The 72,089-nt window shown below is 28.8% G+C and overlaps 4 protein-coding genes across 4 annotated transcripts in view; all 4 read right to left on the bottom strand.

The window, feature by feature from the left end:
• The window catches only part of LOC111279397 (cuscuta receptor 1-like), a 6,737-nt gene extending 3,165 nt beyond the window's left edge, over positions 1–3,572 (bottom strand). The window contains exons 1-4 of the mRNA XM_089756440.1: positions 3,476–3,572; positions 3,317–3,391; positions 2,646–2,801; positions 2,306–2,452 (exon numbers count right to left, since the gene is read on the bottom strand). Of these exons, the coding sequence (XP_089612566.1) occupies positions 2,306–2,452; positions 2,646–2,801; positions 3,317–3,356 (343 nt within the window). The 5' untranslated portion in view covers positions 3,357–3,391; positions 3,476–3,572. The remainder of the gene's footprint in view (positions 1–2,305; positions 2,453–2,645; positions 2,802–3,316; positions 3,392–3,475) is intronic.
• A 946-nt stretch (positions 3,573–4,518) lies between these two features.
• LOC149510917 (receptor-like protein 9a) lies at positions 4,519–4,854 on the bottom strand. The gene has a single exon (XM_089756330.1). It carries the CDS (start codon positions 4,852–4,854, stop codon positions 4,519–4,521), a length of 336 nt encoding a protein of 111 aa, XP_089612456.1.
• Positions 4,855–23,231: 18,377 nt separating this feature from the next.
• On the bottom strand, positions 23,232–26,558 carry LOC111279401 (cuscuta receptor 1-like). Its single transcript, XM_022866388.2, has 3 exons — positions 26,319–26,558; positions 23,976–24,099; positions 23,232–23,857 (listed from the first exon to the last, which is right to left on the bottom strand). Exons 1-3 carry the CDS (start codon positions 26,556–26,558, stop codon positions 23,232–23,234), a joined length of 990 nt encoding a protein of 329 aa, XP_022722123.2.
• An 11,176-nt stretch (positions 26,559–37,734) lies between these two features.
• On the bottom strand, positions 37,735–45,744 carry LOC149510916 (cuscuta receptor 1-like). Its single transcript, XM_089756329.1, has 8 exons — positions 45,384–45,744; positions 45,058–45,216; positions 44,808–44,963; positions 44,337–44,402; positions 44,178–44,252; positions 43,523–43,678; positions 43,183–43,329; positions 37,735–40,084 (listed from the first exon to the last, which is right to left on the bottom strand). The coding sequence occupies exons 1-8, from the start codon at positions 45,742–45,744 to the stop codon at positions 37,824–37,826; spliced, it is 3,381 nt and encodes a 1,126-aa protein (XP_089612455.1). The 3' UTR covers positions 37,735–37,823.
• Between the last annotated feature and the right edge of the window lie 26,345 nt (positions 45,745–72,089).

Below are 72,089 nucleotides of genomic sequence, written 5' to 3'. Positions count from 1 at the left end.
TCCGGTGCTATAGACCACGTTCAACATGTTTAGAGAATTTAGCAGTAGGTCTGAGGTCCCTTTAAATAATTGCAAATCATATGCAGAAATGGTTAAAGGTGTGTTGCAAAAAGATGAAGATGCCTCTATAATCCATAAAAAGAGCTTGTCGGAGTTTAAAATAGAGAAAAAGGGTGATTTTAGCTTAATAAAGAGTTCAGTTTCTGTTTCTTTTGGTTTTTCTTATAATCATATTAAAGTCTCTTTGACTAGTTTGTAAATTTTCTATTTAGTCCGATATCTAAATTAATTGGACTCAGTATGTTTAAAACCCAAATGTCTAATTTTATATTATATTATATTTTTATTTTTATTTGTTTTTTTACCTTTATAATTGTATCTATCATTATTTTTATTTTATATTTATTTTTATCTTACTTATTTATCTATTTATGTTGATTTTTATCTCATTTTTATTGTTTCTTTATAAAAAAGACAAAAATCAAAATGTTTGTTGGAAAATATTTTTTGGTTGATAATTCATGTGAACTTTTAAAAGGTTTTGATTGGTTCTTTTAGAGATTAATTCAAAGTTTTTGTTCTTAGATAATAAAGAAGTTTAATCTCTAATCAAAAAAGAATTCTTGTCAAGTTAGGACTAGGCTCCTATAAATACCCTACAAGTTTACACAATCAACACACAACAATTACAAAGGAGAATTTAAGAGAAAAAAGTTATAGTTCAAGTTCAAATTTTAGGCTTTTTTTCAATTCCTAATGATTTTTTTATAAGATTCCAACCTCTGACAAGATTTTTAGACATGACATTTCTAGTAAGCATTGAAGTTCCTTATTCCGACGAAACCTCCAAATTTTGACGACTATTCCTAATTTCCCGAGCATCAATCTGATCCAACCTGGCCCATAGCGTGTGACCCCAGATCCATCACCTATTGAGACACTGCTAAGTCAAGCCACTGAGCAGAACTAAGTTGCTACACTAGTCATGAGCCAAGTCATTTTTTAAGTCAAACCAAGCCAAAAATTTTAAGTTATATTTTTATTTTATTTATTTAAAAATATAAAAAATTTTAAGAAAAATAATTTTTAAAAATGAAAAATAATCTTACCAACATTGGAAGGTTTAATAATTTTAAAACAATTTTTGAAAAATTAAAAACCTCACCAAAATAGTAGAGGTACCTAACCATGTTCAGTCCAAGGCGTTAGGAGATGAACCAGTACAAGCTCATCCATCGAATAATGTTAAGTAATCCTTTAGTAGTGGGGAGTCTTCAAATATTCCTAATACAAATCAAGTCTAAGAAACTAATTGGAGCCTTGATCCTATGGTGAACAAGGAAGAAAGAACTACAATAGATAGTCTAATAGCATTGGTAGTTGTGTAGAAGTGGTTGAGAATAGGAATGATGAGGGAGTAGTCAGGGACAAAAAGTCACTGGAAAAAGACAGAATCTATCCAATATGAAGAGTGTGACTTAAAAAAAGGAAAATGAGGAGTGTGTTGTTAATTGTGAAGATATTGAAGATCATTTTGATTACTTAGCTAGGAAAAATCTGAAATGTCACAAAATTAAAAACAAAAAACAAAAAAACAAAAAATGGAGTAAGAAGAAGGTTTCAAATATTCCAGTTTGTACTTGGGTTCTCCTATGATTCTTGAAAAAGATAATAGCATTTCAAATAAAGAAATCTAAAGGTAAATTCTTTGCATAGAGAAGTTATCAAAACTTGGGATCTTGGGAAACGTCTCGCGTTATCATTTGAACGTGATGAAGAAATTATTATTGGTAAGTTGATGGAAATGGAACGAAGGGACTTAAATGATAATGTTAACAGTTAGTGTTTGGTAGTTGTCATAAGATGTTTCTTTTCCTGGTGTGGTTAAATTTATCATTAACTGACTGTTGCTTTTACACCGTTTTTCTTGCTTTCTACAGTTAGTTGTTTATATTACCATGCAAAACTAAAGTGTGGTGAGTTTTTTAATAGGTGGCCGAGATTCTTGTTTGTAATTTTGGTTGCTCTTGTCTGTTCCTGCTAGCTAGTAGAGTGTTTTTCTTTGATTTCATTAAGGTGATTTTAGATTCTCAAATTGGTATGTATTGGTACTTTGGATTTTCTTTTTCTTAGTCTTGGCTAGTTTTGTAGCCTCATGGTTACTTTAATAAACTTTGGCTTAACAAAAAAAAAAAGAAAAGAAAAGAAAATTAATATTAAATACAGAAAAACATAGAGATAGTAGTTATTAAAAAAAAGATGTAAAAAAATGAAGGAGCCGATGCTTAAAATGTAATTCTATTACCTTTAGTAGGTAAAGTGCCAGCCACACTGCAGTTATACAAAGACAAGGTTTTGAGAGAAGTCAAGTTGCCAATGCTTTGCAAAAAGTTGATGTCCAAAGGTGTATTATCCATGATTAGGTCCTCCACATTTCTCAACATATGCAACTCTGGTGTACAATTGACATCCAAAAGGGAAAAAATACTCACTCTATGTAGAACAAGAAGTCTATATATAGTAAGTATGATTGATGGAGGTATAGATGGTATGGATGTATTTGGTATATGTAGGATAAGAAATAACATTTAAAGTGAACATAAATTGATTTAACATTTTTGTTTAAAATCACAACCATAACTAACCTTGAGTAACAAACGCTTTGTTTAAATTAGAGTTATCTCTTAAAAAGAGGGTCTTTACAGATGAAAATGCCTCTAGGATTGATGCAAGAGAAATGCTTTGTTTGTTGGAGACACCATCTAGATAGAGATTTTTTAGCTTCCTCAAGCATCTATTTTCTGCAAGGAAAAGGAGTGAACAATATATATTTAGTTGTAGTTCGACTGCATAGTTTGGTGTAAATATATACCATAGTGGCTTAGTGGATATAATTAGTGAATTTGATGAAACTAATAGTACAATCAATTAATCATTTACAATAAATCATCAATAAACAAGTTGAACTTAATCACCCTCACTTGAATGATTCATCTAAATTCAACTTGATATGAATTTAAAAGTCATTAACTTAATCTTGAAATGAGTTGACCCTTGATATGAGCATCGAATGAGTTGAAGATGAAATAATTTGAACTCAAAATTATCCAAATTAAAATAACGAAAAATTAAAACATTTGAATCCAAAAAACCCAAATAGTCATTATTCCAAAGTATCCATCCTTAGTTGTAAAAGTGTAATAATATTAGTAGAAATCAATATTGGAAAAGCTTTGTTTTGATGTCGTTAAAATCGTTGACCAATATCTGTGACTAATTAATGACATAAAAAATTAAAATTTATTTTAATCCATACCTTTAGAAGTCACAAATTGAGTCACCTCATTGTAACTCATGTCCAGAGTCTCTAAATTGCTCAAAGGGCAAAGTTCTGGATAGATTTCACATATCAAACTACGTTAGAGACTACTTATTTAATTAATAATTGCTTTAAAGTTATAGATTTTAGTTTTACCTTTGATATCTATTGATCCCTTCAGTTGATTTTGTCTTAAATTCAAATTCTTTAGATTTGAAAGGCCTGCCAAAATACTGTTATTGAAGAGATTTTTTCTCAATATGAAATATAAATTCATTTAGCGTAAATACCGAAATGAAATATAAATTCATTCAGTGCAAAAAATTAAATAAACACTTTTTAACATTTTTTTTCTTAATTTGATCGCTTATTTGATAATTTGAAGTTTTTTTTTTTTAAATTCTTTGAAGTGATGTGACATATTTTTATTAGGGCTTGTACAATGAATTTATTTAATTATGATATCTTACAAGTGAACTTGGATAATAATCCTTTGAATTTTGGAAAAAAACTTTTTTTGAAATAAGGATATATAAAAAAAATATCAAAAAATTATTGTAGAGTTACTAAAAATGAATTACTAAAAAAAAAAAAATGAATGAGCAATAATATGACAAGAGAATCTTACTTGGAATCAGAGCCATTCCTTGAAATGTATTATTCTGAAGAATTAAAGTTCTTAAAGATGAAAGACCGTCCAAGTGTAACAAGAAGCTATTCATCAAATTATTAGAACTTAAATCCAGGGTTTCCAAACCACTCATAGTTGAAAGCCACTTAAATTCTGCTACAAGTAACAAAAGAGTTTCAGTGAATGTGTAATTATTTATCGTTATATGATGATTACAATTGAATTAGACATGATGTTCTAACTTTACCATTAGTATGGTTTGATCCTTCAAGATAATAATTTCCTACTAAAATTAGAGACTTGAGACTGGAAATTTTACTCAAAGATGATAGAGTGCTATCATTGAAGGCATTCAAACTCAAGTCAAGGAACTCTAGATGTTTCAACTTGGATAGCTTTCCAAAACCTACAAGAGAAGAGAAGAGAAAGAATTTTTAAATGCATATGCACGAAAAAAGTTAGTGAGTAGTGACTCTTTCAAAGCCACCTAGGCTAGGATAATAGAAGGGGGCAAGCCAATATTTATTTATTTATTTATGGAACAATTAAGAAGATGAAATGCAACGAATTAACCTTCATTCTCAACACAACCAGCTATTTCATTCCCCTGGAGATGAAGATTCCTCAATTCTTCGAAAGGAAGAAACAGAGAGGCATTGAGATACAATTTCTCGTTCGAGTAGTACCTGTTTGGGGCTCCAAAACCTAGAAAGAGTGTAGTCACTCGTCTAGTAGTGATGTCGCACTTAACCGCCTTCCGTCGACAACAGTCTAAAACCTCTTCCCCCCTTAAGTTGGATCCATAACGAAGATTATAGAAGAAAGGTTCGAGATGTTGGAGTGCAAGTCTCTCTTGCTCCAAATACCCATAACTCGAGCCTGTTTCTAAAACCAACGCGGTCATCATTACCCATAATAACCAATTTGGCCCCATAATTATCTTAATAAACTCAGCCCAGCTCAGATCAGCTTAACTCAATTGATATAACTGTTAATTACTTTATCTATGCTCTATGCCTTTGGAAATGCTTTTAGCTTTGTTACATATATAGGCCCCGAGGAACCCAAAGTTTCTGTAAATTTCGTTGAATTTGGTTTGCCTACGGATTCTAGCCTGCTTCCAGTTGTCACTTTTTTCTCTAATTTCATTTTTTTTCATTTTTTTTACGAAAGTGTCCTTACGGTATTCTTTAAACTTTAAAGTTAATATATTATATTTATAATATTATTTTTATACCAATATAATAGTTAACAGATAATTTGAAAATTTTAATAAATACTAGCATAATACCAGCAATGCTGCGGGTCATTTTTTTGTTCTTTTTATTTATTATTTTTTTATTATAAAATTTACTTAATTAAAAAAATAAAAAATGAAAGATAAAAAAAACTAATGGATTAAAAACATGTCGATATTTCAATTGACCACATTTTTCTCACAAAATTTATCTAATTAAAAAAATAAAAACAAAAAAAAATTAGAAAATATAAAAGGATAAAAATGAAAAAAAAAAGGAAAAACAAAAAATATTGGCTAATTTTTTTTAAATTGTCATACCAATTTTGAAGTCTTAATTAAAGTAAACTTTTTTTCATTGAGATTTTTTTATTAAAATGCATATTAAATAATTTTTATCTATCTATTTTTTATTAACATTGAAGTCTTTTTCAAAATAATTGTTATGAATAAAATTAACTTAAACTTTACTATAATAAAAATTACAATCTTTATTTCATTGAAACCTTGATGCAAATGTAAAAATGTTTTTCTGTGATTAATAGATGACCGTTTCATCTTCACATATGGTTAGTGCCCCAATGTCTAGGTATGCAAACCTATCAACCTGATGATGGAGAATTTTTATTAAATCGAGTCTAAAAGTTGGGGGTTTGCTTATCAAAATAAGCATATGTCGTATCTTGAATTTTTTGAAGATTTATTATACTTGTTTTTTTTAATTTTTTAGATTTGATTATAGAATCTATCTGTTTTAATAAAAATCCTATATGCTTGGCAAAAAGGGATAATTAGGTTCAAATCTACCCTTTTTAATATAATTTTTTTTGTGTCAATGGAAAACAGACAAGGGATGGTACAATTATTACAGAAATGCTTGACCCATTTTGAATGCATCCCCATTTCCCCACAATTTCCTTTGATCCCTTTAAAAAAAAAAATCAAATGAAGAAGCATTAATTCCCAGAAGCAGCAGACAAGGGATGGTACAATTATTATAGAAGTGCTTGACCCGCAGCTAGTCTTGCTTCATACATTTATCATTTATGTCTCTCTTTTACATTTTCTTTTTTCACTTTATGATTACTTTTGACTTCAACTCTTATCTCCTTTTAGATCTTTGATCACGCCACTGCTGCTTCTGGGAATTATATTTATAATAAAACTTTTATACCAATATAATAGTTAACAGATAATTTGAAATTTTTAATAAATACTAGCATAATACCAGCAATGCTGCGGTTCATTTTTTTGTTCATTTTATTTATTTTTTTTTTATTATAAAATTTACTTAATTAAAAAAATAAAAAATAAAAGATAAAAAAAAATAATGGAGTAAAAACATGTGGATATTTCAATTAACCTTATTTTTCTCACAAAATTTATCTAATTAAAAAAATAAAAACAAAAAAATATATAAAAAAGATAAATATTAAAAAAAACAAAAAAAATTAAAAAAAATTATAGAGAGTGGTACATGGACACTCCCATTGAATTTAAAATATTAATTTCTAAAATTAAGAGATCAAATAATAATTTTGTTAATGAAATATATATATAATAAAATTAAAAATAAATTGTATATATATATATGAAAAAATGAGTTGGGACAAAGTATTCTAAATAGATTTCTGTCTCGATCTTGTTTTTTTTTTTTAAAAAAAAATCTCTACCCTTCTCCAACTCAGTTTTTTTTTTAAATAATAAATTATTTAAAATTTATCAATTGGCACCTTTTGTTTTAAAATTTATCTAATTAAAAAATAAGAAAGATAAAAAGCAAATTGAGGGTGCCACATGAGGATTTCCATTGGTTTACTTTTTTCTCAAAATTAATTTAACTTAAAAAAGTTCATAAAAACAAAACAAAATTGAGCCCATTAGGGCACAACATGACATTCCAATTAAGCTTAAAATATTAATATATTAAATTAAGGCATTAAATAATAACTTCATTAATTAAAAATAAAAAAAGGAGGAAAAAGAAAAAACAAGCAAAGAAAATTGAAAAAAAAAGTGAAAAAAGAGATCATCCGGTTGTTATATGAATATCCAAATTGAATTTAAAATGTTAATATTTTAAATTGTTGTTATATGAACATCCAAATCGAGTTTAAAATATTAATATTTTAAATTAAGTTATAAAATAATAACTTAATTAATATAATACATATATATATCATAAAATTAAATCGATAATAAAAAAGAAAAAAAAACTTTTTAATCAATAATACTAAATGGGTATCACTAAAAAAATTTTATAATAATAAAAAATATTCATCTAATATTAAAAAGGGAAACAAGTAAATAAAAAATAAAAAATGAAGCAAATGACTTAACACATGACATACTTTGAGTTACACAAAAAAAATTTAAAATCTTTAAAATATTTATTAAATTTATAAAAATAATAATTAAAAAAAGAAAAAAAAAGCAAATACGTTGCATACTCTTTGTATCAAGTGGATCCCATACAAAAAGAAATTTAAAATTTGTGGAAATATTTATAAAAAATTATAAAAAGAAAAAGAAAAGGCAAGAGAAAAGAAGGTAAGTGATAATTTTATTTTTTTATAGAATGATGATAGGGTTTTATGTTAAATCATTGTCGTAACGGTTTTGTGTCCGCCTTACGAATTTGGAAATGAAATAAAAAAATGGAGTCGCCATCAATCTTTTTTGGCTAGGTATGATTGACCACCTATTAAAACATATCCTTTTAATAAAGTTTTAATATTAATTAAAATTTATTAAAAAAGATAGTTTTTCGGTCTGCGAAACAGTCTGGGTTCGGGAGTCGGTTATGTGTGGGGAAGAATTAGCACCCTCACAATGCCCGTTAAAAACGGTACCAATTAACAACGTGTTATCCTTGGATTTTGATAAAAATAATCCAATTTTCGATGTTCGAAAAAATAATTCCCTTGATTTTTTATTTATTAAAAAAAAAGAAAATTTATTCTCGAGAAAAATAAATTAAAACCTTTTTATTGAAATAATTCTTAAAATGTTCCAGTACGTTGGTAACATTAGAAGAACCTTTTCTCCCCTAGAGATTTCTTAGGTATCGCTTCTCAGAATACCTTAGAATCTCATCCTCAGAGGCTCAAATTTACTTTTCAAAAAAATGTCATGCATGCGATGTAAAATGTCATCATGTTTATGCACACATTTTACTCTCCTTTGTTAGAAATTTTATTAATATTTCATTAATAATAATTTTGAAGAAAAAAGAATGTAATTATATTGAAGATTTTCTATAAATATTCCAATACGCTGGTAATATTTTATAAAAAATCTTCTCACCTAGAGATTTCTTAAAGCATTTCTACTCGGAATACTTTTAGAATCCCATCATTGGATTAAATTTCTTTTCTTCTCATTTTTATTACTCATATTTTTAATATATTCATCAATTTTTATTTATTATTTTAAAAAAGAAAATTTTATTTAAAAATTTGAAGAAAAATGAAATTTTTATTATATTGAAGATTTTCTATAAATATTCCAATACACTAGTAATATTTTACAAAAAATCTTCTCACCTAGAGATTTTGTAGGCATCACTACTCGGAATATGTTTGAATCTCATCGTCGGATAAAAATTTCATTTTCCTACATTTTTATTCGTTTATTATTAATAATAAATTTATTTTCATATAATTGTTTTTAAAGTTTATTTTAAAAATTAACATAATTACATAAAAAAATTTAACCACAATTTCATCATTTAATCTAACAAATATAAATATTTTAATATGCATAAATATTAATAAAATAATATATAAAAAATAAGAAAAATTCAAAAAAAAAATTTTTTTTACCTGAACCGGACCGGTCAACATGCGGTTTGGTTCGGCGGTTCAATCCAGCGGTTCGGCTCGGTCTGAGCGGTTCAGTGGTTCAGTATCGATTCGGTTCGGTTTGGGCGATTCTGTTCCGGTTCGGTTCGCTCTGTTCCGGTTCAGATGGATCGGTTAGTGGCTGAAGAAGAAACGGGTCGTCAGGTCGGGTGTGCGGACCCCGGGTCGGGTCGTGGGTTGACGCATGGATCCTCCTTGATTTAAACGACGTCGTTTTAGGCGTTTAATGAAACGACGTCGTTTTGGCTATTGACAGTTTATATAAAAGTTAAAATTTTTTTTTCATTCATTTCCTCCGTTTCTCAGCAAAAAAAACCTTTTTTTTTTCTCTCTTCTCAGCCGACTTGGGGCCGGAGGCCGTCCGTCATGACGACCGCCGCCGTCGATGATGTCGAAAAATTTCAAAATTCTCTCACAAACTCTTCTGGATCCCCTGAGCGCAGATCTGACCTCCTTTTCACCAAGAGGAGTCTCCACTTTCCTAGATCTGCTTTCAAAGTTTTGATGAGGTTTTTTTTTTTTTGTATATTCTGACTCTTTTTTTTTTATGAAACTGACCCTCTTTTTTTTTTTTTTTTTGCAGGAAGCTTTAGGTGCTAGGTTCCTCCCTACGGGGGAGGACTGTGTATATTTTTTATGTGTTTTTTTTTTTGCAGCATCTTCTTCCTTCTCCGTTCCTTTTTTTTTCGCTAGGAGCTCTATTTATAAAGCTCCCGCCATGTGTGTTTGGGGGGAAGGGCATGGGGCTCGGCACGGGTGTAAGCACGAGCCCCATGCCTCTTTTATTAGTTTTGGCTATATCTGGTAGTTTGTCAACGGGAGGATTAATTTGAGGGTGGAGGGTAGGGTCTGGTGATCAGAAGGATGGGGTGTAGGGTCTGGTGGCAAGGGTGGTGGCAGTGGTGCCAGGGATGGCACCACTGCCATCCTTGATTTTTTTTTGTTCTGTTTTGTTTTTTTTTTCGTATTTTTTTTTCATATTTTTTTGTATTTCATATTTTTTTATTGTATTTCATATTTTATACTTATACTACGTATTTATTACTTCTGGACAAATTGATGTCCACAATCATAATACTTTTATACTTGATTTTTGTTTGAATTAATTCATTTTCTATCTGAATGTGTTAATTGTCCTAAATGTAAGTAAAATGAAAGATTGAGAAAATTAAATTGAAAAAACCAACTGAAGGGGTAAATTCAAGGTGAAGTGGCTGAATCAAAGAGCTAAATGTAGAAGCCAAATGGGATGTAAGATGCTAGTCAAAGACTTGAAGAAAACAAAGCAACAAGTAGGGTCAACATTGGATGGAATTGAAGACCGATTTTCAAGGCTATTTGCAATGATATTTGACTTGAGTTCATGGCTGGTTTTGATCTAAATTGGAGCTGCATTTGAAATATTAATTTCAAGTTTAAGTGGCTGATTTGATGAGTTAAATTTGGAAGCAAACATGGTGCAAAAGTTGGCTGGAAATTCAAGCTAAACAAAGCAGCAGTGGCGTCACTTGTGGGCTGTTTTTACGGTTGTCAAATGAGCTGAATTGTAGCTAAAATTAAGCCAAATTGGATTACATTTAAATGCTCATTTTATAGGTTAAACTTTGAAGCAAAAACTGGATCAAACACCCAAGGTAGTCACGGTTTTATAGGGCTGGTAGTGTGCATTTTATTTGGTTTCAAAAGTTGCACATTTTGGTTGTGTTTGGGCTAGCTAGCTGTGCATGAGCTGCATGGGAAGGAAAAGGATGAAATTCCAGACCTTGAAGAAACCTTGAAGAGGTGGAGAAGCTGCCAAATCCACAAGCCAATTCAAAGCCATGTTCTTAGAATGTCCAAGCCAAGTGCAATTTCTTGGTGCATGAGTAAACTGCATGGAAAAACCTGTGCTACCAAAAGTCACCGTTTTGGAGTAATTTTTGGGTTGAATTTTCAGAGCTGGCTTTAAATTGTCTTCCTTTCTCATTGAATGACTTTAGGAAACAAAAGTTTCCACATTTAGTACCAGTGACCCATGAAAAGGAAGAACCAAATTGTCAATTCTTATTTTCCAATTCTCTCAGATTTCTTCACAGCCGTGTTTATTACTTTAGGATGTCTTTGAAAGACTTTTTGACCGTAGAAATCATAGGAGAACATAGGCAATTAAGTCGGGAAGATGCTGAAAAAAAAGGACGATCATGAATGAGCATTGATTTTCAATGCTCCCAGAACTGGGGTGGTCACCGATTGAAGGTTTTAAGAACCGTAAAGACTTGACCTTTGCAGAGTTTAGGTAGTTGCCAACGCACCTCACATGTGGAGTTCTCAAGACAACTCGTTGGACCAGCCAAGAAAACATCACATGGAAATGAGCTGAGCTAGGAATGCCAAGTCAGAAACTGGTGCAGCCTAGGAACTTCCACAGCTGTGCTTTTTTGACTTTCTGGTTAGTTTTACGCAAAGCTTTCCAATTCTTTTTTGCTTGTTTTCGTGTCTATTTTAAGCTGCTAAAACAGTTTTTACAAATTTCTTATGTATGGTTGCATTTTCCTAACATCTTAGTTCATAGATCTTAGTTTTCATGCATTCTAATATTTCGGTTTGCATAAATTTTTAGTCCCATTTGTGTTTGGTTTCTGCATAAGGTTCCTATAAGTTTTTTGTTTCATTTTAGGTCTAGATTAACCATGTAAAATAGTTTTTATTTTTATTTACATTTAATTCATGTTTAAGTGATAATTAGTCACATAGATAATGCAAGAATTCTGGTTAGTTCACTTGCAAGTTTTATTTTCTATTTTTATTTTGATTTCTGCATTTAAATTATTAAGCTTTTATGTTTAAATTCTTCTTTAAGTGTTTTTAAAATTATTTTTCATGCCTTAGTTAATTTTTAGTTAATTGTTTAATTTCTATTTTTAGCAACTTTCCATTTTTAGTAATTTCTATATTTAGTAAGCTTTAGTTCTTAAGTAGTTACCCTTTTCATAATTTGTAGTAATTAGATTTTAAATATTTGGTAAGGTTTAATTTTTCATATCAGTTAATTAATAAAAAAAAACAAGATTTTCGGTTTGACCAAATGTATCTAAAGTGTCAAAATTAGTACTTACCTCTATGTTTAAAATTCCTAATCACTAAGGAGACGATAATTAGAAATACTTTCGATCTTTATTACTTTTGCAATCCGTTCACTTGCAGTATTTTTTATAGGTAGCAATAGTAAGAAAAGAAATATTGATATAAGGTAGATCCAATTTTTAAAAAATTTAAAGAAAAAAATTAATGAAATACAAAAAATATTAAAAAAAAGAAAAAAAAGCAATAAAAAATTAAAAAAAAATAGGAGTGTCACATGGCATTGAGTTAAACTATGTATAGGAATAAAATTTATCTAATGGATAGATTTAAGAAAAAAGAGAAAAATTGTAAAAGAAAAAGAAAAAATATAAAAAAATTTCTTAATAAAGTGGATCCCACTTAAAAATTAACATCTTTAAAAATATATTTATAAAATTCTTTTAAAAATTGAAAAAAAATTATAAAAATCTGAAAGAAAAAAACTAAATAATTAAAAAAGGAAAAACTGAAAACCAAAAAAAAAAGCAACGTGTGCCACGTGGCACAAAAAAAGGTAGGGTAGTGACTGTACATTAGCAAAATAAAATGTATGGATAGTTTTTTCATTAAATATACATATAATATTTTTTGTTTCTACATATTATAATTTTATTTTGGGTTAAATAAAAAAATAGCCTATGTACTATGCATTTTATGTCAACTTGATATCTAAAGAAATAAAATTTGCAATTAGATACCTGAACTTTCATTTCCTCATACACCTTGGTATTTTGTATTAATATCATTACTTAAATTGCTGATATGCCATGAATATTCAATAAAATAATAGCACGTATATAAAATGTTTAGTTATTGTCATATCATATATTGTCATATTATCATTAAAAGAAAATTTCAAAAAATAAAAATAAATTAATCTTAAAATTCAAAAAATCTGACAAATAAAGAAATTCTACCGAATTACAAAATAATCTTAAAATTGTCCAAAAAAGTGAAAAAACCAAAAAAAATTCAAAAAGTAATTTTTTAAAAAAAAGAAATTAAAAAAGAATAAATATGAAAATGAAAAACCAAAAAAAATTAAAAACAAATTGTAAAAAATTTAAAAATTTAAAAAATCCTAAAAACTTTTAAAAAAATCCAAAAAAACAAAAAATAATTTATAAAAATGTTAATTCATAGTATCAAAGTATTGGGCTTAATGAAAGTGTAAGTAAAAATGTTAATTACGAATTTTTATTCAATAAGTACCAAATTAATAAAAAATATATAGTATAAGGACTGGGTGAATATTTAACCTTTTTATTTGCAATTAAGTAAAAAATTAATTATAATCTTCCATCAAATAAGAAAGATAAAACGAAAAAAATGAAAAAAAAAAAAAAAGATCATGGGATATGCTACATGACATTAAAATGTGAAATTTTTATATAATGGATGGATTAAAAGTTGATAAAAATTCAAATTTTATATTTATTAATAAACATAAGAAAACAATTATTAAAATTAATGAAGTGTCAAACATAATTTTTCATATACATATTTATCTTATTTTGTTAAAGATATTACTATATACATTATAAGGTAATTTTATTTTTTTATTAAATATACATATATTATTTTTATAAATATTATAATTTTATAATTACACATTAAGATGAAAAAATAATTATATTTTAATAATAAAAATGGCACATTTTTATTAATTATTTTTTATCATAGCATTAAGTAATAAATAATTTAGTTTTAATATTCTATTTTGTAATTTTTTGTTGGAGATGAAAAATAAAAAAATAGCAAAGTCAAAGTTTGCAAAATTTATATATAGGACTAGGTGGTTACTTGGGCATCACTGCTGGTTAAAATTTGTTTGTTTTGACATCTTTATTCACCTATTTTTTGTTGGAAATTTTACTTAATTAATTTTAAAAAAATAAAAAAGTAAAAAAACCCAAATGGGAATGCACGTAGATACATAAATTGACCACATATTTTAACAAATGAGGGTTTTTTTTTTTTTTTTTTGCAAAATTTAATCATAGATTTTTAAAAAGAAAAACTAAAAAACTAAAAAAAATAAAGAACTGAAAAAAAAAACAAATATCAAATCTGAATATGATGTCGACACATTTGTAAAAATTTTTCTTCAAAAACTATCAAATTAGAAAAGAAAAAAATAATTTTTAATCGACAATGTCAAATGAGAGCCACATGTTTAAAAATATTAAAATATAAAAATTTATTAAACATTTAAAAAGAAAAAAGAAACATAAATGGAAAAATATAAAAAATGAAAACAAATAATTTGACATGTGGCATACTCTTAGTATCAAGTGGGTTACACATAAAATAAATAAAAAACAAATATGAGACAAACTTTTAGTATCAAATGGATCTCACACAAAAAAAAAATTAAAATTTTTTTAAAATATTAATAGAAAAAAAAAGAGAAATAAGAAAGCAAATCTAACCTATCGAATTGGGATGGATTGAAATCAATCAGATATAGATTATTTTGTCATCTCTATTCACTGGCTCTTTTTGTTACAAATTATCTAATTAAAAATAAAAAAAAAATTAAGGAAAAATAAATGGAGATGCCACATGGACAACTCTGTTGGCTTTCATTTCTCACAAATTTATATAATTAAAAAATAAAAACTAAAATATAAAAAAACCAAGAAAAGGGAAAAAAAAGAAAATGAAAAAGGGAAAAATTAAGAAAAGCGAAAAAGAGAGAATTTAAGAAAAAGGAAAAATGAGCTCATAAGGATGCTATGTGGACACCTCATCTAACTCAATATGTTAATCTCTTAAATTAAGGTATAAAATAATAACTTTATTAATATAATACATATATAAATATAAAATTACATATATAATACAATTAAAAAAATACTATTTATCAAATCAGGACAGATCAAAACCAATTGGATACTGATTGTTTTGTCATTCATATCCACCAACTCATGTTGTTGTAAAATTTATCTTATTAAATAACACAAAAAAGGTAAATGAAAAAAATCAAATAGGGATGCTACATTAACACCTCAATTGGCATCATTTTTTCATAAAATTGATGTAATTAAAATACAAAATACTGAAAAGGAAAAACAAAAAGAAAAAAACAAAAAACAAAGAAAAGAAAAAACAAACATAGACTAAAACAAAAAAAATAAAAAAATAAAAAAATAAAAAACAAATAGACTCATCGAGGCTTAGTATGGTGTATGGAGATCTCTATTGAGCTCAAAATGTTAATCTATTAAATTAAGGTGTTAAATAATTACTTTATTAATATAATATATAAAAAAAGTTAATATGTTAAATTAATAATAAAAAATATATTTTTATATATGTCATGTGGTCGAAGCAAAATACCCTAAATTCATTTTTAATCTAATCCTATTTATCTTATAAAACCTAATCCATTTACATCTGATGCTAATTTGGAGTTAAAATTATTAATTCTCAATTTTATTAAACATGCCTTTAAATAATAATATATATATTTTTTTATATATATCCTAGGTGAAGCATTTTAAAGCTTTCGATCTGACTATGAATTTTTTTTTAAAAAAAATAACATAACTCAACTAATTCTTTATTTAAAAAAAAAATCATCCATATTGGATTAAGGCAGGTTAAAACCCATAGAAAATTGATAATTTGTCTTTTTTACTTCTATGACTTATTTTTCACAAAATTTATCTAATTAAAAAAAAAAAAACAAAGGTAAGGGCAAAAAAAAAAAAAGAAAGCTAAATAAGGGTGCCACGTGACAACCCCATTAACCTCTTTTTTTTTTTTTTTTAACAAATTTTAACATATATATTTAAAAGAAAAGACAAAAAAGATAAAAAAGATAAAAAATAAATGCAACTACTAGTCAACATCTCTATCGATATCATTTTCTTACAAAATTATCTAATTAGAAAAAGATAAAAAAAGAAAGATAAAAAAATTTTTTTAATCAATAATATCAAATGGATTCTACTTTTTTAAAAAAGAAGAAAGATCAAAAAAATTTATTACTATATAATATCAAATTGGTTTTAAATTTTTAAAAGAGATTGTAAGATAATTTATTAACTATGTAGAGAAGAAAAAAAAAAGAAAAAAAAAAGAAGCAAAGAGAGAATGACACTGTTGGTCCTATGTTGGTCAAAGTTTGCAAAACTGATAGTATGGATTCTACAAAAATCAAAACTAAAAAAAAGCAAAAGGCAAAAAAAAAAAAAAAACAAATACACATCTGTTGGTATTCCTTTCTTACAAAATTATTTAATTTAAAAAAGAAAAAAACCAAAAAAGCTTATTTAATAAAAAATATGAAATGGACTCCACACAAACTTTTAAAGAAATAAAATAAAATAATTTATTTAATATGAAAAAATGAAAAAAATGAAAAAGATAAAGAAAAGAAAAATTAAAAAGTAGAAAGAAACTCATTGGGTGCCAAATGGCACCCAATTGAGTAAAACTAATATATAGAATATACATAATGAAATATATTAAATAATGATTTTATTAATATAATACGTATATATAATGAAATAAATAATGAAATATATATTTTTTATATATATGTTGGGATGGGAAGGGATAAAGCACCTAAACCCACCTTTAACTCGATTTCAATTTGAAAAGGAAAAACTATCATATGACCTCTAATTCTAATAAAAAAAAATCATCTCTATGGATCATCAAATCAAAACCCATTGGATATTAATTATTTTGATATATCTACCTTCACTAAACTCATTTCTTATAAAATTTATTTTAATTAAAAAAAGGAAAAAAGAATAGTTAAAAAAAAACAAAAGGAAGGGCAAAAAATCAAATGGAATTGCCACATAAACACTTCTTTTGTCAATTTATCTTTCCAAATATAGATAACAAATACTAAAATGGATGGATTAAAAAACAAGAAAGCTAAAATTAAAAAATAACCAAAGCAAAAAAAAAAAAAAAAAAGAAAGGCCAAATTGATAAGGGTGCCACTTGAATAGCTTCAGGATAGCAATGGATCAAGTTAGGACAAGTTCATACTTGCAAGGATTCGACTAGACATCAAAATATTACTTATTGATAGTCAATTCGGGCTTGTTACATATGTTTGATCTAATCAAAATTAATCACAAATTAATTTTATTATTTTAATTTAGTATAATATGCATTAAAATATTATTTTTAATATAAATTACATCTTAATTATGTATAAATATAATTTTTTATAAAACTTAAGTATTAAATAATAATTTTATTAATTTAATACACATATATAAATATAAAAATTAAATAAATAATAGAATATATTTTATATATACATGAGATTGAGCAAAACATCCTAAACTCACCTCCACTTAGGCTTGATTATCTTTTTTAGGAAAAATCTCGACCCACTCTCGGATTAAAAAAAAAAACACTTATTGGATTGAGGAGAATTGAAACTCATCAAATATGAGTTGTTTTGTCATCCCTACCCCCATTGATTCTATTTCTCATAAAATTAATCTATTTAAAAAAAGTAAAAAAAAATAAAAAGAAATGTCAAAAAAAGAAAATAAATAAGGATGCCATGTTGATTTATTAAATTGAGATATTAAATAATACTTTATTGATATAATATATATAATTAAATAAAAATAATTTTTATATATACCCAAACGAAGTGAAACACCTTAAAGTTGTCTTCGACTCATTTCGATTTTCAAAAAAGAAAAAACTTAGATCCCAATTTTTTATAAAAAGAACACACTTATTGGATAGGATCGAATCAAAATTTATCATATATGAATTATTTGCCATCTTTAATTCCGTTGACTTTTTTTTTTATAAAATTTATCTAATAAAAAATAAAAGAAAAAAATAACCAAATAAAAAAATAATAAAAAATAGATTTTGGAGGAAAGTGGGGTGCCACATGGATACTTTCACCTTTTTCCAAAGTCTACAATTTTTATGTTATGGATTTATAATAATATTTTTATACAATATAATGGTTTTTTTATCGAAAGAAATTTTCCATTAAGAAAAGTCCATAACAATCTATGATAATAATATCCTGTAGGATGGTGGGATATTCCTCTACCCAATACGATTCTGTGCTCGTTAAGTGCATGTTTCGCCAATTCGTCGCAACCTCATTAGCTTGGCGCCTTGTGTGGACAGCTCTGAAGTGATGCAAGCTTTGTTGCAGCATCTTCGCATCTTCCACAATATTACTGGTTATAGAAATGTCTTCTTAACTTCGAGTTTAGCATGTTAATGACTTCAAAGGCATCTCCTTCAAGTATAATTGAAGTGAATCTCAGATCTCTTGCAAATGTAATTGCGGTCGCTGCAGCAGATGCTTCTACCACTGAGGGATCCATTACACCCTTTATATATGTTGATGCAGCTCCAAAGACTTCCTCCTCATTTTTTGTTACCACCACCCCTGTTTCGCCTGCTGCCTCTGTCACCTTTAGCGCCCCATTAAAATTGACTTTGATTATGTCAGGTGAAGGTGGTGTCCATTCCCTTTGATCCTCTGTGTTTTGTACCTTGGTCTCTTGAGTTCTGAATTCCTGGAGTTAGTTTATGGCAAAACTTGCTACGACTTGAAAGCTTTTCCACTCCTTGTTCTTAACTGTCAAGTTCCTACTATGCCAAATAGCCCAACTTACTGCCAACCCTTTTCAAGGTTCTTATTATCAATAGAGCCCACTAAGCTAGTCGACCAGCATTTGTCTATTACATGGCCTTGATTTGTCCACGTACTGTCAGCGCCAGTAGCTAACCATGCTTCTTTTATCCTCTCATGATCCCTGACTACATGTAACACTGTTTCCTCATGTTGTCGACATTGTGGGCACAAAATTTGGGTCTCAATATTTCGATTTCTAAGCTTGCTAAAAGTAGGCAGTATGCCGTGAATCAACCTCTATCCAAACGCCTTAATTTTGGTTGGGATTCCAGCACTCCGTAGCATGGTCCAAAGTCTCCTCTCTGATGTACCATCAGCATGATCATGTTGTGCTTGTGCCATTGATGTCTCTATCAGTCTGTTGAGACTGACTCGGTAGGCACTTTTGACTGTATAAACTCCTTTTTTTCAGCACTCCACATTAGTTCATCACAATGCATAAGACAATTAAGTGGGATACTGTATATCAGATCTGTCTCCTCTTTTGCAAAGATTGTAGACACCCAATTTGATCCAGGCTCGGATCAATTGAGCTTGGTCCAAATGGGAAAAATAGATCCATTTTTGCTTTTATTTTTATTAGTATTATTATTTTTATTATTTTTTATTTTTTTGAATATATTTATTATTTATCTACTAATATATTTATTTTTATCTATTAACATATTATCATTATTATTTTTATCATTTATCTATTAATATATATATGTTTTCTTTATATTATTTATCTTTTTTTTTCTCTTTAACTTTATCTTTTCTTGATAATTTTCAGCTAGGATTTGGATTAGAAAATTGGGATGCATTTTGCCATGAGTAAGGGCAGTAGAGAATCATAGTTGGATTAAACCATTAAAAACCTAATCAAAAAGGAATTTGGATTGGTCAGGGATTCTGAGATTGAATCCTTATAAATAGGTGCTGGAACAGAACAGAAAAGATACAAAAAAAAAACACAAAGAGGAAACAGAAGCTAAAAAAGGGTTCTGGTGTATTAGAACAGTTTTAGGAATTGGTGGAAATTTTTTTTAGAATTTTTGGTGATTTTTTTTGGAAAATTTTTGGAAATTTTCTAAAATCTGACGAAATTTTTCAGCAGACTTTGAATTTTTCGACGAGTTTTTCGGTCAGATTTAAAGATTTCGGTGACTTTTTTCAAATTGTTATGAAAGATGAATAAAAAATATTATATTTTATTTATACTCAAATCGAGTTTTAAATTTTTTCAAGTTTGAGTTGATTAATCCATATTATTTTAGCAATATTTTTATGATACTGCTAATAAATTTCAAAATTGAATGAGAACACAATATAATAAAAATTTAGATGCAAAAGTAATAGAGATACTGATGATAATTCAAACATTTCATTTGAAAGAAATATTATAATTTTGCCTTGGTCAAGAAGACAATATACAGTTAAATGTTCTTTGGATTGTTATGACACCTTATAATATTTTTTAGTCTTTCCAAATGGAGAAGTTGATTGGCATCAAAATTTCAAAAAAGTTATTATGAATGATGGTAAAAAGAATGAAGTAACAATTAAAAATATACAATCTTTTTGTTTAGTAAAAGAAATTTTTATGGAGAATACAAAGGTATTTATTGTGAATTTGATATTTTTCAAAATTATTGAATATTTGATTTTTAATAATTTTGTTTGTTAAATTTGTTCCTAATACTTTTATCATATATACTACAAAATTTTTACCCATAATTATATACTTAAAAATAAGAACATAAGGCAAAATTTGTTATTTCTATTGGTGATAAAACACTTCAAAATTTTTAATTTTTTATGTGCAATTGTACTTCGTTAACAAATATAAAAATATATACACTAATAATTCAATCAAATTATTAATAAAACTTACCTTAATATATATTATTTTACCATGAACTAAATAAGTTGAAGAATATATTTAAAATATTGACTATTAGTATAAAAAATTATGATTTTAATTTATTATTACTTGTTAAACTATGGATAGTAAATTAAGAGTATTTACTCTTTCTTTTTAAGTCAATTACACATGAAATTTTTTCTTCTTTCTTTCTCTACCTTATAAATTATATTAACTACCATATATTATGGTTACTTTCTTTTAGGATATACACAAATCAATGATGACATACTAATAGATAATTAATAACTTAGTAATTAATTATTGAAAAGTTAAATGTAATCAATATAATTTAATAGTAATCATCATAACTTAGTAGTAAATTAGTGTGGTAATAACTTATAGTAAATTAATGATTATTTAGTAGTCAATAATTGATAGTTTTTTAGTAAATTAGTAATAATATAATAATAAATGCATAATACTTTAATAGTAAATCAATTATGATATATTTATAAACGTGTAAGAGCATAGTATTAAATCAAGGAATATTTAACAAAAAATCAGTCATAGCTTAGTAGTTAATTATTAATAACTTAGTAATAAATTAATGATAATTTAATAGTAAATTAGTGATAATTTAATAGTAATCATTTTAAATTTAATAGTAATTAATTGATAGTAGTAAATCATAAATAATTTAGCAGTAAACTAATAATAAATTAATAGTAAATAATTGATAATTTAATAGTTAATAATTAAAAACTTAAACATAAATCAATATAATTTTGTAGTAAATCATTGATAATATAATAGTTAATCAACGATAACTTAATAATAAATTGTGCATAATTTAATATAAATAAGTAATAACTTGATAGTGAATTATTGATAATTTAGTAGTAAATTGGTGATAATTTTATAGTGAATAATCAAAAATTAAGTAGGAAATTAATGTTAAAATAATGGTAAATATATAAAAAAATATAATAGTTAATTAGTGATAATTTAGTAGTAAATTAGTTAATCATTGATAACTTTTTAGTAAATCATCGGTAAGTTAGTAGTAAATCAGTTATAACTTTATAATAAATCATTAATAACTTAGTAGTAAGTCACCAACAATTTTATAGAATCATTTATAACTTAATGGTAAATCATTCATAATTTAATGGCAAATCATTCATAAATTAGTAGTAAATCATTAATCATTTAGTAGTAAACAACTGATAACTTAATTGTCAAATCATTCATAATTTAATTGCAAATCATTCATAAATTAGTAGTAAATCATTAACAATTTAGTAGTAAATAATCGATAACTTAATTGTCAATCATTGATAACTTTTTTATACGTGAGTTGTTAGAATTAAAGTCTTGTTTAGTAGCAGAAATGAAGTTAAAACTTTCATTTTGGGGGTTGAGATAAACTTACCATGAATTGATTTAATAAAAAAATTAGTTAAAAAATTGTAAACTTGAATAAAATAATAATGTTATTTATAAAAAAAAATTATCTCTTATATTATTAATGGACTTTTTAAATTTCATGTTTCATAATTGTAAAAAGATAATAACATATTAATAAATCATGATAGGTTAATAAAAAACAAGTGATAATTTAGTAGTTAATCATTGATAACTTAATAATAAATCAATGGTCACTTAATAATAAATTAGTGATAACTTAATAGTAAATTAGTTTCAATTTAATAGTAATTAATGATAACCTTAGTAGTCAATCATAAATAACTTAATAATCAATCAATGATAATTTAATAGTTAAGTCATTGTTTACATCGGACTTTTCAAACCATTGCTCAAGAGTTAAATTACTCAAACAAGAAGGTATTGGCTCAGAAAGTTTATTCTGAGAAAGGTCGACGATGCTTAATGAGTTCAATTTGCATAAGTGCATAGGAAATTCACCATGGAACTGATTTGCTTTTAGAAGGAGGACACTCAGAGCCGGTAGTGTATCGATCCGATCTGGAATTTTCCCGGTGAAGTTGTTTTCGCTTAGATCTAATGTTACTAATGAAGAGCTTCTATAAAAGGCAGGTGAGGGTGGTCCACTCAGTTTATTGCTGTTCAGATGCACATGCTTTATATTCTGTAGATTGGAGCAAGATGGTATTGTACCAGACAGACGATTTTGAGAAAGATCCAAGAATTCAAGATTCACCAGATTGCATAATTCAATGGGAACAGGACCCTCGAATTGATTGTTGGCCAAAGCCAGTAGCCTCAAACTTGTATAATTCCACAACCATATTGGGAGCTTCCCAGATAACTGGTTGTCACTTAAATCTAAAGTTTGAAGCACTGAAGAGCTAATGGATGAAAAATGAGATATCTCTCCATCAACGTTGTTGCCATCCAGATATATTGCTGGAAACATTTTTCCATTCAAATTGTTATTTGAAAGTTTAAGCAACTCTAATGAACGACTCATGCCCAATTCTTTAGGTATTCCTCCAAAAAACTGATTGTGGGACACGTCCAATTTTGCTAAATACATCATGCCACCCAAACAGAGAGGAATATTACTTTTGAAGGCATTTTGGGACATTGACAATTCCTCTTAATTTGGAAAAACTGAGCAAAAATTGGTTGGAATATGATGCATTTTATTGTTGGATATGTCAATTGTCCTCACGTAATCATGAGCTTCTAATGGTAAGAAAAATGGACCCACAATAGAACTGTCTGTCATGAAAAGTGTTTCTAATCTTGTATTATTCTCTACCAACCGATCAGGGAATCTAATTCCACCAAAATTGTTATACGAAAGATCAATGTATCTTAAGTCATACTGGTAGTGGAGGAAATTAGAAAGTTGTAATTTCCTATGTTCTATTGTGCAATTTGACAAACTGAAGACCTTGAGTTGAAGTTTTAGGGCCCAAGTTTGGAAAACTGTTGGTTCTGCTACTAACTTGTTTCCATTGCTGAAAAGGATTTTAAGATTTGAGTAGTCTGCGAATGAATTGAATGACACTGGAACTTGAAATTGATTATTTGAAAGGGAGAGGAATTTAAGCATTGTGAGATTTGTGAGGGAAGTGGAGGCAACATTTCCTGTGAAGTGATTGTCAGAGATGTCCAAGAAGCGAAGAAATGTCAAGTTACCCAAACATGAAGCAATTGCACCCCCTAGAGCATTTCCATTGAGTCTCAATTCTTCAAGACTCTTTAGATAGCACCAACCTGTGAAAAAAAAAATTGTAGAGATATGAGTTCTTAAAAATTAAAAAAAAAAGATGTAATAAAATGAAAGAGCTGATGGAGTGTTAGAGAATCACTTCATAACCAGTAATTATATTACCTTGGGTAGGTAAAGTGCCAGCCAGACTGCAATCATACAAAGACAAGGTTTTGAGAGAAGTCAAGATACCAATGCTTTCCAAAAAGCTGATGTCCAGAGGAGTACTATCCATGATCCAGCCAGACTGCAATCATACAAAGACAAGGTTTTGAGAGAAGTCAAGATACCAATGCTTTCCAAAAAGCTGATGTCCCGAGGAGTACTATCCATGATTAGGTCCTCCACATTACTCAACACATGCAACTCTGCGTACAGTTGACATCCAAAAGTGAAAAAAATTACTCCCTTTATGTAGAACAAGAAGTAAATAATAGCATCGTATCAAATGCATCATATAAATGATTATAGACTGATTTAACATTTTTGTTTAGAATCACAGTCACAACTCACCTTGAGTAACTACTGTTTTGTTTAAATGAGAGTTAGCTCTTAAAAAGAGGGTTTTTACAGATGAAAATGGCTTCAGGAGTGATACAAGGGAAAGGCTTTGTTTGGTGGAGACACCGTCCAGATAAAGACTTTTTAAGTTCCTCAGGCATCTATTTTCTGCAAGGAGAAACAGAGAACAAAGATATGCTTAGCATATGTGTTTGGCTAAAAACTTAGTGGATATATTCAAATCTCAGAGGTTTTTTAATATTTTAGTTAACTTCTTTATTTTTTTTAATTTTCCTTATTCTTTCTTGCTCTAGCAATTTTGTACAACCTATTGTATGTCAATCTAACCTCGTGCAACCTCCATTATTGTCTTTAAACAAATGTAATTAGTAATCTTAAAAATACATTTAAACAAAATAAAAAAGTAACTGAATAAAGTAATGGATCATAATATAAATATAAAATTATTATTGGTGGTTAATATAATAACTTCTTTTGACATTAGTGAAAATTAACTTCAAACAAATTTTTAAAAAAAATTAAAAAGAACTTAAAAAAAGGAAAATTATAATAAAAAAAAAAGAATTATTTTTTAGTAATCAATCAACTTTGTAAAAAAAAGAAAAAACAACTTGTGAAAAATGAAATATAAATTCATTTAGTGTTAACAGCGAAATGAAATATAAATTCATTTAGTGAAAAAAAAATTAAATAAACACTTTGTGACATTTTTTTTATCTTAGTTTGATCAAATAAGCTTATTTGATAATTTGAATTTTTTTATTTAAGTTCTTTTAAGTGATGTGACATATTTTTATTTCTACTTGTACAATTAATTTATTTAATTATGATATCTTAAATGTGAACTTGGATAATATTCTTTTGAATTTTGGATAAAAATATTTTTTGAAACAAGGATATATGAAAAAATGTCAAAAAATTTATTGTAGAGAGTTTTTTTTATATAAAATTGATTTTTTATACTTTTTTTAATTTTTATGCAAATTAATATTTTATTATTTTATATTTCTAAAAGTATTTGACATTATAACATAATGAAACTTATTTTAAGTTATAATAATTTTAAATAAAATAGTGTAAATAAATATTACTTATCAATTTATCCCCACAAGAGCATAAATCCTAAATTCATACCTGTATCAAATTATTAAAAAAAATGAAGAGGCAATAATAAGGCAAAGGAATCTTACTTTGAATCAAAATTTATTACTTGAAATTTATTGTTTGAAATAATTAAAATTCTTAAAAATGAAAAACCGTCCAAGTGTAACAAGAAGCTATTCATAAAAAATATATATATGACTAATGAATGATGTTGAAAATTAAAATTTATTTTAATTTGTACTTTTAGAAGTCACAAATTGATTTACCCCATTGAAACTCATGTCTAAACTCTCTAAATTACTCAAAGTGCAAAATTTTGAGAAGATTTCCCTCATCAAATTACATGAGAGATTATTTCATTAGTTAATTGCTTTAAACATCTAGAGATTTCGCAAAATTGAGCTTGAATAGAACATGAACATGATGAGAACTTCATGTGTAGTTGACCAAGGATTAGGAACTTAATAGAGAGGTTGTCAATAATGTATATACCATGGGAGGACCGGGGGCTTTCAATATGATTATAGCTTAAATCAAGGATCTCTAGATGTTTCATCCTGGGTAGCTTTTCAAAACCTGCAAGAGAAGAGAAGCGAGTTTTTAAACGCATTGCATGCATAAAACAAGTCAGTGAGTAGTGTCTCATCCAATGCCATCTCGGATAATAGGAATTAAGCCATTATTTATTTATTTATTTATTTTATGGTACTATAAATTACGAAGAAGAAATACAACTAATTAACCTTCATTCTCAACTATTTCATTAACTCGGAGATAAAGACTCCTCAGTTCTTCAAATGGAAGAAACAGAGAGGCATTGAGATATCATTTCTGATTTACCGATGTCTTCCAGTTTAAAGAGAGTTCAGTGACTCGTTTAGTGGTGATGTTGCACTCAACCAATTCCCATCGATAACAATCTGAACCCACTTCCTCCGTCCAGGAGGGTAAATACTGAAGATCATTGAAAAAAGGTTTGAGCTGTAGGAGTGCAAGTCTCTCTTGCTCCAAACACCCATCACTAAACCCTGCTCCTAAAACCAACACACTCATCATTACCCACACCCATTCTGGCCCCATCATTGTCTCAATAAACTCAGCTCAGCTCACTTGTTGTAACTGTTAATTACCTCTGTATCTATGCTCTATACCTTTGGAAATGATCTTAGCTTTGTTATATATATAGGCCTCGAGGAACCCGAGTTCCTCTAAAGTTGTCAATCACTGGTAGATAAACGTCTTCATCAAAAGAGAAAGGAAAAAAACTAAATCACCATGGAAAGATCAAAGAAAGTTCAAAGGTAGTTTACTGACCGACTATTCAAATAATTCATAAGCGAACTTATATTCCTAAATTTATACAGAAAAATTTTCTGTTAGAAATTAGTGAATCAAGCCATTACAGTAGTAATTAAAAGAATTGCAGATAAACAATTTGTATCTGCCTTGTGCCGGCCATGGAATTTGAATTGCAAAATTCCCCTTCCATTGAACTTTTTTTAAGAGAAATGAACAAACCTAAAGTTTCTTTAAATTTGTTATATATATATATATATATATATATATATATATATATATATATATATATATTGGCCCCGAGGAACCCAAAATTTCTCTCATTCGGCCTCTGCTTCATACTTGATATATTAAAATTTCCAAATTTTTTTTCATTTTTCACTCTTTCTTGTCCACGTTAAACTAGAAGTCTAAATAAAATAAAACGCCCAAGTTCAAATTCAAACTCCTTTTTTTTTTTTTTTTAATTCTTTTTAAATCATATTCATTGTGGAAAAGAAACAATTAAATGAAAGCCCAAAACTCCATAAAATATCATTCCAAACTACGTACCAAGTCAAGAAATTATTACCTATCGACCTATGAAATACAACACGCTTCCTGTTGTCACTGGGGTTACTTCATGTTGATTTCACTCTTTTTTTAGAACTTTAAGGTGAAACTATAATAATGCTTAACTGGATTTTTTTAAAGGAAATAATTTGAAGATGAGAGGAACTTATCAAATTGATTAGGTAGTTTGTTCGTTATCTAACGTGTAAGCATTTAATTACGGAACCAAAAGAGTGCTCAACATATGTTTTTTTCTTTTTTTTTTTTTCTGTTCCATCTTTACTTTTCTACGAGAACAAAAGGTAGTCAACGTAAGTCTTCACAGGTTCTTAAACGTCTTTATCAAAGGAGGAAGAAGAAAAAACTAATCACCAACGAAACACCAAAGAAAGTTCACAGGTAGTCTATTGACCGACTATTCAAATAATTCATAAGCCAACTTATATTCCAAAATTTATTCAGAGATATTTTTAGTTAGAAATTAGTGAATCAATCCATTAAAGTAGTAATTAAAAGAATTGCAGATAAGCAATTTCTTCTACCCTGTACCGGACATGAAATATGGATTGCAAAATTCTCTTTGATTGAGCTTTTTTTTTTTTTTAAAAAAGAGAAGTTGGGTTATTATTCAAATCCAAATGCAGCCAACTTTTCCCACAATTTCCTTTGATCTTATTTTAAAAAGAAGCAACCTCTAATGACATAGCAATTCCCATCAGTAGTGGTATGATTAATTATCTAAAAATAGAAAGAGAAAGACCTTTTGAAGTAAAAAATAAATATAAAGAGAAAAGAAAAAGGAAAAAACAGAATGCTTATGAAGCAAGGTTAATGTCTAAAATAAATTGTCTAAAAGCTAGAGCTAACTTTCCCAACCCATGGGAAGTTAACTCAATGGTAACTTGGTATTTATTCAACAAAATCTTGAATTTAACTTTTTCTTAACATTTAAATATTAAAAAAAAAACAAATTAGTTATAACAATTTTTTATCACACTACAATTTTCACTATTAAAAATAGTAAATTTTCCAAAATTTTAGAAAATAAATAGTTAACTTTTTTGTTATTGTAATTTTTTTTTAATTTAGAAAATAAACAATGTACTTTTTTGTTATTGTGGACTTGCCAGTTCCAAGTTTTCATGGATTAGTTTGAATTTCGATCAAATATGATCCATATTTATGAATGTCAATTGTGGATTTAACTTTGAAATTATACTCATAATTAAATATTATATTTATATAATGAATTATTATATCATTAAATAATTAACTAATTAACTAGAACTTAATTAAACAACCAAACTCACAAATAATAGGACTTAAATCTAGAATCTCAAGATTTTAGAGCTTTCTCCTTATCACTAAGCCAAAATCTCATTGACATTTTAAATTTGAGTTAGACTCGCTTACTTTAAGGCCTTTTTTCTTAATTAAAAAATATTATATTACAAAATAAAATTTTAATAAAAAACTATTAATAAAATAATATCACTAACTCGATTATTTAGATTTGAAAAATCTTATCTAAGCCCAAATCATGTCATGTTGTTAATGGGGCTTCAATTCTTACAAACTCCCCAAAATTTCATCCTTCTTTCATCTGATCAGGCCCAAAGTCTAGATCAATGAGGCTATCACACAGCATCACTTCTTCATTCAACTGATTGAATAAATTTAGTTTGCTCAAAAATAAGGAAAAAAATGATTGAACGAATTAAATAAATAGATCCAGTTTTTCAAACATTATTGAAAAACATGTTCTTATCAATTCATTTCGTCTAAAAGTACATTCCTACAAAAATGGTGGATTGGGTACTGTAATACTATTTTTATCAAATTACCAGATTTTGGTAGAAATATGGAAGATCATGAGTTCTAACATGATCTATTTCAGTATAATTTTATTTAATAGAGATCATGGGAAATGTGTGAGATTTTTGTGTATCCTTCAATATTATATCTCATACTCATAGATGAAGGAGAATTAATTAATTAATATCTTCTGTTTCTAGAAACTAGAAAGACATTCATAATAGTTATAGAAATAGTAATATTTTATAAGGTCAAGTGCTTGTAACAAACAACTAACAAGATGCCAAGTGCTGGTGTTCTTAACAACTATTTTGGCCCCATAATTGTTTCAATCACTTGATAAAGCTGTTAATTACGTCTGTATCTATGCTCTATACCTTTGGAAATGATCTTAGCTTTGTTATATATATATATACATATTTATTTTTATATATATGCCTCGAGTAACCCGAGTTTCTCTAGAATTCAAAGTATTTGGCCTGTTAAGACTCCATAAAATCTCATTCCAAACTGCATGCCAAGTCGAGAAATTATTACGTAACGAAACATCAACCGTTAAATAGTGGACATAAATCAAGCTCACAATTTTTTTTATTATATGTCCAGAAATTATCAAATGTATAATCTTTTTTTTTTTTTGTCTTTTCCATCTTTACTACGAGAACAAAAGTTGTCAATCAGAGGTAGATAAACGTCTTCATCAAAAGAGAAAGAAGAAAAACTAAATCACCCTGGAAAGATCAAGGAAAGTTCAAAGGTCGTTTACTGATTGACTATTCAAATAATTCATAAACGAACTTATATTCCTAAATTTATACAGAAAAAATTTCGGTTAGAGATTAGTGAATCAAGTCATTAAAGTAATAATTAAAAGAATTGCAGATAAGCAATTTGTGTATGCCTTGTGCCGGCCATGGAATTTGAATTGCAAAATTCCCCTTGGATTGAAAATTTTTTTTAAGAGAAATGAACAAACCTAAAGTTTCTTTAAATTTGTTATATATATATATATAGGCCCCGAGGAACCCAAAGTTTCTCTCATTCGGCCTCTGCTTCATACTTGATATATTAAAATTTCCACAATTTTTTTCATTTTTTACTCCGTCTTTACCACATTAAACTAGAAGTCTAAATTAAATAAAACACCCAAGTTCAAATTCAAACTCCTTTTTTTTTTTTTTAAATTCTTTTTAAATCATACTCATTGTGAAAAAGAAACAATTGAATGAAAGCCCAAAATTCCATAAAATATCATTCCAAACCACATGCCAAGTCAAAAAATTATCACGTATAGACACATCAATCATTAAATGTCAAGAAATTATTACCTACTGACCTATGAATTACAACACGCTTTTTATATATTGTAAGAAATCATTAAATACTAGTCATATTTCAACCTCACAATTTTTCCTTTTATCTGTCAAGAAATTCTTACTTATCAACTTGTGAATTATAACATGCTTCCTGTTGTCACTAGAGTTACATATGCTTTATGGGTTAGTGAGATTAACTGTGATGAGATTAAAAATAGTAATAAAAGTTATTATAGTTACGATTGAAAAAAAAAAGATATTATAACTATGATTGAAAAAAAAATTAATGAAAAATTTATGCTGATTTGATTGTATTAGAATTAGTATTTGAATTCAACTGGTGATGTGATAAATTTAATTACAATTCACTGAAGTTGCAGTGCAATCCAAACGGAGACATAATATTAATTTTACTCTTTCTTTATAACCTTAAGCAAAAAAGAAAATAATGCTCAACTTTTCTTCACCAAAAAATGTTGACTGGAACTTCTAAAGGAAATAATTTGAAGATGAATGGAACCTATCAAATTAATTAGGTAGTTTGTTCGTTATCAAATGTGTAAGCATTTAATTACAGAAACAAAAGAGTGCTCAACGTACGTTTTCAGAGCTAGTTAAACGTCTTTATCAAAACAGAAAGAAGAAAAAACAAATCACCAACGAAAGACCAAAGAAAGTTCCTAAGTAGTCTGTTGACCGACTATTCACATAATTTATAAACCAACTTATATTCCAAAATTTATTCAGAAATATTTTTAGTGAATCAATCCATTAAAGTATTAATTAAAAGAACTGCAGATAAGCAATTTGTTCTACCTTGTACCGGACATGAAATTTGGATTGCAAAATTCTCTTTGATTGAACTTTTTTTTTCTTTTTTTTTTTTTTATAAAGGAGAAATTGGGTTATTACTCAAATCCAATTGCAGCCACCTTTCCCCACAATTTCCTTTGATCTTCTTTTAAAAAGAAAAAACCTCAAATGACATAGCGATTCCCATCAGTAGTGGTATGATTAAATATCTAAAAGTAGAAACAGAAAGACCTCTTGAAGTTAAAAATAATTATAAAGTGAAAAAAAGGAAAAAGAAAAAACAGAATGCTAAATTTATGAACCAAGAACGACATAAATTGTCTAAAAGCTAGAGCTAATTGACTCAACTTTTCCCAACCCATAGAAAGTTAACTCAATGGTGAACTTGATATTTATTCAAGAAAATCTTGAATTTAACTATTTCGTAACAGTTAAATTCAAAAGTACAAATTAGTTATAACAAATTTCTATCACAGTATAATTTTCACTATTAAATATAGTAATTTTTCCAAAATTTTAGAAGATAAACAGTGAACTTTTATTGTAATTCTTTTTTTAAATTTAGAAAATAAACAATGTACTTTTTTGTTATTGTGAACTTGCCGGTTCTAAGTAAAAGTTTTCATAGATTAGTTTGAATTTGGATTAAATATGATCGATATCTAAGAATGTCAATTTTGAATTTGAGTTAGACTCGCTTATTTAGACTGTTTATTTTTTAAAATTAAAAATTATTTATGTATTAATATTTTAAATTATATTATAAAATGAAGTTTTAATAAAAAAAACTTCATTAATAAAATAATAATACTAACTGGACTAATTAGATTTGAAAAATCTTATCTATGCCCACGTCATGTCAGGTTGTTAATAGGGTTCAATTCTTACAAATTTTCCAAATTTTCATCCTTCTTTCATCTGGTCAGATTCCATATATTGATCTATAGTCTAGACCAATAAGGCTATCACATAGCATCACTTCTCTGTTCAACTGATTGAATAAACTTAATTTGCTCAAAAAAAAGAAAAAAAATTGATTGAACGAATTAACTAAATATGCGATCCAATTTTTAAAACATTATTGAAAAACAATTTCTTATCAATTCATTTCGTCTAAAAGTACATTTCTACAAAATTGTGGATTGGGCACTTAAATACTGTTTTTATCCAATTACCAGATTGTGGTTGAAATATGGAAGATCATGAGTTTAACATGTTTCAGTATAATTTTATTTAATAGAGATAATGGGAATTGTGTGAGATTTTTGTCTATCCTTCAATATTATTAGTGGAAGACCCGCACTTCATTACGGGCACGATTGATTAGTATAGAGCAAGTGTACTTTAATTTAAAAAATTATTTGTAATAACTATCTTTAATTAAATTTTGTTTAAAAAATTAATCATTAAAACCAACACATAAAAAATAAGTTTATTATTCATAATTTCGATGAGCATATATCGTTAATCATTAAATATATAAATAAAATATATTCTTTAAAAATAAATATATATATATATATATTTATATATAATGTAAATTTGAGTAGTAAACATAAAATATAATAATATGCGCACATTTTTAGTTGAGTAGTGAGTAGTGACTAAAATCTCTAAATCAATATAGACTTTTGTAGATGACAATGAGGCAATATATAAAATACCTATAATATATTTTTAATGAGTTTTGTAAGGAATATTCAAAATTAATAGTAGAAGGTTAAATTTGATGTGTTAAGTAGGGAAAAAATAAAAATCACTTAGACAAGATTTGGTTTAATATTCATTCAAGCGAATGTAAAAACTAATGATAAGCATACTATAGAAAATCAAATCAATAAAAAAAATGTATATTAGAATTTATATATATGCATGGTACATTAGATGTCTTTTACCCTCATTGCATACCTTGCATCATGAATGTAGATATATCTTTTGTCAACCTCATCATCTCTATAATTTAAATGAACTTTTGATACTGGTGTAATAGATGCAACAACTTCAATTACATCTACAAAATTAAAAATGTAAGGGCAGATTATGTCTAAAAAACCTTAAAATAATTTGTTTAGAATTTATGGCTAAGCATATTAAATGGTGTACCTGTTGCAACTAATTCTATAATTAAGAATAATGTAAGGTGCAAACTTAAAGTCATGGATAGGATATGAAGCTATAACTTAAAGTCATGGATAGGATATGAAGCTATCTACAACTTCTTTAACATTAAAGCACCATTTGAAAATCACAATAATAACTCAAAGAATAGCATTGACAGAATGTTTAGGCCTTGTCATGATGTAACTATAAAAAGAGCAACATAAAGTTGGTCATGTGTTAAAATAGATTTTGGTAAATATAGTCCAATGATATCAAGGAACTGTTATTCACTTTTGTTGATAGTTATAGCATAGCAAAACTTGATAGGAAATAATTTCCTATTAAAAACAAAGGACTATTTCTTTTGTCTAACGGTGAGGACTATCTTACATATAAAACTTTACTGTTAGCAAAATCACCAAATATGATCTGTAATACCTAAGCCTAAGTGATTATAGCCTGATTGATGACCCAGCCCATGAGTATCATCATTAAAAAAAAAAGAAAATAGAAGAAAAACTTTGCTAGTATTCCTTCTATAGTTTTTCTAAGAGAAAAAAAAAAAGGAAAAACTTTAAGACACACTCGAGAAAAAGAAGAGAAGAAGAGATAGGGCAAATCAAATCTAGAAATCACTGATTAAGGTAAGATTTAGCTTAAAACTCTTGAAAATTTCATGTTTTATGTAATTTTTTATAAATCCCAACCCATAATTTTATATTTTTTCAACTTCAAAAAAAAAAATTCTCGCGACTTTTCGGTGACAATCCGATGAAATTGTGGATACCAATGGAAAGGTCTCTTCAAGACCTTTCTAATAGTATGTGTGGCACTTCATTTAGAAGAATAAATTAGGAGAATTTAGTGTTTCAAATTTTTAGTTTTTGGGTTTATGATAATTACAAATGTCCAACTTTAAACCGTCAGAATTCTTTATTGACAGAACAAAATGTGAACTTTCTAGTGGTAGATTAGTTTGTTAAGATGATTTATAGGGTAAGAGAATCAAAGTCTCCAAGTAGGCTTTATGAATCTGAAACCTAGAAAATCTGGTTTATTTGTGATAATTTACCAAGATTTGGTCTTCGAAACTTAAGCTTCTAAAAATTATTTTTGCTGAAACAAAATTCTAGGTTGTAGTATTACATTCCTACTTTAAAATTATGCTTCCCTTTATTATTAGGAACTGTAGAATGTTCAAATTTTTATGGCTCAAAATAAGTCAAATGATCATAGAATGTGAAAATTTTAGAATTTATAAATTCTCATTTTTAATTATTTTAAAATTATTTTCGACTAATATTTGATATATTTAGTTATAAATTATTTGAATTTTAGTTATATTGTTTTTAATAAATTTTTATTTATTTTAATATATTTTTATTGTGTTAATTTCATGTTATTAGTATTGTTAAAGGGCCGTTGAATTATATTAAGATTTACAAAAAAAAATTATTACTATTAAATGTTAAAAATTAAATATTTGTAAAAATTTATATTGCTACTGATTTTTATGTTTTAATCCTTAATTTCATATTTATATACTCAATTCTAGGCATTTTACTATATTAAAAAAAATTTGTTTTATATGCTAAAAGAAAATATTTTCAAATAGTATCGAATTATCGAAAAGGTTGCCACACAACCCAATTTTCTTAGGATGACCCAAAGAAGGTTTGCCTTATTAAATTTATGTTTTCAGGTTAAATTTTGATTTTTTTAATATTTCTTGAATTATTAGGATATTAAGAGAATTGAGTGATTTGTTGCTTAAGTTTCGGTTTAGCGCATCAAGTAAGTGACTTGATATCCTTTTGGTTTTTATGTCCCAAAAATTCAACCTCAATATATTTAGAGTTAAAATATATAATATATATTATTTTGTCCATTTGTTTTGTAAATCAAGTTGAGCATGCAAAATATATATATGATTTCTTTGTTATGAGTTTTGAATATGGTTTGATATTATTTTGATTTTTGAATATGATTTCGTAATAATATATTTATATATCCATTGTTTGTCGAAATATGAAATTTTGCTTTGGAATGATTATGGAATTTTACTTTTTATGGATTATATTTTGAGAAAATTTATAAATATTGAATTTGTATATGTTGGGTAATCTGAAAATATATTTTGGCTTTTGTCTCCTAGTATAACTATGTTTTGACCATGCCAATGGGAGTTAATTGTTGGCCATGTTGACATATATTTTTAATATTGATACCAATTTCGAACCATGCCACCAATTGATAATAGTAATTTTTATTCACTGTACCATCGGTGATATACTTCTGTCTCATTTTACTAAAGGGATTATTGTGATTTTTATTCTGCCCCATTGTAGTAACTGGTTAATTATGATTGTCAGTGCAATGATCTAGCTACTTTTGATATATTTCTATCCCATTGCACTAGAAGAGAAATTTGATTCTGACTTATGCCAAAGGGTTAAGTGTGGTCATAGTGTGTTATGAGAGACTAAGTAAATTTATAATTTTGTGATATTTGATTTCGTTTTGTGATCTAAGAATTTGGTTTTAAAAATATGTTTGTGAATACAAGATTACCCAAAATATTTTTAAATCATTTAGTTCATGTTTTGGCCTAAATGTTTTGTGGCATGCTTAATCCAACTGAGGGGATGCCAGTTACTCGTTGAGTTGTTGTACTCATTCTTTTATTTTTCTTTACTTTTTTAGATTTCGGTGTTTGTGTTTGGGAGACTTAATGTTGACAACTACTTGGATGAGCAAAATTAACATCTGTCTTTAGTTTGGTATTGCTTTTGAAGTAAGTATTTTATTATTGATTCTAAAAGATTTGTTAGCAAGAACTTTAGTTTATTCAACTAACTTGCAAAGAATATAATTTTATAGATTTGAGATTTTGTAAAGTATCATTTTGGAGATTATTGGATATTTTGATTTAGTTTGATATTTGCTGCCTTAAATGCTTGTGAGATTCATCTCACGAATATGCTGCATTATTAGGTTCTAAATCTTTAAGTTTGAGGCGTGAAATGATTTTTCCTTCTTTAATGTTCAAAGCTAATTGTACCATCAATCATATACTTCTGTTATATAAGCTAGAACATTGGTTCACATTTCTAGGAAGTATGATCAAAACACCTATCTTAAGGTTTGAGTTGATGGTTAGGAATATTAGGAAAGTCGAGAAAGTAAAAAACTTTTATTGGACATAACAATTCTTGGTTTGAATTAAAGTTTAAAAATTGCTTAATTGATTAAATGTTTCAGTTCTTTCCCTTTGTTCAGGCAACTCAAAATTTGCAATAGCAATAACACTTTTATATTGTGAATAGAAATGAGGAAGATTAAATATTAATTATTTTTTTATTTGATAAACTAATCGACAAAGCATATAAAGGCTTTAAAATTTTTAGAAGTTAGCAACTTGGTCATCAAATCATATATGGTATGGTATGACCAGATTCCATAATAGTTACAGGTCAAATGCTTGTAACAAGCAACTAACAAGACGTTAGTGTTGGTGTTATTAACAATATTTTGACCGTTGGTGTCAGTTGTTAATTTGGACGTAGGAGTGTTGTGAGATCTTCCAATTCCGATCATCCAGATGAATTAAAACTCCTAGGAATAATAGTAGGCCGGCAGCTATTACCAGAAATAAAAGCTTAAGCTTTTATATTAACATCACCCATTTCTTAATTTTACCAGTAATCAACTTGGTCTAAATTCCCCATACTGTGTGGACAGCTTGGGGTAGACGAGTGGCTAAAAATTAAGCCGAAGATTAAAAGGGCGAGGACTGAGACTCAGAATTTAATAACAACTATAACTGAAAATGACCAAAGAAAGAGCAATCCTGTGTTGATGAGATGGTGGATCTGTTTTCCTTGTTAGAAAGAGGTATTGCTGTGGGCTTCTCACTTACGTTTTCCTTGAAATTGCATTTACATTTTCATAACTGAATATGAATAAAGAAAGAGCAGTTTTGAATACCTCAAACAAAATCCTTTGGATCTCTGTGTTTTATTTGTAAGTTAATCATGTTGCTTGTTTATGTGTATGCCTAATGTTATTACCTGCAGTCAGCAGACACAACCAAAAGGATGCTAATAAACACTTTATCTGATTCCAGCCCCATTTTCACAATTTGAAAAAGTCCGACTTCAAGCTGTAAACAAATTCACAGATACAACCAAACTTATGCAAAATAAATAAATACGAAGGGCATTTTAAAATGAGACAATTATTTTACCAAGCATCAGTTTTCAAAATTCAAAGACAATGCCAACATGAGATGACACACTCCTATCATACAGAATGTCTGAACCTAAAACTTTCGGGGCACAAGAAGAAGAAGAAGAAGAAGAAGAAGAAGAAGAAGAAGAAGAAGAAGAAGCAAGAGGAGGTAAATTCTAACCTTGAACTTGAAGTGCTCTAGAATCATGGAAGATACACAGGGCTATATGTTTCTTCTGAAGCAGGGCAACCTACGAAGATTGTCCACAATGAAGAAATAACAAGCGGTGCTCCGCTCTTCAATGAAATAAAACCATGCCCGTCTCCAGTATGGATTTATGTAGAGTACAATGCCAGTTGCCAGCAATATAACCGCATAGGAAACCCCAAAGCTACTGTAGAAATCAACCATGTCTATAAAACCATCTTCTTCATCTTCACCAGGTGAAGCAGTTCGAGTTTCTGGTGAATCACCTTCACCACAACTGTTTTTCAATGGAGGTCCACAAAGAAGAGGGTTTCCATCGTAGCTGCTCTCGTCGAATGTCCCAAACTGAAATTTCCTGTCTGGGAGAGGCCCAGACAAGTTGTTGTGTGCAACAGTGAATACCTCCAGAAAGTACAACTCAGTCAGTTCAGGGGGGATTCTGCTGTTTAAGTTGTTGTAGGAAAGATCCAAACTCTCAATCTGCTTGAGTTTTGAGAACGTGGAGGGGATGGATCCAGTTAAATTGTTGTGCGACAAATTTACTCCTCGGATTTCAATGAAATTTCCCAATTCAGGTGGGATTATGCCTGTCAATTGGTTGCAAGAGAGATCAATTCCTGACAAGCTGTCAAGAATGTTACCCGTGTAATTGTATGATGCTCTCTTTGTTGAAAACTCTATCACTTCTGCGTAGTTCAAAGGAAGCAAACGTGATGTAGGAAATTCGTTTGCAAAATACTTCCATTTATCCGTTATGAGATCATATATTTTCTGCCCCATCTCTGCGAATACTCCTTCAACGATAGTAAACATAAAAGAGAGAATGCTTGTATCAGATTTTTCACCCCTTGGCTGAAGAGTTAAATTACTCAAACAAGAAGGTATAGGACCAGAAAGTTTATTCTGAGAAAGGTCCACGATGGTTAATGAGTGCAATTTGCACAATTGCACAGGAATTTCACCATGGAACTGATTTGCTTTCATCAGAAGGACACTCAGAGCCGGTAGTGTGTCGATCCAATCAGGAATTTTTCCAGTGATGTTGTTTTCTCTCAGATCTAATGTCACTAATGAAGAGCTTCCATAAAAGGCAAGTGACAGTGGTCCACTTAGTTTATTCCTGCTCAAGTGTACATGCTTTATATCCTGTAAATTGGAGCAAGATGGTGTTGTACCAGACAGAAGATTTTGAGAAAGATCCAAGAAATAAAGATTCACCAGTTTGCATAATTCAATGGGAATGGGACCCTCGAATTGGTTGTTGGCCAAAGAAAGTATCAACAAACTTGTATAATTCCACAACCATATTGGCAGCTTCCCAGAAAAATGGTTGTCACTTAAATATAAAGCTTGAAGCACTGAAGAGCTGAAGGGTGAAAAATGAGGCATCTCTCCATCAAAGTTGTTGCCATCCAAATAGAATCCTCTCAGCTCAGGTGAGCAATATATTGCAGGAAACATTTTGCCACTCAAGTTGTTGTTTGAAAGTCTAAGGAACCTTAAAGAGCAACTCATGGCCAACTCTTCAGGTATTCCTCCAAAAAATTGATTGTGGGATATGTCCAAAATTGTTAATTGCCTCATATCGCCCAAACAAGGAGGAATATTACTTTTGAAGGCATTTCGCGATATGATTAACACTTGTAAATTTGGAAAAACTGAGCATAAATTGGTTGGAATTTGATGTTGCAGTTTATTATTTGATACTTTAAGTACCGTCATGTTATAATTAGGGTGTGATGGTAAGAAAAGATGACCCTCAATAGAACTATCCATCATGTAAAGTTCTTCTAGTCTTGTATTATTCTTTACCAACCAATCTGGGAACCTTATTCGGCCAAAATTGTTATATGAAAGATCAACATATCTCAAGTCATATTGGTAATAGAGGAAGTTAGGAAGTTGTGGATTCCCATGTTCTTCTATTGTGCAATTTGACAAACTCAAGACCCTAAGTTGAAATTTTGGGGACCAAGTTTGGAAAAATGTTGGTTCTACGACTAACTTGTTCCCATCGCTGAGAAGGATTTGAAGATTTAAGTGGTTTGCGAATGATTCGAATGACACTGGGACTTGAAATTGATTATTTGAAAGGGAGAGGAATTTAAGCGTTGTGAGATTTGTGAGAGCAGTGGAGGCAACATTTCCTGTGAACTGATTGTTAGAGATATCGAAATAGCGAAGAAATGTCAAGTTACCCAAGCATGAAGGAATTGCACCCTGTAGACCATTTCCATTGAGACTCAATTCTTCGAGACCTTTTAGGTGGCACCAACCTGAAAAAAATATATAAAGAGGGGATTCAAATTTAATTTTGTTTTTTTTTTATTTATTAAGATACAATTTCACACACACAAATATATATATATATATATATAGTTTATAGATAAAATAGTAAAAAAGTTGTTGTAAGCTTAAGAAAGATAGAAAAGAAAATTTATGTGTGACATTGTTAGGGATGGCAACGGAATAGGTCTAGGTAGGTTTTTGCTTACCTTGACTCCAATCCGGCCTTATGAAATTTACACCCAACTTAAACCGATCTGAAATTAAAACATTATTTTCTACCCAACCTAATCCATATATGTATAAATTATAATCGACTTGATTTGAAATTAATTTAATAATTTTAATTTTTGTATAATATTAATAAAATATTATTTGTTACTAATAAATTATATCTTAATTATGATAATATAATATTTTTATTAAGTTAATATTTTAAATTAAAATATTAAGTAAAATTTTATTAATATAATATATATAATCAAATAAATAATAAAAAATATATTCTTTATATATACCAAGATGGTGTTACCTTAAACTTGGCTTCGACCCAACCTAAAACTCAATTTAAAAAACAGATGCATTGAAACCTGAAAATTTTGGATAAATTTGTCATCCCTAGACATTGTCAATGTGTACATTCATGCCAAAAAATATATTCAAGGTCAAAGATATGGATTTATCAATTTTATGAATGTCAATGATATTAAGGGTTTACTTGTGGCTTTGAATTTATCTGGATTGATAGTTATAAACTTAGATTTTTCAAAACCAAAGCACTATCCGGTGCTATAGACCACGTTCAACATGTTTAGAGAATTTAGCAGTAGGTCTGAGGTCCCTTTAAATAATTGCAAATCATATGCAGAAATGGTTAAAGGTGTGTTGCAAAAAGATGAAGATGCCTCTATAATCCATAAAAAGAGCTTGTCGGAGTTTAAAATAGAGAAAAAGGGTGATTTTAGCTAAATAAAGAGTTCAGTTTCTGTTTCTTTTGGTTTTTCTTATAATCATATTAAAGTCTCTTTGTCTAGTTTGTAAATTTTCTATTTAGTCCGAGATCTAAATTAATTGGACTCAGTATGTTTAAAACCCAAATGTCTAATTTTATATTATATTATATTTTTATTTTTATTTGTTTTTTTACCTTTATAATTGTATCTATCATTATTTTTATTTTATATTTATTTTTATCTTACTTATTTATCTATTTATCTTGATTTTTATCTCATTTTTATTGTTTCTTTATAAAAAAGACAAAAATCAAAATGTTTGTTGGAAAATATTTTTTGGTTGATAATTCATGTGAACTTTTAAAAGGTTTTGATTGGTTCTTTTAGAGATTAATTCAAAGTTTTTGTTCTTAGATAATAAAGAAGTTTAATCTCTAATCAAAAAAGAATTCTTGTCAAGTTAGGACTAGGCTCCTATAAATACCCTACAAGTTTACACAATCAACACACAACAATTACAAAGGAGAATTTAAGAGAAAAAAGTTATAGTTCAAGTTCAAATTTTAGGCTTTTTTTCAATTCCTAATGATTTTTTTATAAGATTCCAACCTCTGACAAGATTTTTAGACATGACATTTCTAGTAAGCATTGAAGTTCCTTATTCCGACGAAACCTCCAAATTTTGACGACTATTCCTAATTTCCCGAGCATCAATCTGATCCAACCTGGCCCATAGCGTGTGACCCCAGATCCATCACCTATTGAGACACTGCTAAGTCAAGCCACTGAGCAGAACTAAGTTGCTACACTAGTCATGAGCCAAGTCATTTTTTAAGTCAAACCAAGCCAAAAATTTTAAGTTATATTTTTATTTTATTTATTTAAAAATATAAAAAATTTTAAGAAAAATAATTTTTAAAAATGAAAAATAATCTTACCAACATTGGAAGGTTTAATAATTTTAAAACAATTTTTGAAAAATAAAAAACCTCACCAAAATAGTAGAGGTACCTAACCATGTTCAGTCCAAGGAGTTAGGAGATGAACCAGTACAAGCTCATCCTTCGAATAATGTTAAGTAATCCTTTAGTAGTGGGGAGTCTTCAAATATTCCTAATACAAATCAAGTCTAAGAAACTAGTTGGAGCCTTGATCCTATGGTGAACAAGGAAGAAAGAACTACAATAGATAGTCTAATAGCATTGGTAGTTGTGTAGAAGTGGTTGAGTATAGGAATGATGAGGGAGTAGTCAGGGACAAAAAGTCACTGGAAAAAGACAAAGAATCTATCCAATATGAAGAGTGTGACTTAAAAAAAGGAAAATGAGGAGTGTGTTGTTAATTGTGAAGATATTGAAGATCATTTTGATTACTTAGCTAGGAAAAATCTGAAATGTCACAAAATTAAAAACAAAAAACAAAAAATGGAGTAAGAAGAAGGTTTCAAATATTCCAGTTTGTACTTAGGTTCTCCTATGATTCTTGAAAAAGATAATAGCATTTCAAATAAAGAAATCTAAAGGTAAATTCTTTGCATAGAGAAGTTATCAAAACTTGGGATCTTGGGAAACGTCTCGCGTTATCATTTGAACGTGATGAAGAAATTATTATTGGTAAGTTGATGGAAATGGAACGAAGGGACTTAAATGATAATGTTAACAGTTAGTGTTTGGTAGTTGTCATAAGAAGTTTCTTTTCCTGGTGTGGTTAAATTTATCATTAACTGACTGTTGCTTTTACACCGTTTTTCTTGCTTTCTACAGTTAGTTGTTTATATTACCATGCAAAACTAAAGTGTGGTGAGTTTTTTAATAGGTGGCCGAGATTCTTGTTTGTAATTTTGGTTGCTCTTGTCTGTTCCTGCTAGCTAGTAGAGTGTTTTTCTTTGATATCATTAAGGTGATTTTAGATTCTCAAATTGGTATGTATTGGTACTTTGGATTTTCTTTTTCTTAGTCTTGGCTAGTTTTGTAGCCTCATGGTTACTTTAATAAACTTTGGCTTAACAAAAAAAAAAAAGAAAAGAAAAAAAAAAGAAAATTAATATTAAATACAGAAAAAAAAAGAGATAGTAGTTATTAAAAAACAGATGTAAAAAAATGAAGGAGCCGATGCTTAAAATGTAATTCTATTACCTTTAGTAGGTAAAGTGCCAGCCACACTGCAGTTATACAAAGACAAGGTTTTGAGAGAAGTCAAGTTGCCAATGCTTTGCAAAAAGTTGATGTCCAAAGGTGTATTATCCATGAATAGGTGCTCCACATTTCTCAACATATGCAACTCTGGTGTACAATTGACATCCAAAAGGGAAAAAATACTCACTCTATTTAGAACAAGAAGTCTATATATAGTAAGTATGATTGATGGAGGTATAGATGGTATGGATGTATTAGGTATATGTAGGATAAGAAATAACATTTAAAGTGAACATAAATTGATTTAACATTTTTGTTTAAAATCACAACCATAACTAACCTTGAGTAACGAACGTTTTGTTTAAATTAGAGTTATCTCTTAAAAAGAGGGTCTTTACAAATGAAAATGCCTCTAGGATTGACGCAAGAGAAATGCTTTGTTTGTTGGAGACACCGTCTAGATAGAGATTTTTTAGCTTCCTCAAGCATCTATTTTCTGCAAGGAAAAGGAGTGAACAATAAATATTTAGTTGTAGTTCGACTGCATAGTTTGGTGTAAATATATACCATAGTGGCTTAGTGGATATAATTAGTGAATTTGATGAAACTAATAGTACAATCAATTAATCATTTACAATAAATCATCAATAAACAAGTCGAACTTAATCACCCTCACTTGAATGATTCATCTAAATTCAACTTGATAAGAATTTAAAAGTCATTAACTTAATCTTGAAATGAGTTGACCCTTGATATGAGCATCGAATGAGTTGAAGATGAAATAATTTGAACTCAAAATTATCCAAATTAAAATAACGAAAAATTAAAACATTTGAATCCAAAAAACCCAAAATAACCATCCTTAGTTGTAAAAGTGTAATAATATTAGTAGAAATCAATATTGGAAAAGCTTTGTTTTGATGTCGTTAAAATCGTTGACCAATATCTGTGACTAATTAATGACATAAAAAATTAAAATTTATTTTAATCCATACCTTTAGAAGTCACAAATTGAGTCACCTCATTGTAACTCATGTCCAGAGTCTCTAAATTGCTCAAAGGGCAAAGTTCTGGATAGATTTCACATATCAAACTACGTTAGAGACTACTTATTTAATTAATAATTGCTTTAAAGTTATAGATTTTAGTTTTACCTTTGATATCTATTGATCCCTTCAGTTGATTTTGTCTTAAATTCAAAATCTTTAGATTTGAAAGGCCTGCCAAAATACTTGTTATTGAAGAGATTTTTTCTCAATATGAAATATAAATTCATTTAGCGTAAATACCGAAATGAAATATAAATTCATTCAGTGCAAAAAATTAAATAAACACTTTTTAACATTTTTTTTCTTAATTTGATCGCTTATTTAATAATTTGAAGTTTTTTTTTTTAAATTCTTTGAAGTGATGTGACATATTTTTATTAGGGCTTGTACAATGAATTTATTTAATTATGATATCTTACAAGTGAACTTGGATAATATTCCTTTGAATTTTGGAAAAAAACTTTTTTTGAAATAAGGATATATAAAAAAAATATCAAAAAATTATTGTAGAGTTACTAAAAATGAATTACTAAAAAAAAAAAATGAATGAGCAATAATATGACAAGAGAATCTTACTTGGAATCAGAGCCATTCCTTGAAATGTGTTATTCTGAAGAATTAAAGTTCTTAAAGATGAAAGACCGTCCAAGTGTAACAAGAAGCTATTCATCAAATTATTAGAACTTAAATCCAGGGTTTCCAAACCACTCATAGTTGCAAGCCACTTAAATTCTGCTACAAGTAACAAAAGAGTTTCAGTGAATGTATAATTATTTATCGTTATATGATGATTACAATTGAATTAGACATGATGTTCTAACTTTACCATTAGTATGGTTTGATCCTTCAAGATAATAATTTCCTACTAAAATTAGAGACTTGAGACTGGAAATTTTACTCAAAGATGATAGAGTGCTATCATTGAAGGCATTCAAACTCAAGTCAAGGAACTCTAGATGTTTCAACTTGGATAGCTTTCCAAAACCTGCAAGAGAAGAGAAGAGAAAGAGTTTTTAAATGCATATGCACGAAAAAAGTTAGTGAGTAGTGACTCTTTCAAAGCCACCTAGGCTAGGATAATAGAAGGGGGCAAGCCAATATTTATTTATTTATTTATGGAACAATTAAGAAGATGAAATGCAACGAATTAACCTTCATTCTCAACACAACCAGCTATTTCATTCCCCTGGAGATGAAGATTCCTCAATTCTTCGAAAGGAAGAAACAGAGAGGCATTGAGATACAATTTCTCGTTCGAGTAGTACCTGTTTGGGGTTCCAAAACCTAGAAAGAGTGTAGTCACTCGTCTAGTAGTGATGTCGCACTTAACCGCCTTCCATCGACAACAGTCTAAAACCTCTTCCCCCCTTAAGTTGGATCCATAACGAAGATGATAGAAGAAAGGTTCGAGATGTTGGTGTGCAAGTCTCTCTTGCTCCAAACACCCATAGCTCGAGCCTGTTTCTAAAACCAACGCGGTCAGCATTACCCATAATAACCAATTTGGCCCCATAATTATCTTAATAAACTCAGCCCAGCTCAGATCAGCTTAACTCAATTGATATAACTGTTAATTACTTTATCTATGCTCTATGCCTTTGGAAATGCTTTTAGCTTTGTTACATATATAGGCCCCGAGGAACCCAAAGTTTCTGTAAATTTCGTTGAATTTGGTTTGCCTACGGATTCTAGCTGCTTCCAGTTGTCACTTTTTTCTCTAATTTCATTTTTTTTTTCATTTTTTTTACGAAAGTGTCCTTACGGTATTCTTTAAACTTTAAAGTTAATATATTATATTTATAATAATATTTTTATACCAATATAATAGTTAACAGATAATTTGAAAATTTTAATAAATACTAGCATAATACCAGCAATGCTGCGGGTCATTTTTTTGTTCTTTTTATTTATTATTTTTTTATTATAAAATTTACTTAATTAAAAAAATAAAAAATGAAAGATAAAAAAAAACTAATGGATTAAAACCATGTCGATATTTCAATTGACCACATTTTTCTCACAAAATTTATCTAATTAAAAAAATAAAAACAAAAAAAATTAGAAAATATAAAAGGATAAAAATAAAAAAAAAGGAAAAACAAAAAATATTGGCTAATTTTTTTTAAATTGTCATACCAATTTTGAAGTCTTAATTAAAGTAAACTTTTTTTCATTGAGATTTTTTTATTAAAATACATATTAAATAATTTTTATCTATCTATTTTTTATTAACATTGAAGTCTTTTTCAAAATAATTGTTATGAATAAAATTAACTTAAACTTTACTATAATAAAAATTACAATCTTTATTTCATTGAAACCTTGATGCAAATGTAAAAAAGTTTTTCTGTGATTAATAGATGACCGTTTCATCTTCAAATATGGTTACCGCCCCAGTGTCTAGGAATGCAAACCTATCAACCTGATGATGGAGAATTTTTATTAAATCGAGTCTAAAAGTTGGGGGTTTGCTTATCAAAATAAGCATATGTCGTATCTTGAATTTTTTGAAGATTTATTATACTTGTTTTTTTAATTTTTTAGATTTGATTATAGAATCTATCTGTTTTAATAAAAATCCTATACGCTTAGCAAAAAGGGATAATTAGGTTCAAATCTACCCTTTTTAACATAATTTTTTTTGTGTCAATGGAAAACAGACAAGGGATGGTACAATTATTACAGAAATGCTTGACCCATTTTGAACGAACTTTCAAACCCAATGCATCCCCATTTCCCCACAATTTCCTTTGATCCCTTTAAAAAAAAAAAATCAAATGAAGAAGCATTAATTCCCAGAAGCAGCAGACAAGGGATGGTACAATTATTATAGAAGTGCTTGACCCGCAGCTAGTCTTGCTTCGTACATTTATCATTTATGTCTCTCTTTTACATTTTCTTTTTTCACTTTATAATTACTTTTGACTTCAACTCTTATCTCCTTTTAGATCTTTGATCACGCCACTGCTGCTTCTGGGAATTATATTTATAATAAAACTTTTATACCAATATAATAGTTAACAGATAATTTGAAATTTTTAATAAATACTAGCATAATACCAGCAATGCTGCGGTTCATTTTTTTGTTCATTTTATTTATTATTTTTTTATTATAAAATTTACTTAATTAAAAAAATAAAAAATAAAAGATAAAAAAAAACTAATGGAGTAAAAACATGTGGATATTTCAATTAACCTCATTTTTCTCACAAAATTTATCTAATTAAAAAAATAAAAACAAAAAAAATAATATAAAAAAGATAAATATTAAAAAAAACAAAAAACAAAAAATTAAAAAAAATTATAGAGAGTGGTACATGGACACTCCCATTGAATTTAAAATATTAATTTCTAAAATTAAGAGATCAAATAATAATTTTGTTAATGAAATGTATATAATAAAATTAAAAATAAATTGTATATATATATATATATATATATGAAAAAATGAGTTGGGACAAAGTATTCTAAATAGATTTCTGTCTCGATCTTGTTTTTTTTTTTTTTTTAAAAATCTCTACCCTTCTCCAACTCAGTTTTGTTTTTTAAATAATAAATTATTTAAAATTTATCAATTGGCACCTTTTGTTTTAAAATTTATCTAATTAAAAAATAAGAAAGATAAAAAGCAAATTGAGGGTGCCACATGAGGATTTCCATTGGTTTACTTTTTTCTCAAAATTAATTTAACTTAAAAAAGTTCATAAAAACAAAACAAAATTGAGCCCATTAGGGCACAACATGACATTCCAATTGAGCTTAAAATATTAATATATTAAATTAAGGCATTAAATAATAACTTCATTAATTAAAAATAAAAAAAAGGAGGAAAAAGAAAAAACAAGCAAAGAAAATTGAAAAAAAAAGTGAAAAAAGAGATCATCCGGTTGTTATATGAATATCCAAATTGAATTTAAAATGTTAATATTTTAAATTGTTGTTATATGAACATCCAAATCGAGTTTAAAATATTAATATTTTAAATTAAGTTATAAAATAATAACTTAATTAATATAATACATATATATATATCATAAAATTAAATCGATAATAAAAAAGAAAAGAAAACTTTTTAATCAATAATACTAAATGGGTATCACTAAAAAAATTTTATAATAATAAAAAATATTCATCTAATATTAAAAAGGGAAACAAGTAAATAAAAAATAAAAAATGAAGCAAATGACTTAACACATGACATACTTTAAGTTACACAAAAAAAATTTAAAATCTTTAAAATATTTATTAAATTTATAAAAATAATAATTAAAAAAAGAAAAAAAAAAAAGCAAATACTTGCATACTCTTTGTATCAAGTGGATCCCATACAAAAAGAAATTTAAAATCTTTGGAAATATTTATAAAAAATTATAAAAAGAAAAAGAAAAGACAAGAAAAAAGAAGGTAAGTGATAATTTTATTTTTTTTATAGAATGATGATAGGGTTTTATGTTAAATCATTGTCGTAACGGTTTTGTGTCCGCCCGACGAATTTGGAAACGAAATAAAAAAAATGGAGTCGCCACCAATCTTTTTTAGCTAGGTATGATTGACCACCTATTAAAACATATCCTTTTAATAAAGTTTTAATATTAATTAAAATTTATTAAAAAAGATAATTTTTTGGTGTGCGAAACAGTCTGGGTTCGGGAGTCGGTTATGTGTGGGGAAGAATTAGCACCCCCACAATGCCCATTAAAAACGGTACCAATTAACAACGTGTTATCCTTGGATTTTGATAAAAATAGTCCAATTTTCGATGTTCGAAAAAATAATTCCCTTGATTTTTTATTTATTAAAAAAAAAAAAATTTATTCTCAAGAAAAATAAATTAAAACATTTTTATTGAAATAATTCTTAAAATGTTCCAGTACGTTGGTAACATTAGAAGAACCTTTTCTCCCCTAAAGATTTCTTAAGTATTGCTTCTCGGAATACCTTAGAATCTTATCCTTGGAGGCTCAAATTTACTTTTCAAAAAAATGTCATGCATGCGATGCAAAATGTTATCATGTTTATGCACACATTTTACTCTTCTTTGTTAGAAATTTTATTAATATTTTATTAATAATAATTTTGAAGAAAAAAGAATGTAATTATATTGAAGATTTTCTATAAATATTCCAATACGCTGGTAATATTTTATAAAAAATCTTCTCACCTAGAGATTTCTTAAAGCATTTCTACTCGAAATACTTTTAGAATCCCATCATTGGATTAAATTTCTTTTCTTCTCATTTTTATTACTCATATTTTTAATATATTCATCAATTTTTATTTATTATTTTAAAAAAGAAAATTTTATTTAAAAAATTGAAGAAAAATGAAATTTTTATTATATTGAAGATTTTCTATAAATATTCCAATACACTGGTAATATTTTACAAAAAATCTTCTCACCTAGAGATTTCGTAGGCATCACTACTCGAAATATGTTTGAATCTCGTCGCCGGATAAAAATTTCATTTTCCTACATTTTTATTCGTTTATTATTAATAATAAATTTATTTTCATATAATTGTTTTTAAAGTTTATTTTAAAAATTAATATAATTACATAAAAAAATTTAACCACAATTTCATCATTTAATCTAACAAATATAAATATTTTAATATGCATAAATATTAATAAAATAATATATAAAAAATAAGAAAAATTCAAAAAAAATTTTTTTTTTTACCTGAACCGGATCGGTCAACATGCGGTTCGGTTCGGCGGTTCAATCCAGTGGTTCAGCGGTTCAGTATCGGTTCGGTTCGATTTGGGCGGTTTTGTTCCGATTCGGTTCGGTCTGTTCCGGTTCAGATGGATCGGTCAGTGGCTGAAGAAGAAACGGGTCGTCAGGTCGGGTGTGCGGACCTCGGGTCGGGTCATGGGTTGACGCGCGGATCCTCCTTGATCTAAATGACGTCGTTTTAGGCGTTTAATGAAACGACGTCGTTTTGGCTATTGACAGTTTATATAAAAGTTAAAATTTTTTTTTCATTCATTTCCTCCGTTTCTCAGCAAAAAACACCTCTTTTTTTTCTTTATTCTCAGTTGACTTGGGGCCGGTGGCCTTCCGTCATGACGACCGCCGCAGTCCTTGCCGGCGGCGAGCTCCGGCCGTCGTCGATGATGTCGAAAAATTCCAAAATTCTCTCACAAACTCTTCTCGATCTCCTGAGTGCAGATCTGACCTCCTTTTCACCAAGAGGAGTCTCCATTTTCCTAGATCTGCTTTCAAAGTTTCGATGAGGTTATTTTTTTTTGTATATTTTAACTTTTTTTTTTTATGAAACTGACCCTCTTTTTTTTTTTTTTTTTGCAGGAAGCTTTAGGCGCTGGGTTCCTCCCTATGGGGAGGACTGTGTATATTTTTTGTGTGTTTTTTTTTTGTAGCATCTTCTTCCTTCTCCGTTCCTTTTTTTTTTCGCAAGGAGCTCTATTTATAGAGCTCTCGCCATGTGTGTTTGGGGGGAAGGGCATGGGGCTCGACACGGGTGTAAGCACGAGCCCCATGCCTCTTTTATTAGTTTTGGCTATATCTGGTAGTTTGTCAACGGGAGGATTAATTTGAGGGGTGGAGGGTAGGGTCTGGTGGCAGGGGTGGTGGCAGTGGTGCCAGGGATGGCACCACTGCCATCCTTGATTTTTTTTTGTTTTGTTTTGTTTTTTTTTTCATATTTTTTTTGTATTTCGTATTTTTTTGTATTTCATATTTTTTTATTGTATTTCATATTTTATACTTATACTACGTATTTATTACTTCTGGACAAATTGATGTCCACAATCATAATACTTTTATACTTGATTTTTGTTTGAATTAAATCATTTTCTATCTAAATGTGTTAATTGTCCTAAATGTAAGTAAAATGAAAGATTGAGAAAATTAAATTGAAAAAACCAACTGAAGGGGTAAATTCAAGGTGAAGTGGCTGAATCAAAGAGCTAAATGTAGAAGCCAAATGGGATGTAAGATGCTAGTCAAAGACTTGAAGAAAACAAAGCAACAAGTAGGGTCAACATTGAATGGAATTGAAGACGGATTTTCAAGGCTATTTGCAATGATATTTGACTTGAGTTCATGGCTGATTTTGAGCTAAATTGGAGCTGCATTTGAAATATTAATTTCAAGTTTAAGTGGCTGATTTGATGAGTTAAATTTGGAAGCAAACATGGTGCAAAAGTTGGCTGGAAATTCAAGCTAAACAAAGCAGCAGTGGCGTCACTTGTGGGCTGTTTTTAGGGTTGTCAAATGAGCTGAATTGTAGCTAAAATTAAGCCAAATTGGATTACATTTAAATGCTCATTTTATAGGTTAAACTTTGAAGCAAAAACTGGATCAAACACCCAAGGTAGTCACCCTTTTTATAGGGCTGGTAGTGTGCATTTTATTTGGTTTCAAAAGTTGCACATTTTGGTTGTGTTTGAGCTAGCTAGCTGTGCATGAGCTGCATGGGAAGGAAAAGGATGAAATTCCAGACCTTGAAGAAACCTTGAAGAGGTGGAGAAGCTGCCAAATCCACAAGCCAATTCAAAGCCATGTTCTTAGAATGTCCAAGCCAAGTGCAATTTCTTGGTGCATGAGTAAACTGCATGGAAAACCTGTGCTACCAAAAGTCACCGTTTTGGAGTAATTTTTGGTTTGAATTTTCAGAGCTGGCTTTAAATTGTCTTCCTTTCTCATTGAATGACTTTAGGAAACAAAAGTTTCCACATTTAATACCAGTGACCCATGAAAAGGAAGAACCAAATTGTCAATTCTTATTTTCCAATTCTGTCAGATTTCTTCACAGCCGTGTTTATTACTTTAGGATGTCTTTGAAAGACATTTTGACCGTAGAAATCAGAGGAGAACATAGGCAATTAAGTGGGGAAGATGCTGAAAAAAAAGAACGATAATGAATGAGCATTGATTTTCAATGCCCCCAGAACTGGGGTGGTCACCGATTGAAGGTTTTAAGAACCGTAAAGACTTGACCTTTGCAGAGTTTAGGTAGTTGCCAACGCACCTCACATGTGGAGTTCTCAAGACAACTCGTTGGACCAGCCAAGAAAACATCACATGGAAATGAGCTGAGCTAGGAATGCCAAGTCAGAAACTGGTGCAGCCTAGGAACTTCCACAGCTGTGCTTTTTTGACTTTCTGGTTAGTTTTACGCAAAGCTTTCCAATTCTTTTTTGCTTGTTTTCGTGTCTATTTTAAGCTGCTAAAACAGTTTTTACAAATTTCTTATGTATGGTTGCATTTTCCTAACATCTTAGTTCATAGATCTTAGTTTTCATGCATTCTAATATTTCGGTTTGCATAAATTTTTAGTCCCATTTGTGTTTGGTTTCTGCATAAGGTTCCTACAAGTTTTTTGTTTCATTTTAGGTCTAGATTAACCATGTAAAATAGTTTTTATTTTTATTTACATTTAATTCATGTTTAAGTGATAATTAGTCACATAGATCATGCAAGAATTCTGGTTAGTTCACTTGCAAGTTTTATTTTCTATTTTTATTTTGATTTCTGCATTTAAATTATTAAGCTTTTATGTTTAAATTCTTCTTTAAGTGTTTTTAAAATTATTTTTCATGCCTTAGTTAATTTTTAGTTAATTATTTAATTTCTATTTTTAGCAACTTTCCATTTTTAGTAATTTCTATATTTAGTAAGCTTTAGTTCTTAAGTAGTTACCCTTTTCATAATTTGTAGTAATTAGATTTTAAATATTTGGTAAGGTTTAATTTTTCATATAAGTTAATTAATAAAAAAAAACAAGATTTTCGGTTTGACCAGATATATCCAAAGTGTCAAAATTAATACTTACCTCTATGTTTAAAATTCCTAATCACTAAGGAGATGATAATTAAAAATACTTTCGATCTTTATTACTTTTGCAATCCGTTCACTTGCAGTATTTTTTATGGGTAGCAATAGTAAGAAAAGAAAGATTGATATAAGGTAGATCTAATTTTAAAAAATTTAAAGAAAAAAAGCAATAAAAATTTTTTTTTTAAAAAAGGAGTGTCACATGGCATTGAGTTAAACTATGTATAGGAATAAAATTTATCTACCGGATAGATTTAAGAAAAAAGAGAAAAATTGTAAAATAAAAAGAAAAAATATAAAAAAATTTCTTAATAAAGTGGATCCCACTTAAAAATTAACATCTTTAAAAATATATTTATAAAATTTTTTAAAAATTGAAAAAAAATATAAAAATCTGAAAGAAAAAAACTAAATAATTAAAAAAGGAAAAACTGAAAAAAAAAAAAAAGCAACTTGTGCCACGTGGCACAAAAAAGGGTAGGGTAGTGACTGTACATTAGCAAAATAAAATGTATGGATAGTTTTTTCATTAAATATACATATAATATATTTTGTTTCTACATATTATAATTTTATTTTGGGTTAAATAAAAAAATAGCCTATGTACTATACATTTTATGTCAACTTGATATCTAATGAAATAAAATTTGCAATTAGATACCTGAACTTTCATTTCCTCATACACCTTTGTATTTTGTATTAATATCATTACTTAAATTGCTGAAATGCCATGAATATTCAATAAAATAATAGCACGTGTATAAAATGTTTAGTTATTGTCATATTATCATTAAAAGAAAATTTCAAAAAATAAAAATAAATTAATCTTAAAATTAAAAAAATCTAACAAATAAAGAAATTCTACCGAATTACAAAATAATCAAAATTGTCTAAAAAAGTGAAAAAACCAAAAAAATTCAAAAAGTAAATTAAAAAAAAAAAAGAAATTAAAAAAGAATAAATATGAAAATGAAAAACCAAAAAAATTTAAAACAAATTGTAAAAAATTTAAAAAATCCTAAAAACTTCAAAAAAAATTCCAAATAAACAAAAAAGTTTTTATAAAAATGTTAATTCATAGTATCAAAGTATTAGGCTTAATGAAAGTGTAAGTAAAAATGTTAATTACGAATTTTTATTCAATAAGTACCAAATTAATAAAAAATATATAGTATAAGGACTGGGTGAATATTTAACCTTTTTATTTGCAATCAAGTAAAAAATTAATTATAATCTTCCATCAAATAAGAAAGATAAAACGAAAAAAAATGACAAAAAAAAAAAGATCATGGGATATGCTACATGACATTAAAATGTGAAATTTTTATATAATGGATGAATAAAAGTTGATAAAAATTCAAAATTTTATATTTATTAATAAACATAAGAAAACAATTATTAAAATTAACGAAGTGTCAAACATAATTTTTCATATACATATTTATCTTATTTTGTTAAAGATATTACTATATACATTATAAGGTAATTTTATTTTTTTATTAAATATACATATATTATTTTTTATGAATATTATAATTTTATATTTAATTACACATTAAGATGAAAAAATAATTATATTTTAATAATAAAAATGGCACATTTTTATTAATTATTTTTTATCATAGCATTAAGTAATAAATAATTTAGTTTTAATATCTATTTTGTAATTTTTTGTTGGAGATGAAAAATAAAAAAATAGCAAAGTCATAGTTTGCAAAATTTATATATAGGACTAGGTGGTTACTAGGGCATCACTGCTGGTTAAAATTTGTTTGTTTTGACATCTTTATTCACCTATTTTTTTGTTGGAAATTTTACTTAATTAATTTTTAAAAAATAAAAAAAGTAAAAAAAACCCAAATGGGAATGCACGTAGATACATAAATTGACCACATATTTTAACAAATGAGGGGCTTTTTTTTTTTTTTGCAATATTTAATCATAGATTTTTAAAAAGAAAAACTAAAAAACTAAAAAAAATAAAGAACTGAAAAAAAAAAAAAAAACAAATATCAAATCTAAATGTGATGTCGACACATTTGTAAAACTTTTTCTTCAAAAACTATCAAATTAGAAAAGAAAAAAATAATTTTTAATCGACAATATCAAATGAGAGCCAAATGTTTAAAAATATTAAAATATAAAAATTTATTAAACATTTAAAAAGAAAAAAGAAACATAAATGAAAAAATATAAAAAATGAAAACAAATAATTTGACATGTGGCATACTCTTAGTATCAAGTGGGTTACATATAAAATAAAGAAAAAACAAATATGAGACAAACTTTTAGTATCAAATGGATCTCACACAAAAAAAAATTAAATTTTTTTTAAAATATTAATAGAAAAAAAAAAGAAATAAGAAAGCAAATCTAACCTATCGAATTGGGATGGATCGAAATCAATCAGATACAGATTATTTTGTCATCTCTATTCACTGGCTCTTTTTGTTACAAATTATCTAATTAAAAGTAAAAAAAAAAAATTTAAGGAAAAATAAATGGAGATGCCACATGGACAACTCTATTGGCTTTCATTTCTCACAAATTTATATAATTAAAAAATAAAAACTAGAATATAAAAAAACCAAAAAAAGGGAAAAAAAAGAAAATGAAAAAGGGAAAAATTAAGAAAAGCGAAAAAGAGAGAATTTAAGAAAAAGGAAAAATGAGCTCATAAGGATGCTATGTGGATACCTCATCTAACTCAATATGTTAATCTCTTAAATTAAGGTATAAAATAATAACTTTATTAATATAATACATATATAAATATAAAATTACATATATAATACAATTAAAAAAATACTATTTATCAAATCAGGACAGATCAAAACCAATTGGATACTGATTGTTTTGTCATTCATATCCGCCAACTCATGTTGTTGTAAAATTTATCTTATTAAATAACACAAAAAAGGTAAATGAAAAAAATCAAATAGGGATGCTGCATTAACACCTCAATTGGCATCATTTTTTCATAAAATTTATGTAATTAAAATACAAAATACTAAAAAGGAAAAACAAAAAGAAAAAAACAAAAAACAAACATAGACAAAAACAAAAACAAAAAAAAATAAAAAAATAAAAAACAAATAGACTCATCGGGGCTTAGTATGGTGTATGGAGATCTCTATTGAGCTCAAAATGTTAATCTATTAAATTAAGGTGTTAAATAATTACTTTATTAATATAATATATATATAAAGTTAATATGTTAAATTAGTAATAAAAAATATATTTTTATATATGTCATGTGGTCGAAGCAAAATACCCTAAATTCATTTTTAATCCTATCCTATTTATCTTATAAAACCTAATCCATTTACATCTGATGCTAATTTGGAGTTAAAATTATTAATTCTCAATTTTATTAAACATGCCTTTAAATATTAAAATATATATTTTTATATATATCCTAGGTGAAGCATTTTAAAGCTTTCGATCCGACTATGATTTTTTTTTTTTTAAAATAACATAACTCAACTAATTCTTAATTTAAAAAAAAAAATCATCCATATTGGATTAAGGCAGGTTAAAACCCATAGAAAATTGATCATTTGTCTTTTTTACTTCTATGACTTATTTTTCACAAAATTTATCTAATTAAGAAAAAAAAAAACAAAGGTAAGGGCAAAAAAAAAAAGAAAGCTAAATAAGGGTGCCATGTGACACCTCCATTAACCTCATTTTTGTTTTTTACAAATTTTAACATATAGATTTAAAAGAAAAGACAAAAAAGATAAAAAAAGATAAAAAAAAATAAATGCAACTACTAGTCAACATCTCTATCGATATCATTTTCTTACAAAATTATCTAATTAGAAAAAGAAAAAAAAAAGAAAGATAAAAAAAAATTTTAATCAATAATATCAAATGGATTCTACTTTTTGAAAAAAGAAAAAGATCAAAAAAATTTGTTACTATATAATATCAAATTGGTTTTAAATTTTAAAAAGAGATTGTAAGATAATTTCTTAACTATGTAGAGAAGAAAAAAAAAAAAAAAAAAGAAGCAAAGAGAGAATGACACTGTTGGTCCTATGTTGGTCAAAGTTTGCAAAACTGATAGTATGGATTCTACAAAAATCAAAACTAAAAAAAAGCAAAAGGCAAAAAAAAAAAAAAAACAAATACACATCTGTTGGTATTCCTTTCTTACAAAATTATTTAATTTAAAAAAGAAAAAAACCAAAAAAGCTTATTTAATAAAAAATATGAAATGGACTCCACACAACCTGTTAAAGAAATAGAATAAAATAATTTATTTAATATGAAAAAATGAAAAAAATAAAAAAGATAAAGAAAAGAAAAATTAAAAAGTAGAAAGAAACTCATTGGGTGCCAAATGGCACCCAATTGAGTAAAACTAATATATAGAATATACATAATGAAATATATTAAATAATAATTTTATTAATATAATACGTATATATAATGAAATAAATAATGAAATATATATTTTTTATATATATGTTGGGATGGGAAGGGATAAAGCACCTAAACCCACCTTTAACTCGATTTCAATTTGAAAAGGAAAAACTATCATATGACCACTGTCATAACGTCTAGATCCGGAGATCTATCGCTAGATATTAACTTAAGGGAGTCGCCACCAATCTTTTTTATCTAAGTGCGATTGGCCACCTAAAGAATCTGTTCTTTCAGGGGACACCTAAGTTTAAGGGTCCTTAAAAGAATAGGTTCATGTCTGCTAACCAGAACAGGGTTCGGGAGTTCGATTACGTGTGAGGAAGGTTATAGCACCCTCACAACGCCCATCAAAAGATGGTACCAGCTTAAATTTGTATTATCCAAAAGCCTTAAAATTTTACCAAGTAGTTAATTATTAGAAATTATTCTCAATTGACTCTAATACTTTTAGTAAAAAATTGAGAAAATTCCTTCACCTCAAGAGTATGCAAGAAAAACTACTGTTTCACTTGCAGAGGCTCCGTCGTCGGATTAGTTAAAGAAAAATCAAAATCAAAATCAAAATAGAAAGGAATGAAAGAATGATTGTTCTTGTGTAGGGAAAATTGATACTTTCAACTTTTCCCCAAAAATACTTTTTTGAAAATTTATTTTTAAGAAAAATTGATACTTTCAACTTTTCCCCAAAAATATTTTTTTTGAAACTTTGATTTTCAAGGAAAATTGATACTTTCAACTTTTCCTCAAAAATCTTTTTTTTGAAAATTTATTTTAAAGGAAAATTGATACTTTCAACTTTTCCCTAAAAATATTTTTTGAAAATTTTGATTTTCAAAGAAAATTGATACTTTCAACTTTTTTCCAAAAATATTTTTTGATTTTTATTTAAAGAAAATAGAACAAGATAAAAGTGAAAATAAATAAAGATAAAAATAAAAAATAAAGAAAAGTAAAACAAAAATAAAAATAAGATAAAGATAAAAAATATTAAATAAATCTAATCTAATAAATAAATAAATAAATAAACAAATAAATAAAAAAAATTCCAAAAAAAAAAAAAACCTGGAGCGGCTCGGCTATCAGCTCGGCTCGGAGGGGGGCAGACACGCGCGGGTCAAATAGCGGGTCGACGTCCGGGTCGGGTCGGATTTCGGCAAAACGTGCGGATCCTCTGGTCACTTAAGGCCAAAACGACGTCGTTTTGGGAGGGTATTTAAGGTCCTTCCCTCTGTTTTTCGGCAGAAAGCTCCTCTATTCTCTCTCTCTTTTTCCCTTTTTCTTTCTCTTCTCTCTAAAAGTTGAAGAACTCCAGTTGAATGTTCGCCAGATTCTAGAAAATGTTGTCGAAATCTGGAAAATTTTGCCAGAAGTTCGCCAGAAGTTGGTCGGAAGATCACCGGTTTCTGGGATCTTCGTCAGAAACTGGGCAGGTAGCCAGAAACTTCAAGGTTGGTCAGAATTTTCGCCGAAAAATTCAAACTTCACCGAAAAATTCACCGGAATCTGGAATTACCAGAAATTCCCAGAAAAAAAATCGCCAAAAAAACTTCAAAAAATTTCTACTAATTCCCAAAACACTCCTAAACCTTTTCTTAGCTTCCTATACACCTCCTTTTCTCTCAAATCAGTAGCTTTGCTCATTGTTTTTGTGTCTTCAGCATCTGTTCCAAGAGGTCCCTTTTATAGGGATTGATCAGGAGTTCCTGATCAATCCCAATTCCTCCTTGCACGAGGATTCAATCTTTGAGTCCAATCTGGACTCTTCTGATTGAATTCCCATTCATAATGGGATTCTTCAACTTTCAATCACAGCCATAAAAAAAAAAGAAAACAAAAAATAATAATAATAATCAGATAATAAAAAAAATCAGATAAATGAATAAAATAAAATTAACAGATAATTAAAAAAATAAAATAAAATAAAATAAGATAAATCCCAAAAATATTACAAATTAATAATAATAATAATATAATAATAAATATATAACTATATAAATAAAATACCTATAAATATTAATAAAAAAATGAAAATAAAAATAAAATAAATAAATAAATAAATAAATAGCTAGATAAATAAAGATATACACATATTAATACATAATAATAATAAATAAATAATAAAATACATAAAATACAAAAGAAAAAAAAATAAAAATAATACAAGATAAAAATTGAATTGGGCTTACTCATTTGGGCCATGCCCAATTGATCTGGGTCTAAACACAATTGGGTGTCTACAACCTCTAATTCTAATAAAAAAAAAATTCATCTCTATGGATCGACAAATCAAAACCCATTGGATATTAATTATTTTGATATATCTACCTTCACTAAACTCATTTCTTATAAAATTTATTTTAATTAAAAGAAGGAAAAAATAATAGTTAAAAAAAAAACAAAAGGAAGGGCAAAAAATCAAATGGAATTGCCACATAAACACTTATTTTGTCAATTTATCTTTCCAAATATAGATAATAAATACTAAAATGGATGGATTAAAAAACAAGAAAGCTAAAATTAAAAAATAACCAAAGCAAAAAAAAAAAAAAAAAAAGAAAGGCCAAATTGATAAGGGTGCCACTTGAATAGCTTCATTTAAGGATAGCAATAGATCAAGTTAGGACAAGTTCATACTAGCAAGGATTCGACTAGACATCAAAATATTACTTATTGATAGTCAATTCGGGCTTGTTACATATATTTGATCTAATCAAAATTAATCACAAATTAATTTTATTATTTTAATTTAGTATAATATTCATTAAAATATTATTTTTAATATAAATTACATCTTAATTATGTATAAATATAATTTTTTTATAAAAATTAAGTATTAAATAATAATTTTATTAATTTAATACACATATATAAATATAAAAATTAAATAAATAATAGAATATATTTTATATATACATGAGATTGAGCAAAACATCCTAAACTCACCTCCACTTAGGCTTGATTATCTTTTTTAAGAAAAATCTCTGACCCACTCTCGGATTTAAAAAAAAAAACACTTATTGGATTGAGGAGAATTGAAACTCATCAAATATGAGTTGTTTTGTCATCCCTACCTCCATTGATTCTATTTTTCATAAAATTAATCTATTTAAAAAAAGTAAAAGAAAAAAAAAAGAAATGCCAAAAAAAGAAAATAAATAATGATGCCATGTTGATTTATTAAATTGAGATATTAAATAATACTTTATTGATATAATATATATAATTAAATAAAAATAATTTTTATATATACCCAAACGAAGTGAAACACCTTAAAGTTGTCTTCGACTCATTTCGATTTTCAAAAAAGAAAAAACTTAGATCCCAATTTTTTATAAAAATAACACACTTATTGGATAGGATCGAATCAAAATTTATCATATATGAATTATTTGCCATCTTTAATTCCGTTGACTTTTTTTTTTATAAAATTTATCTAATAAAAAATAAAAGAAAAAAAAACCAAATAATAAAATAATAAAAAATAGATTTTGGAGGAAAGTGGGGTGCCACATGGATACTTTCACCTTTTTCCAAAGTCTACAATTTTTATGTTATGGATTTATAATAATATTTTTATACAATATAATGGTTTTTTTATCGAAAGAAAATTTCCATTAAGAAAAGTCCATAACAATCTATGATAATAATATCATGTAGGATGGTGGGATATTCCTCTACCCAATACGATTCTGTGCTCGTTAAGTGCATGTTTCGCCAATTCGTCGCAACCTCATTAGCTTGGCGCCTTGTGTGGACAGCTCTGAAGTGATGCAAGCTTTGTTGCAGCATCTTCGCATCTTCCACAATATTACTGGTTATAGAAATGTCTTCTTAACTTCGAGTTTAGCATGTTAATGACTTCAAAGGCATCTCCTTCAAGTATAATTGAAGTGAATCTCAGATCTCTTGCAAATGTAATTGCGGTCGCTGCAGCAGATGCTTCTACCACTGAGGGATCCATTACACCCTTTACATATGTTGATGCAGCTCCAAAGAGTTCCTCCTCTTTTTTTGTTACCACCACCCCTGTTTCGCCGGCTGCCTCTGTCACCTTTAGCACCCCATTAAAATTGACTTTGATTATGTCAGGTGGAGGTGGTGTCCATTCCCTTTGATCCTCTGTGTTTTGTACCTTGGTCTCTTGAGTTCTGAATTCCTGGAGTTAGTTTATGGCAAAACTTGCTACGACTTGAAAGCTTTTCCACTCCTTGTTCTTAACTGTCAAGTTCCTACTATGCCAAATAGCCCAACTTACTGCCAACCCTTTTTCAAGGTTCTTATTATCAATAGAGCCCACTAAGCTAGTCGACCAGCATTTGTCTATTACATGGCCTTGATTTGTCCACGTACTGTCAGCGCCAGTAGCTAACCATGCTTCTTTTATCCTCTCATGATCCCTGATTACATGTAACACTGTTTCCTCATGTTGTCGACATTGTGGGCACAAAATTTGGGTCTCAATATTTCGATTTCTAAGCTTGCTAAAAGTAGGCAGTATGCCGTGAATCAACCTCTATCCAAACGCCTTAATTTTGGTTGGGATTCCAGCACTCCGTAGCATGGTCCAAAGTCTCCTCTCTGATGTACCATCAGCATGATCATGTTGTGCTTGTGCCATTGATGTCCCTATCAGTCTGTTGAGACTGACTCGGTAGGCACTTTTGACTGTATAAACTCCTTTTTTTCAGCACTCCACATTAGTTCATCACAATGCATAAGACAATTAAGTGGGATACTGTATATCAGATCTGTCTCCTTTTTGCAAAGATTGTAGACTCCCAATTTGATCCAAGCTCGGATCAATTGGGTTTGGTCCAAATGGGTAAAATAGATCCATTTTTGCTTTTATTTTTATTAGTATTATTATTTTTATTATTTTTTATTTTTTGTATATATTTATTATTTATCTACTAATATATTTATTTTTATCTATTAACATATTATTATTATTTTTATCATTTATCTATTAATATATATATGTTTTCTTTATATTATTTATCTTTTTTTTTCTCTTTAATTTTATCTTTTCTTGATAATTTTCGGCTGGGATTTGGATTAGAAAATTGGGATGCATTTTGCCATGAGTAAGGGCAATAGAGAATCATAGTTGGATTAAACCATTAAAAACCTAATCAGAAAGGGAATTTGGATTGGTCAGGGATTCTGAGATTGAATCCTTATAAATACGTACTGGAACAGAATAGAAAAGATACAAAAAAAAAACACAAAGAGGAAACAGAAGCTAAAAAAGGGTTCTGGTGTGTTAGAACAATTTTAGGAATTGGTGGAAATTTTTTTTAGAATTTTTGACGATTTTTTTAGAAAATTTTTGGAAATTTTCTAAAATCCGACGAAATTTTCGGCAAACTTTGAATTTTTCGACAAGTTTTTCGGCCAGATTTGAAGATTTCGATGACTTTTTTCAAATTCTGGTAGAAATTCAACCGAAATCTGGGATTGTTTAGAGACAGAGGGAGAGAAAAAGAGGAGAAAAAGATAAAGCCATCATTCTTCCTTTTTAGAATTGACCAAAAGTATAGGGTTCATTCCTTTTATTTTGTGTGATGTTTTAATTTACTTAGTTATTTATTTATTCTTTTTTTTTTTGGCATACTAACCTTTTCTCTCATTCTTTTGCATTGGTTTATGCTCATATCATAAAGTTGCATAAAGAACATTTGCTTGAAAGATGGTCTTCAACAAAAAAATTTTTCATGGACTCTACGGAACGACTAGTTTGTTCTTCATCTGTACTAGCTCCTTGCGAGTCACCCAACGAAATAAGGGTCCAGTCAGAAAAGATTCAACTAAAGATGGGGGATTGTTTACCAATCAGATATGATTCTATCTTATCTCAAGAAACATCTATCCTCTTCAAACAAAATAATCTAAAGGATTTGATTGATATATGAAAGAAGATGAGTTCGTCAAGACAAGAGCAATTTTATCAGAGACACGGGCATATAGCACACCTTCTCACAGTAGTTATTGATGATCAACTAATCAGAGTTACAGCCTAATTTTGGGATCCTGCATACAAGTGTTTCATCTTCAATGAAGCTAATATGACACCGACCATCAAAGAATATTTAACTTTGTTGGGTTTGCACCTCAAGGCTCCTGATAAGATATATGTCAAAAAACATAAGTCAGGATTTCGTAAGGGTTTAGCTCAACTCATGGGGGTAGACAAAAAAGTTGTGGATTCTCATACAAAGAAAAAATAAGAACAGGTTTGCCTACCTCGAAAGTTTTTTCATGAGTTTATAGTGCAACATGCCAACGAAGAACATGGGTTAGATGTATTTGCCTTAGCTATGTATGGAATAATGATATTTTCAAAGGGTTTGGGTTATATTGAGATAGTGGTGGTTGACTTTTTTGAGAGTGTGATCAACGGTTGTAACCCTTCAACGGTAATATTAGCAAAGACTATCAGATCTTTGAGTTACTGTCATCGAAATAAAGGGCACTTTATAGGCTGCATACAGTTATTATACTTATGGATGAAAAGCCACTTCGAATGGAAAAAAAGTGCTTTCTTGAAGCTTTATATCCATAATCCAGCTCTAATCAAAGAATTTTGTGAAAGTGGATGGTCAGAACAAAAGTCTAAAAAGGAATGGATAGCTTTCCTATAAAAATTGACCAGTGCCAAAGTAAGATGGTTGGTCCCGTGGATGAATCATGAACCTATGTTGTATCAGTGTAGGGATAATATAGTGGTCCCACTTTTGGGTTTATGGGGAGCGACAAATTATGCACCACTCCTAGTGAAAAGGCAGTTTGAGCCAGAACAATTCATTCCTATGATGCATGGGCTTCATCAGTTAGATTTCTCTTACAACGAGCCAAAAGCATTTCAGAAAATGAATGAGATGATTAAAGCATGGAAAAATCCTCGAAGAGTAAGTCCTGGACCGTTTACTAATAAAGTCATTTTAGGGTATTTGCCTTGAAAAGCAAAATGAAGATAAGAAATGGTATTCACTTATGAAAGCTTTCAACTGCCAACAATAGGAAAGCTTGAAGAGACATCATCAGAATTAGAGCTTGCGACAAAAGAGTTTGAGTCTTAAAAGGATAAGTTAAAGCAAAAAATCTAGAAGCTTCGAGAAGAAAAAGATTAGTGGAAAGATAAAGCTGAAAGACATGAAGCCAAAGTTTGCAAGATTGCTAGAAAATGTGATACAACTATTGAAGACTTAACAGAGCTATACCAAGAACATAAGAGGTTATGTGTGAGAGAAATGGCCAAAGAGATAATCATTGTTGAGCTGATTGAAGAGAATGCAAGATTGAAACAAGAATATGTTGAATTGGAAAAAAAAAAGTACCCAAGTACAAACAAAGAATAACATGTTGAATAGCTACCTAAGCAGGTTGAGACAAAAGTTGAATGAACAAAAAGACCATATTGCTGCATTGGTTAGAAAGCATAGAGAGTTATCATACCAAGTCTGGTGTGGTAAAAGAGAGAACTTAGGAAGATAAAAGTATATTGAGCACCTAGCAACCCAAATTTGTAAAGGGGTATGCAAGGTAAGAGAAATGGTAGAAGAGGCAGAGGCATTGAAACAAGTGGTGGCTCTAGTAGGAGAGCATGGGCAACGTCTATTAAATTTCATCAAAGAAGCCAAGGCCTAGTATAAGCAGATCAAGTGATTTTATGGTTATAACTCTAGAATGATAAACTTAATGTAAATAAAAGTTCTTTGGAATAAATGAAATCTTTTAGTTAAGCACCGTCTTAAGGCAAATGTTCTTTGTATACATGTATTTTCATTCATCGCATTCTCACTCATCACACTTAACAAAGTAACCATGAGATAATTACATAAATTTACTAATTCTAAAATATGGTATTCAAGGTTCAAGGATAGCTCTATCTAGCGAGGACCCTATCCATCGCTATAACACAAGAGCCAAAGCCAAACAAATAGAGCAAAAAAATTCTCATAGATTTGAAAAGCTGAAGAAAGTACAAGAAAAGATTGAGAATGAGTTGAGCAAGATTTTAGATACTTTCAATAAGTTGAACAAGGGAAAAGGAATAGAAGAAAATACAAGCTAACAAGGCCTTCCATTATAAGAAGTGGCCGACCCTTTTGTATCCTCTAAGTTTTAGCCCACAACAAACCCAGTCCACACAGGATATTTTGCCATGACAGTTCACATATCTTGTATATCTCGGAATACCATCAGCTTCGAATCTAAGGCATTACCATAGCTATGTAAATCTTGTATTTACTAAAAAGGTAGTAGAATCGATTCCTGATCTAGATAACTTGAAAAAGAAAGAAAAAGAAAAAGCAAATATGGTGGAGTCTCAAAAAGATCCAAAGATTAGTATGCTTGAACAAAGATTACGGGCCATAGAAGGGATTGGATTTTATGGTTCTGTTGATGGTGTTAGGTTATGCTTAGTCCCAGATGTAGTCATTCCACCAAAATTTAAACTACCAAAATTTGAGAAATATGATGGTATGAAATGCTTAAAAACCCATATCACCATGTATTATCGGAAGATGGCAGCCCATGCCCATAATGAAAAATTACTAATGCATATTTTTCAAGATAGCTTTACAGGCTCTGTTGTCAGGTGATATGTCCAGCTGGATAGAACCCGCATTCGTTCTTGAAACGTTATGGCTCATGATTTCATTAGTCAATATCGACATATTATAGATCTAGCTTTTGATCATTTGTCTTTACAGAACTTAGAAAAAAAGGCAAATGAGTCTTTTAAGGAATACGCCCAGAGATAAAGGGATGTAGCTTCTCAAGTACAACCTCCTTTGACTGAGAAAAAGACTACAGTGTTGTTTGTTAGCACTTTGAAACCTCCATATTATGAAAAGATGATAGGGAATACAACCAAAAATTTTACTGATATGGTAATTTATGAAGAAATTATTAAGAGTGCTGTTAAGAATAGCAAGTTGGAAAGAGGTGAAGCATCTAACAAAAAAACCCTAAAGAAGAAAAAGACTGAAGCTCAGGCTGTGACCTTTGATAGGCAACAATTTAGGGGTTATCAACCCTATCCATCACAAAGATACCCCTCATATTATCCTGCTGTGAACAACACATCTCCTTATCCATACCAACCCATCTCACAGCCATCCTACCTCTAAACATATCAACCTTCCTTTAGGCCCTAGAATGCCATATACAATCCTAACACTCAACCTACCTCAAGGCCTCAAACCCGTCCAGCTAGCCCAATGGGTGGTTCACGAGAGTAACGAACTACTCGCGAAAAACTTGTATTTGACCTAATTTCAATGACCTATACAAAATTATATTGTGAGCTTTACAACAGTCATCTGATTGCTCATAGTAAATTAGAGCCCCTTAAGCTACCTTACCCTAAGTGATATGATCCCATGGCCCATTATGACTATCACTATGGGATTACTGATCATTCTACTGAAAATTACACTGCCTTGAAACATAAAGTGCAATGGTTGATCAAGGATGGAATGATTAGCTTTGATACAGGAGGGGTGACTGCACCAAATCTTAGTGGCAATCTTTTGCCTAATCATAATGTGAATGCTTTGAGTGAAGAACAAAAATGCCATTTGAAGAAAAAAGTGGTAGATATTAAAACATCTCTCAATCAGCTATTTGATATTTTGTGAAAAGCTGACATGATACAACCAGTGAGTCTGCACAGTTATCATGGAGTATATATAGTAGGCACTAGTTATAAATATCATAGTGGGGCAATGGTTCACTCTATCGAAACTTGTGAGTAGTTTCACCAAGAGGTGCAAAAGCTCTTAGATTCATACCAAATGGAGGTATATGAAAAGGGAAAAGACTTAGAAAGTGTTAAAGTATCCATGACTGATAAGCCTGTAGAACTGTTTCCAGAGCCATTAACAATTCATTATGGGAACAAGCCAAAGTCAATCATAGACAAACTCATTCCCAGGCTGGTAACCTTTAAGGTCTCAGTTCCATTTTCGTATAAGGATGATAAAGCTGTACCCTAAAAATATGGCTATGATATGGTAGTTCAAGGGTAAGAAGATGATGTCTCTAAAGCTGACGCCTCCAATATAACAGGTGTAAGAGGCATTACCCGAAGTGGAAGATGTTACACTTCAGAAATATTAGAGAAGGCTAGAAGAGAGAAAGCCAAGGTAGGATAAAGATGAAATAACCCTAAAGTAGAACCTGAAGAAGATCGCCCAAAGTTAGTGTCAGAAAAAGAGACTTTTAAATTTCTGAAGTTGGTAAAACATAGTGAATACTCAATTGTTGAACAATTGAACAAAATACTAGCATGAATCTCATTATTATCACTATTACTAAATTTGGAACCACATCAAAATGCCCTGTTGAAAGTATTTAACCAAGCATATGTGGCACATAATGTATCAGTTGAATATGTGAACCACCTGGCTGAAAATCTAGTCATGCCAAATTATATTTCATTCAGCGATGATGAGATTTCCTTGAAAGAAAGGGGAAATGCCAAGGCTTTGTATATCACGGTCAAGTGCAAGAGCCATATCATAACCAAAGTCCTTATTGATAATGGCTCCGCTATTAACGTCATGCCTATGTCAACTTTGGCAAAGTTACCCATTGACTACTCTCATATGAAAGGCAGTCAAATGATCGTGAGAGCTTTTGATGGGACCAGAAGAGAAGTCCTGAGAGATATTGAGATGCCCTTACAAATTGGGTCGTGCACTTTTAATGTAAAGTTTCAAGTGATGGATATCTCTCCATCTTATAATTGTCTATTGGAAAGGCCATGCATTCACATGACAGGTGTTGTGCCCTATACCTTGCACCAAAAGATCAAGTTTAATGTAGAAGGTCAATTGGTGATGGTAGTTGGAGAGGAAGACATGCTAGTGACCTAACCATTGAATGCTCCATATGTAGAAGCTACCAAAAAAGTAATAGAATGCTCCTATCGATCTTTTGAACTAGTTAATTCTGTAGGTGAAGGGCTTAAAAATCAATCTTTTTTAAGGATAGTGATGAACCAAGTCATCAATAAGGGCTGGTATCCAGGATTAGGGCTGGACAAGAACTTACAAGGAATAAGGAACCTTCAACACTGGTAGACAATAGTGAAAGGCTAGGCTTAGGTTATGAAGTAGCAGAATGGGAAATCAAGAGAAGGTCAACAGGTAAAACAGTAAGACTAATGGTTATCCCACATCTGTACGAGACTTTCAAACCTAGAGGATTCATGTACCTAAATACAAAAAAAAGCATGGAAAGAGCTTTTACCCAATTAACCATTCATGCTATTGAAGATGATGTGGGGCTTAATCAAGAAGGATGGGTCCATCTTTATCTGTCAGATTATGAGCTGAACAATTGGAGTGCCATTGAAATGCCTTTGACCTTTGAAACTAATTCAATGTAATTGTACATCCTAATAGTTATTGCTCAAGGCATTGGGGTGATCTTTCTTGTTTGGGCCATTTATCTTTTATTATTTTAATAAAGATTAGGAAAGATGCATTTTCATTCATTTCTTTTTGTGTTTTCATTATTGCCATTTTTCCAAACACATCTTGCCAATATATCCTATTTTATTCAATTTCAGGTCCTTCAATGAACATAAAAGATAATTATGATAACAATCAAGAGGTTAGTTTTGAGAATTCAATTAACACAGATGAACTTGACAATGAAGAGAATTTTGAGGAATATGTTATTCCTTTGGACCTAATGAGATTGATTGAACAAGAAAATAAGCCAATTGAGCCTCATCAGGAGATAGTTGACTTAGTGAATCTGAGAGATGAAGAGAATAAGAAAGATGTCAGAATTGGCACTTCACTTTCACCAAAAGATAGGCAACGTTTGGCAGATTTACTTTAGAAATTCATAGATGTGTTTGCTTGGTCTTAGCAAGATATGCCAAAGCTGAGCACAGAGATAGTAGAGCACAGATTGCCCCTAAAGCCAGAATGTAAGCCAGTCCAACAGAAACTAAGGAAAATGAAGCCTAAAATACTACTAAAAATTAAGAAAGAGGTGAAAAAAATAGTTTGATGCAGGTTTCTACAAGTGGCTAAGTATCCAGAGTAGATAGCCAATATAGTACTAATTTTTAAAAAAGATGGAAAGGTATGAATGTGTGTAGACTATCATGATTTGAATAGGACTAGTCCAAAAGATAACTTTCTTTTACCTTATATCAATACACTGGTAGATAACACAGCTAAACATTCAATGTTCTCCTTTATGGATAGGTTCTCAGGGTATAATCGAATAAAAATGACTGCAGATGATATGAAAAAGACCATTTTCGTGACCATGTGAGGGACTTTTTGTTACAAAGTCATGTCTTTTGGGTTAAAGAATGCTAGGCCAACATATCAAAGGGCCATAGTAACACTTTTCCATGACATGATGCATAAAGAGATTGAAGTGTATGTAGATGATATGATTGCAAAATCTTGTGAGAACGAAGATCATGTCACCAGCCTCAAAAAGTTATTTGAGAGGTTGAAAAGATTTCAGCTCAAGTTAAACCCAGCCAAGTGCACCTTTGGGGTAAAGTCAAGGAAGTTACTAGGCTTTGTGGTTAGTGAAAGAGGAATTGAAGTCAATCCAAACAAGATACAGGCCATTCAAAATTTGTCACCTCTGAGTATACCAAAGGAAGTTCGAGGTTTTCTAGAAAGATTGAATTACATTTCTCGATTCATCTCTCAGCTTACCTACAAATGTGATCCTATATTTAAGCTTCTCTGTAAGAATAATCTTGGAAAATGGAATGAAAAATGTCAAGTGGCTTTTGATAAAATTAAGCAATACTTTTCAAATCCTCCAGTGTTGGTGCCACTTGTTCTACGGAAACTTTTAATTCTATACTTGATAGTATGTGAAAATTCAATGGGATGTGTGCTGGGGCAACAAGATGAGTCTAGCTGAAAGGAGAGAGCTATTTACTATCTGAGTAAAAAGTTCACAAAATATGAATACAAGTATTCCTCATTTGAGAAAATGTATTGTGCATTAGCATAGATTGCCAAAAGACTCAGACAGTATATGCTTTATCATACCACATGACTCATAGCAAAATTGGATCTAATTAAATACATCTTCGAGAAACCTTCTTTGTTTGAAAGAATTACTAGATTGTAAGTAATGCTCTCAGAATATGATATTATATATGTAAACCAAAAAGCAATAAAAGGGAGTGCTATAGCTGAGTTCCTTATAGATCGTGCTACTAAAGAATATGAACCAATGAGATTGGAATTCTTTGATGAAGATCTAATGACCATTTTCTAACTGGAGAAAGAAAAACATGAAGAAAAATGTTGGAGAATGTATTTTGATGGAGCTGCCAATGCCTTGAGACATGGAATTGAGATGATTCTGATCTCTCTAGAAGAACAATATTGTCCTATAACAACGAGGTTAACTTTTAATTACACAAATAACATCGCTGAATATGAGTCATGTGTTATGGGTTTACAAGCTGCTATAGATAGAAGAGTGAAATCATTAAAAGTGTTTGGAGACTCAGCTCTAGTTATATATATCAGTTGAAAGGAGAATGGGATACGGGAGATTCAAAACTCGTTCCATATCATAAGTATATTTTAAAGTTGATAAAATAATTTGAAGATATCTAGTTTGACCATTTACCTCAAGAAGAGAATCTGATTACCGATGCCTTAGCTATTCTAGCTGCAATGATTTGAATTAATGACAATACTAACATTCAGCCTATCAGGCTAGATGTTAAATATACGTCAGCTCATTGTTCCAATATGGAAGAAGAGGAGGATGGGAAACCTTGGATTATGATATCTTACAGTATATTAAGGATCAATAATACCCAGTTCAAGCAACAAAGAATGATAAAAGGGTTATCCGAAGATTAGCCATGACCTTTTTCATGGATGGGGATGTTTTGTACAAAAAAAATCATGATCAAGTATTACTAAGATGCATAAGTAAGGTTAAAGCAAGAAAAATCATTGAAGAGGTACATGATGGAATATGTGAGGCATATGTCAGTGGACATATGATGGTGAGATAGATCATGAGAGCAGGATACTACTAGTTGACAATGGAGAGTAATTACATTGACTATGCTCGTAAGTGCCATAAATGCCAGATATATACTGATAAGATCCATGCTCTGTCATCTGTTTTACATGTTATGACACCACCTTGGCCATTCTTAATGTGGGGCATGGATGTCATTGGTCCTATCACCCCAAAAGCTTCTAATGGGCATAGATTTATTTTTGTGATGATAGATTACTTCACAAAATAGGTGGAGGCAGCATCATATGTAAATGTAACACGATCTATGGTTTGTAAGTTCATAAAGAAAGAAATCATCTGTAAATATAAACTTTCAGAGAAAATTATTTCAGACAATGCTAAGAATCTAAATAGTAAGATAATGTAAGAAATATGTGCGCAATATAAGATCAAGCATCATAACTCGACACCATATCATCCGAAAATGAATAGGGCAGTTGAGGCAACCAATAAGAACATAAAAAAAATTCTTGAAAAGATGATCGAGACTTATAAAGATTGGCATAAGAAGTTGCCATTTGCACTACATGCATATCGAACGTCAGTGTGTACCTCTACTGGAGCAACCCTAT

This window comes from Durio zibethinus, chromosome 27, assembly GCF_047325235.1.
Source record: "Durio zibethinus cultivar Kanyao isolate XHJ-2024 chromosome 27, ASM4732523v1, whole genome shotgun sequence".
In the NCBI taxonomy this organism is placed as follows: Eukaryota; Viridiplantae; Streptophyta; class Magnoliopsida; order Malvales; family Malvaceae; genus Durio; species Durio zibethinus.
This window is presented reverse-complemented; position numbering and strand designations above follow the sequence as displayed.

Coding starts and splice junctions, on each gene's coding strand:
- LOC149510917 (XM_089756330.1), bottom strand. CDS start 4,854: ATGACCGCGTTGGTTTTAGAAACAGGCTCGAGTTATGGGTATTTGGAG.
- LOC111279401 (XM_022866388.2), bottom strand. CDS start 26,558: ATGGGGCCAGAATGGGTGTGGGTAATGATGAGTGTGTTGGTTTTAGGA. Junction 24,100..26,318: donor CTTTAAACTGGAAGACATCG/GTAAATCAGAAA, acceptor GTATGATTGCAG/TCTGGCTGGATCATGGATAG. Junction 23,858..23,975: donor TGGCACTTTACCTACCCAAG/GTAATATAATTA, acceptor TTTTTTTCACAG/GTTGGTGCTATCTAAAGAGT.
- LOC149510916 (XM_089756329.1), bottom strand. CDS start 45,744: ATGGGGCCAAATTGGTTATTATGGGTAATGCTGACCGCGTTGGTTTTA. Junction 44,964..45,057: donor AGGATCAAACCATACTAATG/GTAAAGTTAGAA, acceptor TACTTGTAGCAG/AATTTAAGTGGCTTGCAACT. Junction 44,403..44,807: donor AGGAATGGCTCTGATTCCAA/GTAAGATTCTCT, acceptor GTATTTTGGCAG/GCCTTTCAAATCTAAAGATT.